This window comes from Schistocerca gregaria, chromosome 6, assembly GCF_023897955.1.
Source record: "Schistocerca gregaria isolate iqSchGreg1 chromosome 6, iqSchGreg1.2, whole genome shotgun sequence".
Classification (NCBI taxonomy): Eukaryota; Metazoa; Arthropoda; class Insecta; order Orthoptera; family Acrididae; genus Schistocerca; species Schistocerca gregaria.
Window position 1 is genome coordinate 305295647 of NC_064925.1, and position 72089 is coordinate 305367735.

The following is a 72089-nucleotide window of genomic DNA, read 5'->3' on the forward strand; positions in this document are numbered from 1 at the left end:
TATACGATAGCGGAACAAACACTGGTAGCAGTTACTTCTGTAAAATATCTGGGAGTACGCGTGCGGATCGATTTGAAGCGGAATGATCATATAAAATTAATTGTTGGTAAGGCGGGTACCAGATTGAGAGTCATTGGGAGAGTCCTTAGAAAATGTAGTCCATCAACAAAGGAGGTGGCTTACAAAACACTCGTTCGACCTATACTTGAGTATTGCTCATCGGTGTGGGATCCGTACCAGATCGGGTTGACGGAGGAGATAGAGAAGATCCAGAGAAGAGCGGCGCGTTTCGTCACAGGGTTATTTGGTATCCGTGATAGCGTTACGGAGATGTTTAGCAAACTCAAGTGGCAGACTGTGCAAGAGAGGCGCTGTGCATCGCGGTGTAGCTTGCTCGCGTTTCTGGATGAGGTATCGAATATATTGCTTCCCTCTACTTATACCTCCCGAGGAGATCACGAATGTAAAATTAGAGAGATTAGAGCGCGCACGGAGGCTTTCAGACAGTCGTTCTTCCAGCGAACTATACGAGACTGGAACAGGAAAGAGAGGTAATGACAGTGGCACGTAAAGTGCCCTCCGCCACACACCGTTAGGTGGCTTGCGGAGTATAAATGTAGATGTAGATGTAAATGGAGATGAAGTATGCTACCTGCTTTACCCACGGCCGAGCCTCTGTGATCGTTGCATTTCATATCCGTACGAAGTGTTACGCCTAGGTATTTCTATGATTTTTCCGATTCCAGCTGCGACTCACTGACATTATAGTCATACGAAACTAGTATTTTTCGTTTTGTGAAATGCACAATTTTAAGTTTGATAATATTTGCCCCACTTTAAAATCTCTGATCTGATTCAAAATGTGTGCAACTTCTTTCAGACTGTACCTCAGTACAGATAATTACATCATCTGCGAAAAGTCTAACGTTACTAATAATATTTACAGCAAAGTCATCAATGACGGTTCGATGTTCAGACTTCGCCAGTTCCGATTTTTTAGCATTTCTGTTGACTCATTTTCCAAGAAAGACCGTTTTCTTTGATACTGATTCTGGTGGCCATGCGTTACCATCAGAAAGGCTGACAAGGGGTTGATAGGTGGCGGAGTACAGCTCCTCATCGCCACTCTTTGTCTGGATGTCCTGAATTAAACTCTAAACGTCTCTCCATTGTCTCATGAAGTGTGGGCATGTGACACTGTTGATGGTGATATCTCCGTCGGATGGGACCACCTTGGTGCTATTTGTGAGGCGTAGACTGTATGGCGCCCACTCCTCTCTGATCTTCCTACAACATAAATATCACATCACACTATGTACACATCCGTGCACTAAACAGTCGCACTTCAGACGGAGCTTTCATTCATCGCATGCAAAGGGGCCATGGAGTGCAGAATAAAAATCTTCTTTGCAATTACGCGGTTGAACAACCCGTTCTGGGTCTCCCAGTTAACAGTAGCATACCAATCTTTCTTTTTTCTCATAGCCTTAAGTGGTATTGCAGTATTGGAGGTACAGATAATTGACAGGTCACTAAGGACGAGAATGGAAGTGTGCCATAGAAGCTTAAAGGCGAAGCGATCCTAGCCGTGTGCCGTGTCACCATCTGCCTAAGACGTCACTAGATGCGGTATTCATCAGGAACGTATGATAGGCGTTCCGCTCTCCCAGACGATTCCTGCTTCCCAAAACTTGGAGGCCCCTATTTGTCATTCATGTAGCTAATTGCAACCTCGTTCCAGTTCTCCCACCAAGGAAAAGTTCCTTGTGGTACCGGGGACTGACCTCGGGTCCTTTGCGAGGCACTGAGGCACGGTGGTAGCCCTGATGAAGAGGCAGACGTTTTACTGAGAAACGGTCACTATTTATCTGCAGTCACAAGGTCTCGCACGTGAAACAAAGAAACAGACACTGGATTCTTAGAACCTGCCTTTACATTCTTTGGTTGGAGTGTAATCGTAGCTAGCGTTGCCAGCTGTCCCGGCTCTACATATATAGAAGACCGGCCTGTCCGCCTTTTGCCGGGCTTTCTAGCAATGAAGTAAAGAACGTACAACTAAGGTCCGTTCGAAACTAATAATGTAACAGCGAGCAATAACAATAAGGAGGAAAAAAGGTATATTCTCTGAGGTGACAAAAGTCATGGGACACCTCCTGATATCGTGTCAATTCTCCTTTGCTCGGCGTTGAGCAGCTAGTGGTGTGCCATGGACTCAACAAGGTGTTGGACGTCTCCTGCAAACATCATGAGCCGTGGTGCCTCTACTGCGTTAACAATTGCTAAAGTGTTACCAGTGCAGGATTTTGTGCACAAACGGAGCTCTCGATTATCTCCGACAAATGTTCGATGGGGTTCAAAAAATTGTTCAAATGGCTCTGAGCACTATGGGACTTAACATCTTAGGTCATCAGTCCCCTAGAACTTAGAACTACTTAAATCCAACTCACCTAAGGGCATCACACACATCCATGCCCGAGGCAGGATTCGAACCTGCGGCCGTAGCAGTCCCGCGATTCCGGACTGTAGCGCCTAGAACCGCACGGCCACCGCGGCCGGTTTCGATGGGGTAGATATCGGGTCATCTGGGTGGCCAAATCATTCGCTCAAAATGTCCAGAATGTTCTTAAAAACAATCGCGAACAATTCTGACCCGGTGACATAGCGTACTGTCATCCATAAAACTCCATCGTTGTTTGGGAACATGATGTCCATGAATGGCTGCAAATAGTTTCCAAATTGCCGAACGTTACCCTTTCCAGAGAATTATCGGTCCAGCTGGACCACAGGACTCACTCCATTCCATGTAACCGCAGGCCACACCATTATGCAGCCACCACTAACTTGCTTGACAACTTCAGTCCATGGCTTGGAGGGGACTCCGCCAAACTCGAACGTGCGAACAGCTGTTACGACTGAAATCGGGACTCTCTGACAATGCCGTGGTTTTCCATTCTTCTAGGGTGCAACAGATATATTTTCGTATCGTTTTTGTCCTCGTCGTTTGGGGTCTCTACGAACGTCTGCTCAAGTTGATCGTTGAACATTTCAATTTCACTCAGCCTTCTTTTTTTTTTTATGGTGGCCAGCCCCTGACCGAACACGCGTAGCTTACGCGCCGGAGTGTTTTATGCTGTAGCTTCATTTTAAGAGGTTTCGGATTTTATCTTATAATCTTCTATAGGCTTTAAACGCCAATATGTTATTAAATTACATTTAATTGCAACAAATCCAAACTAGAACTATACATTTTCCACGAATCTTTAATGCGCCGTTGCCTTAAAACGGCTTCCTCTCATAACACGCGGGTTATAAAGCGATAGTAACTAAACACGAAAATTCTTTAACCACCGATATGACGTTTCCCGTAGTTTTATTGCATCAAATAGTGTTCTGGTGCTTAGAAACAGTATAAACTCATGGGGTGTAAGATATCACACAAAACCTACGTGCTTCTACTGAACACGTCAATTACAATACAGCATCTTACTTTCTGTGAGCGACAAGCTTTCCGATTGTTACGTAGGGAGCGTTCTTGCTTCCTGTTGATTCTACTTTGTGACAAGTCGCCGAAAAATCGCAGAACCTGTTTAAAGTTTCACGTGGTGAAATGGCTCCTCAACAAGAAGTAGCAGGAAGTGACATCATAAAACTCTTTTAGGGTGCCGCATCAGCGTCAGATAACTCTTCCGGTATGCCGACGGCTTAATCCTAGGTAACGCATCCGAACTCCGGCGAGCTGCAGAGCCTCCCTAGTGGGCAAAAACGAGCGCCTTCGTTCTCGCACTCTGAAACAGCGGTAGCGGAGAGGAGCGAACAGTTGATTGAGGATACCGTCCAGAGGAGAAATGTGTGCGCCTGTCCGGCGGTGGAGATGCGGCGTTGCCCTTTAAGGGCGTCGCACATTCCAGGTCCCCCAGTCAGGAGAGAGAGAGAGAGAGAGAGAGAGAGAGAGATTTACCTGCGTGCTTGAGGCCTGACTCAGCGGCCCACAATGCCTGTCCGCCGCATCTCACAACAAGCGGTTCCTCCTCTCCCTTAGCGGCCAGCGACGTCGGGCTGAACTGCCTGCCTTATACAGCGAGTCTAATGGGAGCACGTCGCTCGCGGCAGTCGTCACGTCCATTAATTACTTACGCCAAACACTTTTTGCCTTTGCGTCTCTCCCGTTTCTCTCTCTCTCCCTCTCTCTCTCCCTCTCTCTCTCCCTCCCTCTCTCTCTCTCTCTCTCTCCTATATATATTTCTGCAAATCACTTCGTTTGTCATTAAACACAATAGGAGAACAATAAGGACACAATAATAAGCAAAGGCGCCGCAGATATTAACTCAAATTTAACTAAGGTAAGCTTACTGATTTAACTAACAAAACATTCCACCAGTTAAGTTTTCTTCACGCATAGCACGATGCACTTCAGGAATTAATTCCCATTTTCAAGTGCAACTGTTTCCATTGCTGATGTCAGCGACTACGTTGTTCTCCTGCTCTTGTCCTGCAGTCGTCTTTTTATGGTTTTAGTGCATTCAGAAAATACAAATCCTGCATTTTTTAGACGTTGAGCCCTGAGAGCTAAAGAAACTGGTACACCTGTCTAATATTGTGTAGGGCCTCCGCGAGCACGCAGAACTGCCCCAACACGACCTCATATGGACTACACTAATGTCTGAAGTAGCGGTGGAGGGCACTGACACCATGAGCCCAGCAGTGCTGTCCATAAATCCGTTAGAGTACGAGGGGGTGGAGATCTCCTCTGAACGGCACGTTGCAAGCCATCCCAAGTATTCTCAATAATGTTCAAGCCTCGGGAGTTTGGTGGCGAACGGAAGTGTTTAAAGTCAGAAGAGTAACCCTGAATCCACTCTGTAGCAATTCTGGATGTGTGGGGTGTCGCACTGCCCTGCTAGAATTGCCCAAGTCCGTCGGACTGCACAACGGACATGAATGGATGAAGCTAAATAAAACGCCGTGTGGCTAGGGCCTCCCGTCGGGTAGACCGTTCGCCTGATGCAAGTTCTTCGAATTGACGCCACTTTGGCGACTTGCTTGTCGATGGGAATGAAACGATAATGACAACACAACACCCAGTCCCTGAGCGAAGAAATCGCCGACTCAACCGGGAATCTAACACGGGCCCTTAGGTATGACATTCCGTCACGCTGACCACTTCTCTCTCTCTCTCTCTCTCTCCCTCTTTTTTTTTTTTTTTTTTTTTGTTTTTGTCCGTTATCAATCGTTGTGTTTGGTCGTTGCGGACAGGGGCCAACCGGCTCTCTGACCGAACACGCTGAGCTACCGTGCCGCCAAGGTGATCAGACAGGATGCTTACATACGTATCACAGAGTCGTATGTAGACGTATCGGGGGTCACATATCACTCCAGTTCCACACGCCGCACAGCATTACAGAGCCTCCACCAGCTTGAACAGTCCCGACATGCGGGGTCCATGGACTCACGAGGTTGTCTCCATACCCGTACACGTCCATCTGCTCAATGCAATTTGAAACGTGACTCGTCCGACCAGGCAACATATTTCCAGTCATCAACAGTCCATGAACGGTCTAAGGCGCTGCAGTCATGGACCGTGGGGCTGGTCCCGGCGGAGGTTCGAGTCCTCCCTCGGGCATGGGTGTGTGTGTTTATCCTTAGGATAATTTAGGTTAAGTAGTGTGTAAGCTTGGGGACTGATTACCTTAGCAGTTAAGTCCATTAAGATTTCACACACATATGAACAACAGTCCAGTGCCGATGTAGACAGACCCAGGTGAGGCGAAAGGCTTTGTGTCGTGTAATCATCAAGGGTAAATGAGTGGGCCTTCGGCACGTTGGACGATTCTTTTCAGTCGTCATTGGTCCTTTTGTTGCTGGATTTTTTTCCGGCCGCAGCGATGTCGGATATTTGATGTTCTCCAGATTCCTGATATTCACGCTACGATCGTAGGGTAAAATCTCCATTTCATCGCTACTTCGGAGATGCTGTGTCGCATCGCTCGTGCGCCGGCTATAGCACCGCGTCAAGACTCATTTAAATCTTGATAACGTGCCATTGTAGCAGCAGTAACCGATCTACCAACTGCGCCAGACACTTTTTGTCTTAAAATGGCGTTGCCGACCGCAGCGTCGTATTCCGCCTATTTACATATCTCTGTATTTGAAAATGGATACCTGTACCAGTTTCTTTGGCGCTTCAGTGTAGTATATCTTTTGTATCTGTGTGACACAAACGAAAGTTGGTAGCCATGATTCTACATGTGAAAGATGATGTCTATTAAAATTTCGCTCCAGTCGCATAACAGTGGCGTTACTAGCGCCCCTACGAGGATGCAAATCAAATTGGCTTTAAATACACGCTTTGAGATTGGAAGTGTTGAATTAATGTTAGTAAAGAATGTGTACTAGGTGACATAGACGCCATTATCAGCACCTCATAGAGCTTGAGCGAGGTCGCGTAATGGGGTTACGAGCTGCTGGATGTTCCTTCTGCGATATCGCAGAAAGACTTGTCAGCAATGTAGCCACTGTATGTGATTGCTGACAGAGGTGGTCAGGGGAATGTATGGTCCCAAGAACACCGGGCTCCGCACGGCCATGTGGCACTACCGACCATCGCGTTCAGCACCCAGCTCTGGCACTTTGTACTGCATCTGCGATTGCAAATTAAGGAACAGTTGGCACCACAGTAACACTACGGACTGTTACAAATCGGTTACTGCAAGGACAGCTCCGAGCCGACGGTCCTGTAACGTGCATTTCACTGACCCTAAGCCACTGCCATTTGCGACTTCAGTGGTGTCAAGAGAGAGCTCACTGGAGGGCAGGATGGTGGTCTGTTGTGTTGTCTGATGAAAGCTGGTTCTAGCTCGGCGCCAGTGATGGCCGTGTGTGGGTTAGAAGGAGGCTATTCATGAACAGCATTCCATGCATAGTTTTTCAAGAAGATAATGCTCACTCCCATTCCACTGTTGCAATACAACATGCTCTACATAGAGTCGACGTGTTGCCTTGGCCTACTGGATCAACAGATTTGTCTCGAATCGAGCACATAGGAAATATTATCGGATGATAACTCCAGCGTAATCCACAAACAGCATTAGCCGCCCTTATATTGACCGATTAAGTACAACAGACGTGGAACTCCATCCCACAAACTGACATTTGCCACCTGTAAAACACGACTCATAAATGTTTGCATGCTTATTTCAACATTCTGGTGTTTACACCGGTTGTTAATGTAGCAGCATTTTACATTTGCAATGGATTATCTCGCACTTACATTAACCTGTGACCTTGCAATTTTAATCACTCAGGTATGTTACAGTACCTAGACGAATGTATTTCCGAAAGTTCGTTACTCTACATTAATCATTTTTGGTGCTGAGATTTTTTTCCTTCAGTGCACTCATAGATATTGTGCCTCCCTCGTTGCGCAAAAATTCACACATGCGAAGCAGCACTCACATGCTACGTTAAACCAAAGCAAAGTACAAAAATATTACACAGTATTGCTTCTCGAAAAGTGTGGATACAGTCGAAGTTGTTTCGTTTTTCGGGGTTATATTTTTTACATTTAATTGCCACTTGTAATTTTGTAATATTTCGGATTTCGCAGCCATCATATTCGGCTACAGAAAATTATTTTTAGAGCAGTTGAGAAGGCAACTGTGGCAAGACAACATAATGTAGTGTGAGGTACCGATGACAGATGGTTTGTTCGGTACGGGATCATGAGAAAGACCGCCTAAATTGTAGTCCTTCTTCGCGATTGGTTGCTGCATTCCGAAGTTGCGCGCCAAAATGACAAATCTTCTATTATTAATAATAGACACATTAAACGGGGTGTTTACTTGCATTTCGTATTTATAGCTTGTCTGAATAGCGTGCTATCATTCCACATTATTTCACAAGTATTAATAACCAGCAGAATAATAAACAACTGCAAAACAAAAAGAAAGACGAAGCACTTCGGAGATCTTCGGATCGAGCCTAATTTGGATGGCGGGCGAAGTGGTTCGTATGTAAGATCAGAACCCGTTCGACAGTCTCGGAGGAAGGACATACTGCTCAGGGGACAACAATCATAGAAGACTGCAGGTTGGCAAAAATTTGTTAGAAGCACCTCGTGTGTATTGCAATCTTAGTACAAATGAGATTAGTGACACGTCATCCGTGGTAAGACAGAGGAGATACGAAGAAGAGAAATATATTAGAGCGAAGGGGCTGTACATACGCACGTATAAATATGACCCTCTCTCTCCAAATATATATATATATATATATATATATATATATATATATATATATATATATATATATATATATATATATATATATATATATTTTCAACTTTACCGTAACACTGTCGTAACATCATTGTACAATGTTCTGATTTCACGAAAACAAAAAGTGTTAGTGATGGTTTTCGTGTATGTGAACTTATGCGTATTGAAGGAAGCACAGTACCTGTAAGTGTGTACACAAACAATTGCTGTTTTTTAATATTAGCGTGTAAATAATCACGATCTTTTGAGAGTTAGTTACATGTTCCATAGATAATTTGAACGATTCTTTTATAGAAATGGTGTGGAACGATTAAGTTTACACTATATGTTTACGTGATTAATGTTAACATTAATAAACATATGATTTTAGTCTCTAATGCAATACACTTTTATTTATTTATTTTTATTTACAAGTTACCAGCTACTAGTTTTTACATAGAAATTAGTCCATGGAATAGAGGAGGTAGTCCGGGAGAAACGGTTTTGGGTTACATATAAAACTTGTTCTGCTACCTGTCAGACATTTTATGTTAATGGGAACTCCTTTCCGAGTAACGGAATACTTTAATAATGGCTACTACAGGTCATTTTATTACTGGCTTATAAGCGAAAACGCGCAGTAATATGGTGGCAGCTTGAATTAACAACTGTAAACACGGATGTCTATCCATTCAACAAGTCAGATTCGGTATGGCAGTGTTAAGTAGTGGACGTGCGGCCGTAGTGTGTTAAAATTGTTTTGTCACAAACTTCAGCCACCGACAGAGTTACGTTACACACTGCGTGTTAAAAGTTATAATTTAGATCCGTCTAGCGCTGTAAATATGTAGACATGGACAATAAAATCGTAGAATGTTAATAACGTCTATTTATTTAAAGAGCTTTGAGAGCTTCCACATAAAAAGTTCGGAGGCATTACTTTTGAGCACGCCCTTGTAAGTGGTTGCTCTAGAAAATGGGAATGACCTCCTGAAAAGGTGTCTTATATGAATCATTAATTATATTGTAGAAAGGTGTTGAAAAACATCATGTTTCTTCAGGTATGCTATATACAACTGACGGCACTCACTGATGATTCTATCCCCAAGAGCTAATGAACTGCAGCGATTTTTGGCGGTATGTTGCACACGCTTTTCAAAATACACTGAGTTAAAATAATGTGACCACTTGTCAAAAGCCTGAATAATCAGCTTTTGCCGTGTGAGAAGTCCAGGAAAAGCCATGATATTTTGGTAGGTACCGGCAAGGATGTGGGTCTCTCGATTGAGGATCCATGAGGCGAACCACCGATCGAAGTGGTCCCGCATATTCTCAACTGAGTTTCAGCCCGGTGAGTTTCGTGGTCAGAAGGGTACGGCAAACTCTTCCTCGTGCTCTTCGAACCACGCATGTACACTGCGAGCTATGTGACTCATTGCATTGTCCTCCTGGTAGGTGCCATCGTATCTCGACGATTGTAGCAGGGTATTTACTTTCCGCATTTCACGCCGTACACTCCAACGGCCATCTGTCTGATGAAGCACAAAACGTGATCCATCTAAAAGGCCACCTGTTGCCACTGAGTGGACGTTCAGTCGCGGTATTAGCGTGCAAAGTCCATTCTTCGTCGCCGATGTCAGTATGAGAACATGAACCATGTATCTGCTGCGAAGGGCTACACGTAGCAACAACGGTTGCTAAACTGCTGTTGAGGAGACACTGAGCAGACAGTTGTTCAACAGTGGCACGTCTATTTGTCCGTACACATTTCTGCAGCTGTCGTTCACTACTGCCATCTACAGCCCAAGACACAGCACAGTTGCCTCGGCGCCAGTTTAGATAGCGCTATTTTGCTATGTACAGTGTACTTCAGCCACGGCGCCACGTGATCGGTTTACAACCTTAGCCGTTTCTAAAGTGCTTCCAGCCTTGGTCCGAAAACCAATGATAATGCCCTATTGGACATTAAATAAAACAACTGCACTGTTTTCTGCGTCCCCTCGACACGCTTTGTATACCAGACCGAATCCAAATGTTCATTGCATGCAGTTCCCGTCGTAACGTTCCCTCGTTACCACGTTGGGACGGACCTTCATACACTATCTGTAGCAATTCCTCTCGGGCTTGGAAGCAATTTTGGTTCACAGGTCTTATGCGTTTGCGACCACAATTCTGATGTCATGTTTCGTGGCTCCTTTTCGTCGTTGTGTCACATCCTTACATCTACCATGCCCAATTAAACATAAATGTTTCAGTGGCCGCTACTGACTTTTGCTCATGTAGACACAGTGCGGGCATGATTGAGCACGTGAATCGATCTCTGTGCCACCTTCAGGGGTTCAACGATTCGTCCGCGCTCACGCACTGGGCCGACTATTTTTTTCCCCCGGTGAGCTCATATCTATTGCGGCGATAGTTGCTGGAAGCGAAGCTGACATACATCTTGATCACTAGAACAATGTGCATGATTCTGTCTCGAGAAGGAAGCGTACAGCTTCGTGCGTGCCTTTTCCTGCGTGGGAGGCAAATGCAGGTGGAAATCAACCCTAAAAGCCATAAGATAAGTGACTGATCTGTAGTGTCTCGCTGTCAGTGGAAGCGCATGCTGCGACGGGGGCAACAGTCTCCCGTGAGATGAGCTGAGATCTCTCCTCGAGGCAGGTGTAGTGTTCCGCCGGATTGTGACGAGGCCAGTGGACCAGGGAGCGGCGCGACCTCTCCCACAGGTGAGAGTGCGTCTGCGGCCACGGCACCTTTCCCCGCCAGATGGGGCAGCCACACAGGCCCCAGGCTTCGGAAGCAGCGAGAGGGGCCGAGCGGAAACCGGGACGGCACTCTTACTGCCGCTTCGCTTTCCCCCGCCGTCAGATCGCCTATCGGAGCACACCCACGCGAAATCTCAATACTGACGCCACCGCGCCGCCCATATGCGCCCGAACAGCTCTGCGGAAGACCAGTTTCTCCAGTCGGTCCGCTTTCACATGAAGCACTTTGCAAATGTGCCCTGCGGCTGGATCACTCACTTCTATCAATCTGATGAAGCAGCTAATGTCGCCCGAAGGGAAAACAGCATCTGGACCAAGCGATACACTCGTACGAATCCACACAGATTACGCAAAAGAGCTTGTGTAACATTTCAGTTCCTGAAGGGGCCTGTGTTGTCTACCTCTGGATGACAGGAATCTTTCTGCAGTCAGCCGGCCACTGTGGACGAGCGGTTCTAGGTGCTTCAGTCCGGAACCACGCGGCTGCTACGGTCCTGCCTCGGGGATGGATGTGTGTGATGCTCTTAGATTAGTTAGGTTTAAGTAGTTCTAAGCCTAAGGGGACTGATGAATCAGATGTTTAGTCCCATAGTGCTTAGAGCCATTTGAACCATTTTTCTTCAGCCTGAAGATGATAAGTTGGCCTTTCTTTAATCCTCCTAAATTGGTTGTAGACGTACCGTACATGCCTGCCGTACACGAAGAGTAATTTCAATACAACGACCAGAGATTCCAACATGTACAACTACATTTACACCACACTTCGATAGCCACGTAATGGCGTGTGGTGGAAGATACTTCGGGTACCACTAGCCGATACCTCCTTCACTTTTCCAGTCGCGAATGGTGCGTGGGAAAAATTATTGTCGGTAAGCCTTGTTATCAGTTCCAATTTTTCGAATTTTCTTGTCGCGGTTATTTCGCGATATTTACGAGTATATGGTAGGAAGTAATATGTTCTCCGACTCTTTCCCGGAAAGTTCTCTCTCGAAATTTCAGTACTAAATGTCTCCGTGAGGCACGGCGTCTGTCTTGTAACGTCTGCCACTGCAGTTTGTACTGTGCAACGCTCTCGCACCAACTAAACGAATCGATGATGAACCGCGCCGCTCTTCGTTGGATCTTCTCCCTCTCTCTCTCTCTCTCTCTCTTTCTGTCAGCCCTATCTGGCAATGATCCACGAAGCGCCTTGTCAGCCATTTCATTCGTCAACGAGTTACAATTCCTTAAGGTTCTTCCTACGAATCTAAGTCTGGTATCTGCTTTTCCTACTGTTTGTTTTATGTGGTCATTCCACTTAAGGTCGCTCTGCATAGTTCCCCCTACATACACTACTGTCCATTAAAATTGCTACACCACGAAGATGACGTGCTGCAGACGCAAAATTTAACCGACAGGAAGAAGATGCTATGATATGCAAATGATTATCTTTTCAGAGCATTCACACAAGGTTGGCGCCGGTGGCGACACCTACAACCTGCTGACCACGAGGAAAGTTTCCAAACCGATTTCTCATACACAAACAGAGTTGACCGGCGTCGCCTGGTGAAACGTTGTTGTGATGCCTCGTGTAAGGAGGACAAATGCGTACCATCACACTTCCGACTTTGATAAAGGTCGGATTGTAGCCTATCTGATTGCGATGTATCGTATGGCGACATTGCTGCTCGCGTTGGTCGAGATCCAATGACTGTTAGCAGAATATGGAATCGGTGGGGTCAGGAGGGTAATACGGAACGCCGTGCTGGATCCCAACGGCCTCATATCACTACCAGTCGAGATGACAGGCATCTTATCCGCATGGCTGTAAGGATCATGCAGCCACGTCTCGATCCTTGAGTTCGACGACGTATGCAGGAGCATGGACTATCAGCTCGGAGACCATGGCTGCGGTTAACCCTTGACGCTGCATTATAGACAGGATCGCCTGCGATGGTGTGCTCATCGACGAACCTGGGTGCAAGAATGGCAAAACGTCATTGTTTAGGATGAATTCAGGTTCTGTTTACAGCGTGATGATGGTCGCATCCGTGGTTGGCGACATCGCGGTGAACGCGTATTGGAAGCGTGTATTCGTCATCGCCATGCTAGCGTATCACCTAGCGTGATGGTATGGGGCGCCATTTGTTACACGTCTCGGTCACCTCTTGTTCGCACTGACGGCACTTTGAACAGTGGACGCTACAATTCAGATGTGTTACGAGCCGTGGCCCTACCCCCCATTCGATCCCTGCGAAACCCTACATTTCAGCAGGATCGCATGTTATAGGTCCTGTACGGGCCTTTCTGGATTCAGAAAATGTTCGACTGCTGCGCTGGTCAGCACATTATCCAGATCTCTCAGCAAATGGAAACGTCTGGAGGCCCAGCAACTGGCTCGTCACAATACGCCAGTCACTACTCTTGATGAAGGTGTTGAAGGTGCATGGGCAGCTGTACCTGTACACGCCATCCAAGCTCTGTTTGACCCAATGCCCAGGCGTATCAAGGCCGTTATTACGGCCAGAGCTGGTAGTTCTGGGTACTGATTTCTCAGGATCTATGCACCCAAATTGCGTGAAAACGTAATCACATGTCAGTTCTCGAATAATATATTTGTCCAATGAATACCCGTGTGTCATCTGCATTTGTTCTTGATGTATCAATTTTAATGGCCACTAGTGTATTTTACAGTAGATGCCATTTCCAGCAATTTGTCAAAGTAGTGTTGTTGCACTGTAGTGGATTTCTTTTCAATGTATACGCAATATGTTACGTTTAATTAAGTTCAGGGTCAACTTGCTAGATCCCACACCTTTCATCAGTCCTCTGCAGGTTATTCTGCAAATCGATACCGTCTTCTGGCATTGGTACATTCTTACAGACAACAGCATCATCTGGGAACAGTCTTTAAGAATTTCCTACGCTTTCTACAATATAATTCGTATACATTGTAAGCAATAAAAGTGCTACGAGTCTTCCTTCGGAGGTTATCATTACATCTGTCGATTTTGTTCAATTAGGAGCGAAGTGTTGAGTTCTGTCTGTAAGGAACTCTTGAATCCAATCACAAATCTGCTCCGATACTAGGAAAGGTCGTACTTTTTCTCTAAACGACAGTGTCGGATGGTGTTGAATTGCTTCCTGAAACCAAGAAACACGGTATCAAAGTGGGCGCCTTTGTCTACAACACTATGGAATTCATAGAGGAATAGAGGAGCTGAGTTTCCCAAGATGTCTGATTTCGGGCTCATTGTTGATTTTTATACAGGAAATTTTAGTTCCTCAAAAACGTAATTTTTCTGAGCATAAAACATAATTTAATTGGATAGATAGAAAATCTACTCACCAAGCAGCGGTGGTATACACACACAAACGATGATTGTAATTAGGCAAGCTTTCGCAGCCAGTGGCTCGTTCTTCAGCCAGAGGGGTTGAAGGGGAAGGAAGAGAGGCGAAGGAAAGGGACTGGATAGGTCTAGGAAAAGAGGTAGATTTCGAGCAAGTCACCCAGAAATCATGTTTCATAATTCTGCAACAGATTTATGTCAACAATATGGGCCAGTAATTATATGAATTCATTCTACCACCCAAACCGGGAATGGCCTGCGTTATTTCAGGTCGGTAGGTACTCAGGCGATCTACGACAAAATGTTGCTGCAAGAGTAGCGTAATTTTTGTAGAATCTTATAGATACAGTATCTCATTCTGTCCTGATGCCTTTCCACTACTAAGCCAGTCTGCATTGTCCAGTCAGATTAATGTGACCACCTGAGAAATTCCTGGTTAAACCACCTTTTGCAGCCTGGACTGCTACGAGACGTGCAGAAAGAGAGTCAGCCAGATTCTGGATGGTACCGACGGGGATGTGGAACCATGCTGAGTCCAAACCGTGGCCAGCTGCGCTAGATTTTTCTTTTGAGGATCTATGCCGCCAGCATCCCGATCGAGGTGGTTGCACAGATTCTCGATTGGGTTCACATAAAGTGAATTTAGTGGTCAGGAGAGTAGGGTAAACCCATCCTAGTGCTCTTCAAACGACGCATATGCACTACAAGCTGTAAGACACGTTTCATTGTCCTACCGGTAGAGGTCATCGTGCCGAGAAAACAAACTGTATTTAGGGGTGAGTATGATCCTCAAGAACAGATAAATACTTGTGTTGATCCATTGTGTCTTCCAGAACGCTCCAGATCATAACATAAGCAGGGTGTTTGCTTTCAGACGTTTCACGTAGTAGACGCCAACGGCCGTCTGTCCGATGTAGCATAAAACGTAATTCATCAGAAGAAGCTACCAGTCGCCACACAGCGAAAACCCTGCAGTCAGCGAGGGTGAATTTACCAGGTGCCTGCTACAGAGGGCCATACGCACCAATTTCCACTGAACGGTCGTTGAGGAGGCACTTGTGGTGTCCTAATTTCTCTCATCTTACCCTCGTGGCCCATACGCGAAATGTACGTTGGCACCAGCAGAATCGTTCCGCAGTCAGCTTGAAATGCAGGTTCTCTAAATTTGTTTAACAGTGGTCCTCGAAAAGAATGTCGCCTTCTCTCCAGTGATTCGCATTTGAGTTCCCGAAGCATATCCGCAAACATACGTGTTTTTCGAACCTACCGGTAACAAATCCAGCAACTCACCTCTGAAATGCTTTAATGCGACCTGGCATGTATCGTAGACACTCGAACAGTACCCAAAAGTAGGTAGCGACTAGCGCCCTACTTGCGGTCTGATTTACAGATGAGTCACACTTTTATTCAAAATTCTCCCAGAAGACCAAAATCGATCATACTCCTTCCCTACCACAATCCTCACATCCTCATTCTATTTCATATCGCTATGCAACGTTAGACCAAAATATTTAATCAACGTGACTGTGTCAAGCGTGCGGATACCTGTATTTGAACATTAGACATTCTTTTTTCATCTCCATTAATTTACGTTTTTCTACATTTAGAGCGATCTACCATTCACCACACCATCATCATCATCATTTAAGACTGATTATGCCTTTCAGCGTTCAGTTTGGAGCATAGTCCCCCTTATAAAATTCCTCCATGATCCCCTATTCAGTGCTAGCATTGGTGCCGACGGAGGTTCGAGTCCTCCCTCGGGCATGGGTGTGTTTGTTTGTCCTTAGGATAATTTAGGTTAAGTAGTGTGTGAGCTTAGGGACTGACGACTTTAGCAGTTAAGTCCCATAAGATTTCACACACATTTTGAACATAAATAATATGAACAACAGTGGAGACAGGTTGCAGCCTTGTCTTACCCCTGAAACTACTCTGAACCATGAAGTCAATTTACCCTCAACTCTAACTGCTGCCTGACTATCTATGTTAAGACCTGTAATGGCTTGCAAAAGTTTGCCTCCTATTCCATAATCTCGTAGAATAGACAATAACTTCCTCCTAGGAACCCGGTCATATGCCTTTTCTAGATCTATACAACATAGATACAGTTCCCTGTTCCACTCGTAACACTTCTCCATTATTTGCCGTAAGCTAAAGATCTGGTCCTGACAACCTCTAAGAGGCCTAAACCCACACTGATTTTCATCCAATTTGTCCTAAACTAATACTCGCACTTTACTTTCAACAATATCTGAGAATATTTTACCCACAATGCTGATTAAAGAGATACCTCTGTAGTCGTTACAATCTTTTCAGTTTCCATGTTTAAAGATTGGTGTGATTACTGCTTTTGTCCAGTCTGATGGAACCTGTCCCGACTCCCACGCCATTTCAATTATCCTTTGTAGCCATTTAAGACCTGACATTCCACCATATTTGGTAAGTTCCGACTTAATATCATCCACCCAAGCCACTTTATTGCACTGCAATCTATTGACCTTTTTCTCCACTTCCTCAAATGTGATTCTATTTCCATCATAATTCCTATCCCATTGCACATCGAATTCTGAAACATTACTGATCGTATTTTCACTTACATTGAACAACTCTTCAAACTATTCCCTCCATCTGCCCAAGGTATCAACAGAATTCAGCAGCAGTTTTCTTGACCTGTCGAAAATACTTGTCGTTTCCTTCTTACCTCCCTTTAGAAGACTGCTAATTACACTCCAGAATGGTTTTCCAGCAGCTTGACCCAAAGTCTCCAACGTGTTTCCTAAGTCTTCCCGAGATTTCTTCTTGGATACTGCAATAATCTGTTTGGCTTTGTTTCTTTCTTCAACATAACTTTCTTTGTCTAGCTGAGTTCTAGTATGTAGCCATTTTTCATACGCCTTCTTTTTCTTTTACAGGCTGCCTTGACTGTGTCATTCCACCAAGCTGTTTGTTTCATCCTACCTTTACAGACTACTGTTCCAAGCCATTCTTTAACCACTTCTAGTACTGTGTCACTGTACCTTGTCCATTCCTTTTCAAATGACTGTAATTGACTACATTCAACTAACTGGTGCCTTTCTGAGATCACTGTTATGTACTTGTGGCTGATTTCCTTATCGTGAAGTTTCTCCACTCTTATCCTCCTACATATGGACCTGACCTCCTGCACTTTCGGTCTCACAATACCACTTTCACTGCAGAGTAAATAGTGATTAGTGTCAAATTCACCATACCAACTACAATTTTTTTCTTAGGCATCTTGTATCCTCCTATAGTGACTCAACTACGTCTCCTTCCTGTACACTACAGCACCATCAGCAAACAACCGCAGATTGCTGCCACCCTGCCCGCTAAATCATTTTGTATACAGAAAATAATAACCATCTTATAACACATTCCTGTGCATTCGAGGCGATACCTCACCGTCGAGGACAATGTACTGGGTTCTGTTACTTAAGAAGTCTTTGAGCCACTCACATCTTTTAACCTATTCCATATAGTTGTACCTTCATTAACAGCCTGCAGTGGGGCACCGTATCAAATGTTTTTCGTAACATGTAATCTTGCGCCTCATGCATAATTCGCAGTATATCATGTCAGAAAAGGACCAGCTGAGTTTCGCAGGCGTTATGCTTTCTAAAACCGTGCTCATTCGTGGACATAAGCTTTTCCGTCTCATGGAAAGTTTTAATATTCGAACAGAATTCTGCAGCGAACCATGTTAGGGATATTTGTCTATAATTTTGTGGGCCCGTTCTTTCACCCTTCTTATATACAGGAGTTAGCTGCTCTTTTTTCCATGCCCTTCACAGCAGTTTCCAGAGTAGATGTAGATGCAGATGCGATATTGAAATATAAGGCTCCTGTTGTCTTCAGCTCTCAGCGTAGCAGCGTTCCGACTATTCCGCAGACTCGTGCGCAGGCGTTGGCGCTTGTGATCGGGCAGCGACTGTACCGGCACGCGGCTGGGGCCGAGTGCCGACTCCTGCAGGGCCCGGATTCCTTCCCTCTGCTCTCCTCTGCTTCCTCTGCCCCGCCAGCAGCGGTCCTCCACACTCCACTGCCCTGGCGCCTCACGCATCACGCACTTGCGTGACCCGCACACCTGGACTCGCATTCCTCAGCAACCACCCTGTAATGACACGACAGCCAATCACGTACCTACACAATGCGTTTGTATGTGTTGCAGCGATACCTTGAACTTGAACAAACAATGGGCTCTTTCTCTCGCGATACATTATTTATCTGACCTGACCTGCTTAGAGCCATCAGACCCCGTCTTAAATCTTACCAGGGGTTCACACATACAGTATCTTCTTACACCGTAATTTCCTAAGAAGTAACCATTTTAATACAAAAAATAGTATTAAAAGATTTTGAGTGTCTCTAGCGAAAATGTCAATAAATTGCACTGACTATGAACCAATAATATTAATGCTGGCAGTGCTCGTCCTACTTATGCTGCCGCCACTAACGGTGATAACAGTAATCGTAATAATAATTACAATAATAATGATAGTAATAACAATAATGACAGTGGCAGATATGAAAAGAATTTATATGTATACAAAAGAGATTCTTTCTGATATAAAAAGTTCTGGGGAAAGGAAATTAAAGACGTCTGCGCCAGCTAAGGAAACTGGAAATTGAGAAAGGTCTGGTTGGAGATTGAGATGTAAATGGGTAATCATTATTGTTGCTTTATTAGATATGTTATTAATTGCCTCTGAAGCTGTAGACATTATTCAGTTCTGTAATATAATGCAGGAGGCTATCCCAGGGTAGTGTTTCGGCTACCGAGGACTTCGGGAAAGCGGCTGAACCGTGGAGCGAGACAGAAGATTTTGGTCTGATGGGAACGGGTGTTTCTGCCATGTTGTTCAGACAAGAGCGTTACGATAGAGGAGACTTGTGAGAGTCAGTGTTGATTGATAAGACAGTAGAGAAGAAGTAGGGTTTAGAAATCTCTGCCCCTGTCTGACAACAGCCAGGATAGCTGTGCGTATGACGGTGAAATATGTTCAGAGGGTTGAACAAGATGTAACGAAAGCAGGCATTCAAAGCTAGTTCCAGGCGCAATTAGCTTTCCTGAGAAAGGCCTTCCAGGATAATTTCGGTGTAATCAATAATTGAGAGTATAAGTATTTGTAGAATTTTCTCTTTGAGGTGAAAGAAAATTGCTTTTCATATTTTTGTAAGACATGGAAAGAAGCTCACGCCTTCTTGCACACTGGAGTTACAAGCTCAGTCCAGTTTAGATTTCATTACTTCCAGAGTCTTTGCCAGGAGAGAGAAGTACATACACTCCTCGAAATGGAAAAAAGAACACATTGACACCGGTGTGTCAGACCCACCATACTTGCTCCGGACACTGCGAGAGGGCTGTACAAGCAATGACCACACGCACGGCACAGCGGACACACCAGGAACCGCGGTGTTGGCCGTCGAATGGCGCTAGCTGCGCAGCATTTGTGCACCGCCGCCGTCAGTGTCAGCCAGTTTGCCGTGGCATACGGAGCTCCATCGCAGTCTTTAACACTGGTAGCATGCCGCGACAGCGTGGACGTGAACCGTATGTGCAGTTGCCGGACTTTGAGCGAGGGCGTATAGTGGGCATGCGGGAGGCCGGGTGGACGTACCGCCGAATTGCTCAACACGTGGGGCGTGAGGTCTCCACAGTACATCGATGTTGTCACCAGTGGTCGGCGGAAGGTGCACGTGCCCGTCGACCTGGGACCGGACCGCAGCGACGCACGGATGCACGCCAAGACCGTAGGATCCTACGCAGTGCCTTAGGGGACCGCACCGCCACTTCCCAGCAAATTAGGGACACTGTTGCTCCTGGGGTATCGGCGAGGACCATTCGCAACCGTCTCCATGAAGCTGGGCTACGGTCCCGCACACCGTTAGGCCGTCTTCCGCTCACGCCCCAACATCGTGCAGCCCTCCTCCAGTCGTGTCGTGACAGGCGTGAATAGAGGGACGAATGGGGACGTGTCGTCTTCAGCGATGAGAGTCGCTTCTGCCTTGGTGCCAATGATGGTCGTATGCGTGTTTGGCGCCGTGCAGGTGAGCGCCACAATCAGGACTGCATACGACCGAGGCACACAGGGCCAACACGCGGCATCATGGTGTGGGGAGCGATCTCCTACACTAGCCGTACACGTCTGGTGATCGTCGAGGGGACACTGAATAGTGCACGGTACATCCAAACCGTCATCGAACCCATCGTTCTACCATTCCTAGACCAGCAAGGGAACTTGCTGTTCCAACAGGACAATGCACGTCCGCATGTATCCCGTGCCACCCAACGTGCTCTAGAAGGTGTAAGTCAACTACCCTGGCCAGCAAGATCTCCGGATCTATCCCCCATTGAGATTGTTTGGAACTGGATGAAGCGTCGTCTCACGCGGTCTGCACGTCCAGCACGAACGCTGGTCCAACTGAGGCGCCAGGTGGAAATGGCATGGCAAGCCGTTCCACAGGACTACATCCAGCATCTCTACGATCGTCTCCATGGGAGAATAGCAGCCTGCATTGCTGCGAAAGGTGGATATACACTGTACTAGTGCCGACATTGTGCATGCTCTGTTGCCTGTGTCTATGTGCCTGTGGTTCTGTCAGTGTGATCATGTGATGTATCTGACTCCAGGAATGTGTCAATAAAGTTTCACCATCCTGGGACAATGAATTCACGGTGTTCTTATTTCAATTTCCAGGAGTGTATTTATCCCATTACGTTACATTATTTATAAAGCCATTCAGCAGACACGAATTACTCATAAAAACTAAAACGATCAGTTGCCACTTGGCGTTAAAGATGGTAGATATTCCCGATATTTGGGGCTAATTAACCAAAAATTACAATGCAGTACAGCCTGGGTTCTGATGGATTGAGCTTTACCCCTATATCCGGCACCCGTTCTGATAGTGCACACAAGTCGGGGTTGAGATTCCCGACAGCTGTCTTTACGTTTACTGGATTTGCACTTACATGCAACTGAAGGTCTTCAGCGTACATGTGGTGTTTGGAGTTGGAAGAAACTGATGACACAGCAATGGCACACAATAAAAGAGTATTGGACCCAATACCTGGGGCGTTACTGGCGAGACGTCGGGTATGAGCGAAACTATTGCACCATACTTACCATCTAAATGTGTTAATTTTGTAAATCTTTTAGAGTAATGGAACATCAGGGAAAAGGATATGGTACGATAAGAGTGACGCGCGGAATTGTCATAGGACCACTCTTCTTCTGTTACATATATAAATTATCTGATGGATAGAGTAAGCAGTAATTTGCGAGTGTCTGTTGACGACACTGTTGTCTACAGGAAAGTGGTGTCGTTAGGTGACTGTAGAAATATAGAACTTAGGCAACATTTCTGTTTGGTGTGATGAGTGGCAGTTTGCTTTAAATGTTGAAAAATGTACGTTAATGCAGACGATTAGAAAAAGCAATCCAGTAACGTTCGAATAAAGTATCATTGGCGAACTGCTAGACACAGTTGGTCGATTATATTTCTAGGGACACTTTGAGGTTGGTAGAAGGGAAGCCGAATTGTAGACTTCCGTTTGTTGGGAGAATTCTAGGAAGGTGTAGCTCACCTGTAAAGGGGACCGTATACAGGACACTAATGCGACCCGCTCTTGACTAATGCTTGGGATCCATATTACGTCAGACTAAAGAAAAACCGATAGGGTCAATCAGCACGTGAGTGTTACGGAAATGCTTCATGAACTCAAAGGGCAATCCCTGGATGGAAGATGGCCTTTTCTGCGAAACGCTATTTACAGAACCGGTTTTTGCTGCTGACTGCAGTACGACTCTGTAGGCACTAACTTCCATTTCACTTAAGAACCGAGAAGATAAGAAAAGTTAGGGTTCATACGGAAGCATGTGGGCAGTACTTTTTCCCTCGCTCCCTCTGCGTTCGGTACAAAAAGGTGAAAGACTAGTAGTGGTATAACGTGCCCTCTTCCATGCACGGTGTATGTGTGTATGTGTGTGTTTAGTTGCAGATATAGCTGTATTTGTACCCCACGTGAAGTTGCTTCCTAACAGTCTGCACTTGATGGTTTGCTGTTTGTTGAAAGAGAGTTTTTGGTTCAAATGGGTCTGAGCACTACGGTACTTAACATCTGAGGTTATCAGTCCCCTAGAACTTAGAACTACTTAAACCTAACTAACCTAAGGACCTCACACACATCCATGCCCGAGGCAGGATTCGAACCGGCGACCCCACGAAGCTATGGACCCAAGTTTTCAACAAGGCACTGTGCATGCTGTTAGTGGCTCCGTAATGGTGTGGGCTGTGTTTACATGGAATTTACTGGGTCCTCTGGTCCAACTGAACCGATTATTAACTGGAAATAGTTACGCTCGGCTACAGGAAGATCATTTGCAGCCAAACTATGATAGCATTTTTAATGGATGTCAATTGGCCATGTCACTGGGGCATAATAGTCCGCGACTGGTTTGAAGGATATCTTGGACAATTAAAGCGAATGCTTTGGCCACTCACATCACCCGATATGAATCCCGTCTGACATTTATGACATATAATTGAGGGATGAGGTAGTGCACAAAATCCTGCGCTGGCTCAACTGATATATACAGGATGGTCCATCGATAGTGACCGGGCCAAATATCTCACGAAATAAGCATCAAACGAAAAAACCACAAACAACGAAACTTGTCTAGCTTGAAGGGGGAAACCAGATGGGGCTCTGGTTGACCCACTAGATGGCGCTGCCATAGGTCAAACGGATATCAACTGCGTTTTTAAAAATAGGAACCCCCATTTTATTACATATTCGTGTAGTACGTAAACAAATATGAATGTCTTAGTTGGACCACTTTTTTCGCTTTGTGATAGATGGTGCTGTAACAGTTGCAAACGTAACAGTACGTGGTATCACGTAACATTGCGCCTGTACGAACGGTATTTGCTTCGTCATAGATTACCCGTGTTAAAATGGACGATTTACCAACTGTGGAAAAGGTCGATATCGTGCTGATGTATGGGTATTGTGATAAAAATGCCCAACGGGTGTGTGCTATGTGTGCTGTTCCGTATTCTGGACGACATCATCCAAGTGTCCGAAGCGTTCGCCGGATAGTTACGTTATTTAAGGAAACAGAAAGTGTTCAGCCACATGTGAAACGTCAACCACAACCTGCAACAAATAATGATGCCCAAGTAGGTGTTTTATCTACTGTCGCGGCTAATCCGCACATCAGTAGCAGACAAAGTGCGCGAGAATCGGAAATCTCAAAAACGTCGGTGTTGAGAATGCTACATCAACATCGATTGCACCCGTACCATATTTCTAAGCACCAGGAATTGCATGGCGACGACTTTGAACGTCGTGTACAGTTCTGCCACTGGACACAAGAGAAATTACGGGACGATGACAGATTTTTTGCATACGTTCTATTTTGCGACGAAGCGTCATTCACCAACGGTAACGTAAACAGGCATAATATGCACTATTGGGCAACGGAAAATCCACGATGACTGCGACAAGTGGAACATCAGCGACCTTGGCCCGTTAATGTATGGTGTGGCATTATGGGAGGAAGGATAATTGGCCCCCATTTTATCGATGGCAATCTAAATGGTGCAATGTAAGCTGATTTCCTACGTAATGCTATACCGATGTTACTACAAGATGTTTCACTGCATGACAGAATGGGGATGTACTTCCAACATGATGGATGCCCAACACATAGCTCGCGTGCGGTTGAAGCGGTATTGAAGAGCATATTTCATGACAGGTGGATTAGTCGTCTAAGCATTATACTATGTCCCGCACATACAGCGGTTCCGACGTCCCCGGATTTCTATCTGTGGGGAAAGGTGAAGTATATTTGCTATCGTGATCCACTGACAACACCTGACAACATGCGTCAGCGCATTGTCAACGCATGTGCGAATATTACGGAAGACGAACTACTCGTAGTTGAGAGTAATGTCGTTACACGTATTGCCAATTGCATTGAGGTTGACGGCATTATTTTGAGCATTTATTGCATTAATGTGGTATTTACAGGGAATCACACTGTAACAGCATGCGTTCTCAGATATGATAAGTTCAGAAAGGTACATGTATCACATTGGAACAACCGAAATAAATTGTTCAAACGTACCTACGTTCTGTATTTTAATTTAAAAAACCTACCTGCTTCTAAGTGCTCGTCTAAAACTGTGAGCCATATGTATGTGACAATTACAGCGCCATCTATCACAAAGCGAAAAATGTGGTCCCACTAAAACATTCATATTTCTTTACGTACTACACGAATATGTAATAAAAATGGGGGTTCCTATTTAAAAAAAACGGAGTTGATATCCGTTTTACCTATGACGGCGCCATCTAGCGGGCCAACCATAGCGCCATCTGATTTCCCCCTTCAAGCTAGATGAGTTTCGTTCTTTGTAGTTGTTTCGTTTGACGCTTATTTAGTGGCATATTTGGCCCGGTCACGATCAATGGACAACCTGGACAATGATCCTGTACGGATGCAAACATGGACGGAATGGAGCGTGTTCTCAGGTTCTGCTTCTGTAGACACGGAGCTATAGCGACGCACGAGCGTCCAGCGGGCAGCAGTGGGCGCTGGCCAATGCGGATGGGGGAATATCCATATCCTGCTTGGTTACGAGCGCAGCCTACGTCCGCCGCGGAGCACGGAGCTGCGGGCAGCGTGCCACAGCCCGGCACACGTCTCACCGGCAGCCAACCATTAGACCGGCTGGTTCCTGCACTTCCACCTAGACCGCGGCACTTCCCACCTGGGCCCTGCACCAGGTGCAGGCACCTGTTGCACCGTTACCGGTTCGATGCTCTGGCACTGCTCTGCTCCAACTGTATTCTGTTCGTCGCAAGTTGCACGCGAAAATCGACATTGTGCTATGTACTGCTCTGTGTGTGTTGTTACATTATTGGAGCCTCCTTCCTGCTGAACGGAAATTACTCCCTGTGGAGTGCAGTCGGGTACTTAATATTAATTGAGAGGTTGAGAGTATAACTAGCACAAATGCTTGTCGATGCAAACTGAGTAAATGACAGTCAAATTGAAAGGCTATTTACACACAGTCTAGTCACATCAATATGAGCGCCGTCTGTGTTGGACGTCAGTATGCAGTAACCACCTACAGACGGTAGGTGGCGGTACCAGCAGTAGATGATATTTAAACCCTGCTGGGAGACGAGGGAACCAGTGCAACCATTGTCGTAATACGGAAAACGAAAGATATATTCTGAAAGTCGGACATCCATTTTTTTTGGAAAGTTGGCCACTGATTCTGCAGTGGCGTGCATGCACAAATTCCGTGTCTGAGATATTATCATTGCTAGTGGTAGTCAGCTAACAGTTATTGACAGTAGTTGGACAGAGCCTGGCGTGGAAGAAAGTCGCGTGTCAGTAGAGGCCGCAGCCTGCCCTCTCCGTGCTAGTAGCGCTGAAGTGGATTTTGGTACTAAACGGGGATTTATGGCAATTTCCCTTTTTGCTGCACGTAGTTGTTGCTTGCTTGCGTGCTGGAGGGATTTAGTCAGATATGTGTTCGCATTCATTGAGAGTAATATTCGTATTTTCGTTGTGACCAGGCATGTGATTATTGATTGTAGACATTGCGGAGTAATTAAAGTTTTCTAACTTTTCAGAGTAAAGAAAGGTCTGAGTAAAGTCTATCAACGCATGAATCTCAATTTCCAGAGTATAGAAAATCTAAAGTTTTTATTGATTCCACTCATTTTTTTTAAACCGCTTAAGCCTTGTTGACCAAACCACTCCTTGTCATTCAATTTCTATATAAAACAACATCATTTGTAACCATGCATTGCACTCTATGTGGATCGCAGTATTTCTTTTGAGTTATTTTAGCATGTTGCTGGTCATGCAGTTGCAGCAGCAAGACGAGCTAAGTTGTCTGTTGCATACTGGAGCATGGCAGTGTAATTGTTAGGAGACATTAGAGAATATTTTTAAATTCGCAGTCAGATACTAGGCAACTGATTTTTCATGATTCGTAGGAAAAGTAATTAATTTCTGTTTTTTGTTCTCTAACAGAATACTGACATCTCCGCTGGTAGGACGTTCCAGAAAGTGTTCCAATACTGGCATTTCAGAATAATACAAGTTGTCATAATACAAGTCGTACGGCAGCATATCAGATTTTATGATAACGATATTAAAGTTTCACTAGATTGCCTTGCAATTTCCAGAGAAAAGTATGGGTAACGATAATATTGTCGGAGATAGAGCTTTACACATGTCCGTACGTCTTTCACCAGGCTAATAATGATTATTACAATTTTTGATAGTTCAAACAAACAACTTGCACCTGGCGACCATCCCAGGATTTCGTTTTGTTGGATGATTTCGCAGTTAGAGATACTTCGTCTTGCTACTTCATTTGCAAAATTTTATGCAATAGTAGTTGGTCAGTAGTTATTGCATACCATTTTTGTTGCATGCGTGCTGCTTCGCATTAATTCAAAAAATTTTATATCAGCAATTTTCTGGCTCAGGATACCTTTATTTATTTTGTAACAGCGAGGTTAACAGTTTTGTGTTAAGATATTTGTTTTGTATTTTTGTGTCATTTTCTTTATTGATACGACGACAGAGGAAATTAGAGCCCAGGCAGGAGTGGACAAGACTGTAGAAGTTGCTCCAAACGAAGTTTCGGAAAATTTGAGACATAGTGTAGAAAATTCTTCTTAGAAAGATGAAGTCTGGGACCTTTTGAACAATACGCTGAATAATCAGAGTGTAGGCTATTATTTGCTATCATGTGTGATGAACTGCAGGAAACCACACGCGCTTCAGAAGATCAAAATGCAAAATTCGATTTCGTTATGAGAGATTCAGGTATTGCTTCTACTTCTACAGAGCAAAGTAATTTTGTCTTCCTCTCTTTCAGTAATGTCACACAGTTGCTAGTAGCTCAACTTGTTGAGATTAAAAAATCTGAAGACGAACTACATGGAGAGATCAAAGAATCTATTAACAAACAGGAAGAAAACACCAAGTTGTTTCAGGTTGAGATTTATGACAATTAAAGTCGTTAATTCGAGAAAATGTCAAAACGGTTGAAAAATCAGGTACGTAAATAACTGAAGTCTGACATTAGTAATCTTGAGTCAACAATTGATCATGTACAGTTTCTGGATATTGTTGACTTGACACAACAGACATCACAACAAGAATTGCAAATAGAGGGACTAGCAAAAAGTTTGAGGCATTACAGTTGCACAATAAAAATGCAGTTTCAACGACGTATAATCAGTTTATGACTGTTGCCAAACAATTCAAAGAATTACCCGAGAGAGTGATGTAAATCAATAATGCATCAGATAAAAGGTCGAACGACACTCAGCTGGTTCCGTTCGCTCATACCTAAGAATTTAAGTCACTGCAACGTTTTAAGAAGAGCAGATGACGATTAATCAGCACAATAAAAGTGACGTGAGTAAGATACAGGAACAACTTACTAGTACCGAAGAAAAGTCGGTCGAAACTACCAAATGGTTCTACAACATGGCCTCCAGTCCTTTTATTAAAGAATAAACCACCAACAGATCGTATAAAACAATTAATAACCATCCCTACATAATCATATTTAATACACCGTGAAGTAACCAATTTAGCATTGGATTTAATAAGAAAGCCACAGAGAAAAGGAAGAAGCTACAGAACACGCGAGTAAACATCAAGAGCTTTCAGGTAGGCCAGAAAGTGTTGCCTAGATCGAATCGCTTGTCTCATAAAGGAAAGTCTTTAAGTGGAAAGTTTTTCTTCGTTTATGAAGGTTCCTTTTACATAGGGAGAACAGCACATGCAAATACAATAGAGCTTGAAACCTTACGCACACATAAATTAGGAGGTCTTCATCATGAATCAAACATTAAAGTATATAAAGAATAATACCGCAAGGGGATTACTGTTCTTTGGTAAAAAGATGCAGTGGCGAGCATAGGTGTCCCAGCTGCTGCAGTGCATTTTCTTAACGAAACTTTCAGCACTGTTTCATACTCTTCAACTAATCTGCATGTCTGTTAATGAACATTTTACTTTCAGAACAATTTAATAGCGAATATTTAATGAGTAGCGACGATCCGTGATTTCTGTTGCCTGACGAAAAGTACTTTGAATTTGCTAAGCGTAGTGTGACAAGGTGATAATACAAGGGAAGTAGACTTTTTTTTGCATCTGTATTTGCACTACGACGATATGGAATGGTAAGCCATCTGTGAACAATTAGTATTCAGATGGCACTATTTTGATTTTACTGATGAAGTATCTGATTGAAATGTAATAATTTTACCTCATTTCATGAGCTTGGAACTTTTCTTTTGAGATCTTGGTAAAGTAGAGTAGACTTGGTTTCGAGGTTCTAAGACAATTATTTTCTCTTCAGAAAGATAGTTTGCGCATAAAATGAAGTTTCTTGTAACTCCGCTGCGCCAGTCCCAAGCCTGGGGCCTCACCATACAAGAGGTGAGGAAGGAGATGGGGGAGGAGTAACAACCTCGTTAAAAAAAATCCAAGGTTCACCTGGCCCGTGTGATAGTACTTTGCAAGTGCTCCTTGCTAGGACTACAGTGGAAACCTCAACGGTAGTGAAGGCGGAAGGAATAGTTCTCGGTACGGCGGAATTAGTGGAAGAGGCAACCAAAGAAGAAAAACAGTCCACTTGGCGTCCTTCTTGAAACAAGCGGCTGAGTGGTCAGCGTGTGTCCACCAGTGGTGCGGCTGGAAACCGCTCCTCGGAGCTAACAGCCTCGAGCAGAACCCTTAGGGGACTTGTTCCCCTAACCCAACAAACAATCAACAATGGATGCGCACCTTGTAGGAGATTTTACCACAAGGAATAACCAGTCTCCGATTTCTAAGGAAATTAAAAGTAGGCATTCGGATTCAGGGGGCTTACAGCAATGTGCAAAGTATGAGTCGGAGTATCCCGAAACCTGCCTTAAGCAAGCAACAAATAAAGTTAAACACAAAAATATAAACTGTTTAGGGTGAAGAACATTCAGTTGATTCAGAGAGATCCAGAATCTTCAAAGAGAAACCGGAAAAAAGAATTGTCAAGAATGTGCCCCAATTTGGAACAGGATCCATTGTAAACCAAAATATATAAACTCAATTTTAAACCCATCAATGAAAGACTTTCAACGTTAACCTTCAAATCAGTACACAAACTGTATACCACTGTAAATACACATACACCAACAAATGAGAAAAACAGAACACAAAAAGAACAAACATAATTTTTTTTGGCAGGAACTGTCAATCACCTTAGACCAGATTTCATCCAAAAACACAATAATATTGCTGGGAGACTTTAATGCTCAAATCGGCGAAGAACGTCATCACCAATGCATATCAGGCAAATTCCCTGCACGTAAGAGAACCGACGCAAATGGAGAAAGACTTATTAGTTTATACAGAGAACATGACATAGTTCTAAAATCTACACCTTTCAAAAAACTCCCTAGGAAACAAACTACATGGGTATCTCCGAATCCAGTCCGTGGGGAAAAACAAATCGACCATGTTGGTATAAGCAGGCAGTCTACATCAGAGATACTCAATGTAAAAATTCCTAAGAGTGCAAGTTTAGAGTCATATCACTATCTATCATTAAATTCAAAATTAGTCCAATATATAAAAGAAAGAGCCAATAGCAAGTTAAAAAGTTTGACACTCAGAAATTGACTAAGGGAGATAATTTTAGGATACTATTGGAAAATAGAACACCTAAAGCATGGGAACAACTTCAAAAAAACATAGTACAGACAGCAGAAAAACCATTCTCCTTACCAAAAAATGGAAACATGCCTGGTGGAATTATGAGTGTGACGAACTAATCCTAACAAGACAATGAAATTGGAACATACGGAATGCAAATAAAAATGCCAAAAATAGGAACTCCCTAAAAGAAGCCCAGAAGAAAGCATAAAAGGGCCTTAAAAAGATCAAAGTACAATACATGAAAGACCAAGTAACATCAATAGACTCCAACTCCAAACAGAACATTATTAGGGTCTTTTACAAAACTTTCAAAAGTAGTTTAAAGAAATACACTCGACCTAGTCTACTTTTTACGGACCCAAAAATGCATAAAACTGCATACAATAGCACAGAGAACTGTGGAATACTTGCCGAATACTTTGCAGAACTATATAACCCCGCTAGAGTAGCCAAGAGTGCTAATGTGGTACTTCCTGGAGTCAGGTAGGCGCTCTGACCCTGGAACGAATCCGCCTGCTAGATTAACGACAAGGGCTGGTGTGCTGGCCAGCATGGATGTGGTTTTTAGGCTGTTTTCCACATCCTGCTAGGTGATTACTGGACTGGTCCCCACGTTCTGCCTCAGTTACACAGCTTGCAGACACTGAACACATTCACACTATTTCATGGATTACGCTGGATGCAGACAGTTATGGTACAATAATACCATCCCAGGGGGTACGGGGTGACCGCAGGAAGGGCATCCAGCTATCCCTTAAAATCAACATGCCAAATGCGATTAACCTTCGCCCACCCTGAGTAACCATGGGACAAGGCACAGGCGATAGATAGACTTTGAAGAACTACATAACTGTCATCCACTGAAAGAAAAATTTAATTTCGATATTGTAAACCCAACGCAGAAGAAATAAAGGAAATCATAAAAGACCTTAAAATAATAAAGCATCTGGAGAGGATAATATAGTTGCTGAACTATGGAAGTACTCTAGTGACAACATGATACAATGTCTATCAGAAACACACAAATAAATCTGGACAACACACAGCTTACCACCTCAATGGACATCTTCTGTAATACATCCACTAAATGAAATAGGGAAGAAAACGGACTCTTACCAGTGACCTACAAGAACTTGTCTAAAGCGCTTTTAAGAAGAGCAGAATAAATACTTGGCAAACAACTAGAAGAGTATCAGGCTGAATTTAGGAAGGAAAGGTCATGTACAGAACAAATATTAAATTTAAAGAACATAGTAGAAATGAAGAAAACAAGGAACTTAAAATATGTAATTACTTTTGTGGATTTTAAGCCTATGATTCAACTGACGGAAATACTGCATGATATCTTAAAAGAATTGGGACTCGATACGAAAACAACTGAAATAATTAAAGCAACTTAGACAAATACAAAATAGAAAGTAAAATTTAGGGTTGAGGTCTCTATATAGTTTGAAATAAAGTCAGGTGTCCAACAGGGAGACGGTATGTCACCTCCGCTTTTCAATTGTGTGTTAGAGAAGGTAGTTCGAGAATGTAGGAAGGCCATCAATACTGGAGGGATTCGACTAGGGAGAACCCAAAACAAGATCACTGTTGACTGTTAAGCCTTCACAGATCACATGGCATTGATTACAGATTCACTAGATAATGCCCAAGAACAAATAAGAGAACTGCAAAAACAAGCAGCCAAAGTAGGACTACAAATATCCTTTGAAAAAAACAAAGTTCATGACAAACATCTGTGATGGCTCCTCAAAATATTGCAATTGACAACAATACAATACAGAAAACAGATTCCTTGAAATATTTTGGAGAGTGGATTACATACAAAGCAAAAGAAAAGACACCTACAGAGAATAGAGTGCACAGAATGGAAAGAGTGTTTCATATGACCAAAAATGTTTATAACAAAAAATCCTTGTCCCGGAACACGAAATTAAACACTGCCAAAAAATGGCGAAAGCTGAAGCGCTGTTCACGGCGGAAACACTTAAACCGACAAGAAATGGAGATCTTGAGAAACTGGAAAAGGTCTAAAGAAGAATTTTAAAGTAAATACTGGGAGCTAAAAGAAACGATAATGCCGAATACAGGTTAAGACCAAACAGAGAGCTATCCTTGAAAACTGAAAAACTAACTGACGTAATGAGAATGAGAGACTACAATTTTTTGGACATATATTCGGAATGGATAACAACAGACTGACCAAGCGGATATTCACATTACTCAATAGCTATAAATCTAAGTCCACGTGATTCATAGAGACTAAAAAGAACATGAAAACGCTGGAATTACAATAGACACAATAGAAAACAGAACACGTTTTAGAAAGGCAGTTCAAAAGGCAGAATTTAAGGAAAAAAAGAAAACAACTTGACGAAAGTTGACTCAAGAAGAAAGGGAACAGCACTGTAAAAGGATGGGGGAAATTTGGAAACAAAGGAAATCTAATACAATGAAGAGCAGCTAAAGTTGATTCATCATACCTTCCAAATGGGTTATTCAAAAGAAGAAGAAGAAGTTTCTTGTGACATATGGTAACTTGTCATGTGCATTTTGATTCACCCTTACCGCACAGAATACTGTGTTATTTTTGAGGAACGTGCATAAGATGACATATTCTGTAGGTACATATTTTCCGACGTAGATCATGAATTATGGAGGTGTAGATAACTGATGACTATTTTGGATAAGAGATTATGCATGAGTGGCTCTGAATTGAGAAAAATATTTCTGATGGGCAGTAGTTTATCTAGGAACATTTTCGACTGATGCTTGTTCTGTTATCTAAGTAGTATCTTCAAGAGTGATAATTTCAGACTTGTATGCATAAACATGAGAAATCTAGGGAATACTGTCCGATATAGATATGGAATATGATGAGGAATTTTGCTTAAGGGCCGTCAAGTGAGGCTTATGATGTTATTATGGTTTATTATGGTGCAGCTATGGGATAGTATTGTGCAGTTACGGCATAGGTGAAGCAAATTATGATTCGCACGACATTATGCTCAAGATTAATGAAATATGTTGTTCTGAGGAAGACACACGAGGCAATATATATGATTTAGTGATGGGGCACTTTTTTTCATTTTTGCAGCTATTTTATGGAATAAGACGTGGTAGAGAATGTACGATCTTTATACGAAGCAACCCACAGCTGTACTTGGTACATAGATGTTCTGTTTGTGCATACTTTTTTTCAGTCGCGTAAAAACATTGATCCATGACTTGTATACAAATATGTTACGGATTTTGACTGCTTTTCTCTTTTCAGACTGATGCAAATAGACCTGCTACATTTTTATGCATGTTATAGATAATTGTTTAAGATAAGTTACTTCAGTAGTGTTTTTCTGTTCAAACAATTTTGTTTCAGAATTGCTCTTACGATGATGAATGAAGATGTAGGTTCCGCTACAGCAGCGATACAGTGCTGATTCTAGCCATTAAGTTAATGATTTTAAGGTGTTTTTTTCTGTTTTTATTAAACAGCATTGAAGCTGAAGGGAAGTTATTTTCTTCATATTTGATTAATAAACCATTTCTTTCAGCTACTACTGAACAGTTCGAGGATAAATATTTTCTTTGTTGCACCTTAGAGTAAGTTATCTCATCATTAACTGCATTATAATACAGGGTGAGTCAGGAGAAAAGTTACTTTGAGGGGTGATAGAATTAGTGATTCTGAACAAAAAACTTCATGTAGACGTATGCCCTATTCCGAATGGTTTCCGAGATGGAACACATTTAATATCACTTTTGTATGTTTTTCTTGAATAACTCGAAAACCGTACCCTACAGCGAAAACGTGTCGCAGTATTAAATTTCCTACAAAAAAAAACGTGTTACTCATTTTTTCTCTAGAACTAATGGTTTGTGCGAAGAGAGTGCGAGAATGTAGAAAAACTCGCTCGATGCGCACGCGATGTAGCTTACTTAGTTTTTGCAGGACAATTTGAGGTAGTTTCCCGACTTGATCTACCGTAACTGCCCCGAACCAAGCTGTTCGTCTCAGCTTTCTACCTCAATATGCTACCTCAATTTGGCCTATAAAAACTTCCAGTGAATACTTGCAATATAATAAAAGGTCGGAAATAAAAGAACACATCCGTGGTTATATACATTTTTTTGTTCAGTAATCATAGTGTGGGCTCCTGTAGCCATGTCGTAGTTCATGAACCACGGGCAACGTATGAGTGGCCAAGTAAGTGGTCCTGACAGTCGGGATACCAGTTATTTTGGAAGAAGGCTGGGCATCTCTGACATATTCTGACCCGTTGTCACCTTTGTGCTCATACGGCAAAGACTACCAAATCCACCGGTTAGTCCCTCAGGCTAGCAACCTGCTTCCCTGGTACTTTAAATATGATGCTGGCAACAATCGGAGCAAAATGCCTCGGACCTTTGGAGGTGACGGAGTCCCACCTCTAACTGACAAACCAAGGACTCCAAGATACGACTTGGCAAACAAATGGTAATGAGATGGGGAGCTATTAATATCAATGGGGGCTACTCAGGGAAGAAGGTAGAGCTGGCAGAGACTGCAAGTAAGATGGTGCTGGACGTTTTAGCTGTTAGTGACATTCGGGTAAAGGGTGAGAAAGAAGAGGAAGTGGGAGAATACAAGGTCTACCTGCCAGGAGTCAAAGCAGGAATAGCACAATGGGGTGTAGGGCTTTACATCAGGAAAGAAATGGAACCCAGCGTAGTTGCAATAAAGTATGTAAACGAACGACTGATGTGAATAGATTTGACAGTGTCTAGCAAGAAAATTAGGATTGTGTCAGTATATTCGCATTGTGAAGGGACAGATCAAGATAAAGTGGATAGTTTTTATGAGGCACTCAGTGATGTAGTTGTTAGAGTAAAGGACAAGGACAGTGTTCTGCTCATGGGGGATTTTAATGCCAGGGTTGGAAATCGAACAGAAGGGTATGAAAAGGTTATGGTAAATTTGGAGAGGATATGGGGGCCAACACGAACGGGAAACAACTCCTGGATTTCTGTGCTAGTATGGGCTTAGTAATCACAAACTCCTTTTTTAAACATAAGAACATTCACCGGTATACTTGGGAAGGCAGGGGAACCAGATCTGTCATTGACTATATAATAACAGATCAGGAATTCAAGAAGGCTGTGAGGCACACACGTGTATTCAGGGGATTCTTTGATGACACTGATCATTATTTAATCTGCAGTGAAATTGGGACTGTGAGACCGAAAGTGCAGGAGGTCAGGTCCATATGTAGGAGGATAAGGAAATCAGGCACAAGTACATGACAGCGATCTCAGAAAGGTACCAGTTAGTTGAGTGTAATCAATTACAGTCACTGGAAAAGGAATGGACAAGGTACAGGGACACAGTACTAGAAGTGGCTAAGAAATGTCTTGGAACAGTAGTGTGTAAAAGTAGGATGAAGCAAACAGCATCGTGGAATGACACAGTCAAGGAAGCCTGTAAAAGGAAAAAGAAGGCGTATCAAAAATGGTTACATACTAGATCTCAGGTAGACAGAGAAAGTTATGTTGAAGAAACAAACAAAGCCAAACAGATAATTGCAGCATCCAAGAAGAAATCTTGGGAAGACTTTGGAAACAGGTTGGAGACTATGGGTCAAGCTGCTGGAAAACCATTCTGGAGTGTAATTAGCAGTGTACGAAACGGGGGGTAAGAAGGAAATGACAAGTATTTTGGACAGGTCAGAAAAACTGCTGGTGAATCCTGTGGATGCCTTGGGCAGATGGAGGGAATATTTTGAAGAGTTGATCAATAAAGGTGAAAATACGATCAGTAATGTTTCAGATTTCGAGGTAGAATGGGATAGGAAGGATGATGGAAATAGGATCACATTTGAGGAAGTGGAGAAAAAGGTCAATAGATTGCGGAGCAATAAAGTGGCTGGGGTAGATGAAATTAAGTCAGAACCCACCAACTACAGTGGAATGGCAGGTCTTAAATGGCTACACAGGATAATTGAAATGGCCTGGGAGTCGGGACAGGTTCCATCAGACTGGACAAAAGCAGTAATCACACCAATCTTTAAACATGGAAACAGAAAAGATTGTAACAACTACAGAGGTATCTCTTTAATCAGCATTGTGGGTAAAACCTTCTCAGGTATTGTTGAAAGAAAAGTGCGAGTATTAGTTGAGGATCAATTGGATGATAATGAGTGTGGGATTAGGCCTCTTAGAGGTTGTCAGGACCCGATCTTTAGCTGACGGCAAATAATGGAGAAGTTTTGTGAGTGGAACAGGGAATTGTATGTATGCTTTATAGATAAAGAAAAGGCATATGACCGGGTTCCTAGGAGGAAGTTATTGTCTGTTCTACGAGATTATGAAATAGGAGGCAAACTTTTGCAAGCAATTAAAGGTCTTTACATAGATAGTCAGGCAGCAGTTAGAGCCGACGGTAAATTGAGTTCATGGTTCAGAGTAATTTCAGGGCTAAGACAAGGCTGCAACCTGTCTCCACTATTGTTCATATTATTTATGTATCATATGTTGAAAACAATAGACTGGCTGGGTGAGATTAAGATATGTGAACACAATATAAGCAGTCTTACATATGTGGATGACTTAGTTGTGATGGCAGATTCTAGTGAAAGTTTGCAAAGTAATATTTCAAAGCTAGATCACAAATGTAAGTAATATAGTATGAAGATTAGCATCTCCAAAACGAAAGTAATGTCAGTGGGAAAGAAATATAAACGGATTGAGTGCCAAATAGGAGGAACAAAGTTAGAACAGGTGGACGGTTTCAAGTACTTAGGATGCATATTCTCACAGGATGGCAACATAGTGAAAGAACTGGAAGCGAGGTGTAGCAAAGCTAATGCAGTGAGCGCTCAGCTACGATCTACTCTCTTCTGCAAGAAGGAAGTCAGTACCAAGACTAAGTTATCTGCGCACCGTTCAATCTGTCGACTAACTTTGTTGTATGGGAGCGAAAGCTGGGTGGATTCAGGTTACCTTATAAACAAGATTGAGGTTACGAATATGAAAGTAGCTAGGATGATTGCAGGTACTAGTAGATGGGAACAGTGGCACGAGGGTGTCCACAATGAGGAAATCAAAGAAAACCGGGAATGAACTCTATAGGTGTAGCAGTCAGGGCGAACAGGCTTAGATGGTGGCGTCATGTTACACGCATGGGAAAGCAAGGTTACCCAAGAGACTCTTGGGTTCAGCAGTAGAGGGTAGGAGGAGCCGGGGCAGACCAAGGAGAAGGTACGTGGATTCGGTTAAGAGTGATTTTGAAGTAATAGGTTTAACATCAGAATAGGCACCAATGTTAGCACTGAATAGGGGAACATGGAGGAATTTTATAAGGGGGCTGTGCTCCAGACTGAACGCTGAAAGGCATAATCAGTCTTAAATGATGATAATGATGAATCATAGAGAGGATGCACTACATCAACTTCTCCTTTCTTTATCTTAAGGCCAGTACAGAATACAGAAAATATAGCCTCCTTGTAAGCACAGACTTCAGCATGTGTTTCCCTCAAACTAGTGGCAGTACATTAGTATTCACCGGCACCATACCGACACTCTGATCGAAGTCGTCTACATGTAAACTGTTCATACTTAGATACTCTGTAATGTCTCTATACACAGCTTTAATACAAGTCGCCCATCTGTTCAGTCTTGCCAACACAATGGATAGCACCATCTGCAGATCGAAAAAATTTTTAACGGTGGAGTGCTGTAGATAAACGGGTCTGTCACCTGATTTCACTCGGAGTGCAGAGTAATTGAACACTGTTGTAAAGGATTGAGTTAGAGCACCGCAGTAAATGTCCAGAGGAGGACGGCTCGGGCGATACTCGGCGGTCAACTGTTGGATGATATATGCTTTTGCACGAGAGACTCCGTCCCACTCCACATTCATAAACCGCACTTTAATACATGTAGCTGCATTCTCGATCTCTATAACAATACACCACTTTCTGTATGTGGCTGCTTCTATACCAATATGTGAACGTTTCGAACCACTAGCTGTTGAATTGTAAAGAGAAGAATAGTGGTGCACAATGCTTAATTGGTATCTTCTCATCCACTACATCTTCACTCTGTCCATGCAGTATCACGGGAATACTCTGTGATGGCGCGTATGATGGAGGCCAGTACCGACCTGCGCCATGCTGATTAGTACCTCAGGGGGCTGGCTGGGTGTCTTCAACCGACAATAACAGTTGATTGTGCTGCTCCACCGAGCTGACCAGGTGCGCGACAGGATCCCAGGATGCTGCCGCTGCTGCGGATCCCGACAGGTTGGGACACGTCGCTGTTGCAGAGCCTGACAGGGTGGAGGACGTCTCACCCGCTGATGAGCAAAGAAGAAAAACCGTAACAAGCGATGATAGAAACACAAAGACCCTCATACGGCAGTAAACACAGACATTAAGCAGGAGTTACTCACTCTTCCGCGGCTTCTTCGTATTCCGTTGATACTGTGGCTGGACGGTGGTGGACGATCTCAACTGGCGCTTTATTCTGGATGACTGACTGCAACTGAGCCTGCAGAGCTGCTGGGCCCACCTTATATCCCCGTTGTCATGGGATGCGGCGTTCCTACTGGCTACTACCAATTTCAAGCGCTTCTGGTCGTATAATTGTGAACTATACGTGTTGTTTGGTCCTCTGGATCGGAAGCAGGCGTCTTTTGTGAGTGGAAAACTGACTGTGAATTTCAAAAAGGCAGTTATAACAACAGCATTGGTCCGCCTGACTTACAGAATGTATCTTGGTATCATTCTCCTGCATAGCCATTATCTGCTAAACAGTACTCCTCTTCTTCTTCACTCAGCCAAATAAGTCCTTGCCACTCTGCATGTAGGAGGCAATCGGTGCAGTCCTCGGCTGTATGCTTACAGGCATTATGGCTGTTAACCTCCTCCCAGTCAGGCACGAATAGCTCTTCGATTGAACACGTTCCGCACAGCCACTAGGATAGGTTGGTGGAGGGGAACTGGATGGGGATGAGCAGTTGCTCTTCAATTGTATATATCGCGTATACGAATATGCTTCCACTGCAGCGAATTGGCGTCAACTGCCCACCTCTTCCCTTTTAGGAGAGTGAATATTTCATGTTGAACATCACGGCAGTTTGCGCATTTGCATGAGCATGTATCGGTTACAACATGCATCTTGGTTCCATCCCTCTGCATTGTCGCAATATGCTGAAGTAAATTCTTCTGCTTCTTTCGCCTACACTCTTCCAGTATCACAGTCTTCCATTCCCCATGTAGTGAACTGTGGCTACAGTCCTCCTTCGAATGTGTAAATGTAATGCAATTGAAAGCTGCTCTATCATTCACATTCATCTGGTTGATCGAATACACAGTGATGCTTCCACAACGACAGCTCAGCAAAGACTGAGCATGTCCACACAAATACTGGTCACGTGAGTGGAGAAAAACAAATTCCCTCTCAGATTTGTATTTCCCGCAAATTCCCGTGTAGGGGGTTGGGTGGACACATGAGCACAGCCGTGGGACAAAGAAATTTGTCCAAAAGTCGAAATTACCACAACAATTCGAAATTCCCGCCAAAATTTGAAATTCCTACAAAAATTCAAAATTCCCGCCAAATTACGAAATTCCCGCCAAAATTCGAAATTCGCGCCAATAGGTTAGGCTGGAGGCAGGGGGTGGAAGGGGGTTAGTGGAGGGGGAGGAGGGTCTGGGGCACACGTGCAGCTGAGAAAACACGTGACATCATCTGGGGGCGGTGCTGGGCGTGGTCGTGGGCAGGGATGGGCGAGGGGGGCGGGGCGGCGGAGATGATTAATTGATCAATGTAATTAATTTGCGTATCAATTTGATATCAAAACTGCACCCGAAACCCCAGCTCCCTACTACTACCGTTGGCGTTGTTTGTAAATATACACAAAGTTGCCATAACCGCTACCTGCAAATAGAACGAATACATCGCAGCATTTCAGCTGAAACCAAACCACAGGTATGGACGTATTCGAGACTTCCGTGGAATAGTAGCGTGGACATCCGTCATACCACGAAGAACACTCGCGATTAATGAACGGGTCTGCATCATCACTCTACGAGCAGAAGCCTTGTCAACTAGGAAACTTGCTCGACGGATAGACCGGAGTCAAAGTGGTTTGATGCCGACATTTAATAGGTTACAACTGACATTTAGTTAATGACTTACACCAAACAGGCCGTCCACGTTGGACAGATACACAGGATGATCGATTCTACTACTTTCGACTCAAAGGAATCGTGCGGTAACTGCTCGAGTACTAAATTCGACGTTCGAAGATGTTAAAAGCCGTCATGTATCACATCAGACTGTTAGGAGATTACTGTATGATGTGAACGTCCATTCCCGACAACCATGGGGACCATCACATCATACAACACAGCACCAAGTACTCCATTACACACGGGCAAAAAATAATGCAAGTTGGGCGCCCCAGGATTGGCGTCATGTGTTGTTTACGGGCAGAACTGGGAACTGCGTGTTTAGACACAACCTGGTGTATCCAAAGTTTCCAACACTGTACCCCCCTTCCCTATGTGCAACAAAATAGTGGTGGAGTGCGGTTTTGTGGTGGCATCGCATGGGGCTAACATGCACCTGTCGTGGCGTTAAGAGCAATGTCACTACTCTACGGTACAGGTATGAGATTCTGCAACCAATAGTGGGGGCGTGGAGCCAACATTTTGGTGACAATATCGCCTTGAAGCATGATGGCTCGCGTGCTCATTGTGCTGTTCGAATGGACACGCTCCTTGAGCATGCATGCTAGGAGTACCCTAACGGAGAGGATCGGTGGATGGGTGTGTGTGTGTGTGTGTGTGTGTGTGTGTGTGTGTGTGTGTGTTTGGCCGTCGACAACGACAACGCTCTCTCTGCGAGTTACGCGGAAGCGGCACTGAAAAGTGACACGATTTAGACTAAGGCTTGACGATCTCATTGATGGTATGCCACTACGGAATGAAGGCTGCATCCGAGCCAGGGCATCTTCTACCAAGTACTGACGATACTCGGACGCTAGAAGAGAGACGATTTTGTCTCACTTTTTTTAATGTACACTGAGGTCCAGAGAAACTGGTACACGTGCCTAATATCGTGTAGAGTCCCGACGAGCACGCAAAAGTACCGCAGCACGACATGGCATGGACTCGACTAACGTCTGAAGTAGTACTGGAGGGAACTGACACCATAAATCCTGCAGAGCTGTCCCTAAATTCGTAAGAGTACGAGGGAGTGGAGATCTCTTGTTAACAGCAAGTTGCAAGGCATACCAGATATGCTCAGTAATGTTCTTGTCTGGGGAGTTTTTTGGCCAGCGGAAGTGTTTTAACTCAGAAGAGTGTTTCTGGAGCCACTCTGTAGCAATTATCGACGTGTGGTCGTGTGGGGTGTCGCATTTTCCTGCTGGAATTGCCCAAGCCCGTCGCAATGCACAATGGACATGAATGGATGAAGGTGATCAGACAAGATGCTTACGTACGCGTCACGTGTCAGAGTCCTATCTAGGCGTCTCACATCACTCCAACCGCACACGCCCCACACCATTACATAACCTCCACCAACTTCCACAGTCAGTTCCCTACTGACATCCAGGGCCCATGGATACATGAGGTTGTCTCTATGCCCGTACACGTCCATCCGCCCGATACAATTTGAAAGGAGACTCGTCCGACCTGGCAACATGTTTCCAGTCCTCAACAGTCTAATGTCGGTGCTAACCCGCCGAGGTGAGGCGTAAAGCTTTGTGTCGTGGGTACACGAGTGGGCCTTAGGCTCCGAAAGCCCATTCGATGATATTTCGTTGAATGGTTCGCACGCTGAGAATTATTGATGTTCCAGTATTGAAATCTGCAACAATTTGCGCAAGGGTTGCAATTTTGTCACGTTGAAAGATTCTCTTCAGTCGTCATTTGTCCCGTTCCTTCAGGATCTTTTTACGGCAGCAGCTATGTCGGAGGTTTGATGTTTTACCGGATTTAGGATATTCACAGTATACTCGTGACATGGTCGGACAGGAAAATCCCTACTTCATCGCTGCCTCGGAGATGCTGTGTCTCATCGCTGGTGCGTCGACTATAACACCACTTTTAAACTCATTTAAATCTTGTTAATATGTCATTGTAGCAGCAGTAAACGGTCTAACAACTGCGACAGACACTTGTTGTCTTATACAGGCGTTGCTGACCGCAGCACCGTATTCTGCCTGTTTAAATATCTCTGTATTTCAATACGCATGCCTACACCCGTTTCTTTGGCGCTTCAGTGTATATACTCATGCCTCATAGCCAGTTTTTGTTTTTATGTGCCATGCATTTCGAAATAAAGCGGGGATGCATTTTTGTTGATGTGTTTATTACAGAACTGAGTCTAATTACACAGGCCAACAATGGAAAAACTTTATTGCTGAAAATACCCTATTGTGCTTTTAGGGTTGGAAATCCAAATATGATACTTGAAAAACTGTATCACTCACAATTTCTTCACATTTTACAGTTAAATTTATTAAATTAAGCAACTTATTAAAGAATTTAGCAGCTTTTATATTTTCGATCTAAACTTGGTGATCATTATAAATCTTGGGTGCCGCATAAGGTATGTTACGTGTGTGTTGAAGATCTGAGGAAAAGGATAAAAAAGCCTTTAGATTTGCTGTTCCTGTTCCTATGATATAGAGCCTCCCCCCATGAACCATGGACCTTGCCGTTGGTGGGGAGGCTTGCGTGCCTCAGCGATACAGATGGCCGTACCGTAGGTGCAACCACAACGGAGGGGTATCTGTTGAGAGGCCAGACAAACGTGTGGTTCCTGAAGAGGGGCAGCAGCCTTTTCAGTAGTTGCAGGGGCAACAGTCTGGATGATTGACTGATCTGGCCTTGTAACATTAACCAAAACGGCCTTGCTGTGCTGGTACTGCGAACGGCTGAAAGCAAGGGGAAACTACAGCCGTAATCTTTCCCGAGAGCATGCAGCTTTACTGTATGATTAAATGATGATGTCATCCTCTTCGGTAAAATATTCCGGGGGTAAAATAGTCCCCCATTCGGATTTCCGGGCGGGGACTACCCAAGAGGACGTCGTTATCACGAGAAAGAAAACTGGCGTTCTACGGATCAGTGGGTGGAATGTCAGATCCCTTAATGGGGCAGGTAGGTTAGAAAATTTAAAAAGGGAAATGGATAGGTTAAAGTTAGATATAGTGGGAATTAGTGAAGTTTGGTGGCAGGAGGAACAAGACTTTTGGTCAGGTGAATACAGGGTTATAAATACAAAATCAAATAGGGGTAATGCAGGAGTAGGTTTAATAATGAATAAAAAAATAGGAGTGCGGGTAAGCTACTACAAACAGCATAGTGAACGCATTATTGTGGCCAACATAGACACAAAGCCCACGCCTACTACAGTAGAACAAGTTTATATGCCAACTAGCTCTGCAGATGATGAAGAAATTGAGGAAATCTATGATGAGATAAAAGAAATTATTCGGGTAGTGAAGGGAGACGAAAATTTAATAGCCATGGGTGACTGAAATTCGTCAGTAGGAAAAGGGAGAGAAGGAAACATAGTAGGTGAATATGGATTGGGGGGAATAAATGAAAGAGGAAGCCGTCTGGTAGAATTTTGCACAGAGCATAACTTAATCATAGCTAATACTTGGTTCAAGAATCACAAAAGAAGATTGTATACATGGAAGAATCCTGGAGATACTAAAAGGTATCAGATAGATTATATAATGGTAAGACAGAGATTTAGGAATCAGGTTTTAAATTGTAAGACATTTCCAGGGGCAGATGTGGACTCTGACCACAATCTATTGGTTATGAAATGTAGATTAAAACTGTAGAAACTACTACAAAAAGTTGCTAATTTAAGGAGATGGGACCTGGATAAACTGAAAGAACCAGAGGTTGTAGAGAGTTTCAGGGAGAGCATAAGGGAACAATTGACAGGAATGGAGGAAAGAAATACAGTAGAAGAAGAATGGGTAGCTCTGAGGGATGAAGTAGTGAAGGCAGCAGAAGATAAAGTAGGTAAAAAGACGAGGGCTAATAGAAATCCGTGGGTAACAGAAGAAATATTGAATTTAATTGATGAAAGGAGAAAATATAAAAATGCAGTAAATGAAGCAGGCAAAAAGGAATACAAACGTCTCAAAAATGAGATCGACAGGAAGAGCAAAATGGCTAAGCAGGGATGGATAGAGGACAAATGTAAGGATGTAGAGGCTTATCTCACTAGGGGTAAGATAGATACTGTCTACAGGAAACTTAAAGAGACCCTTGGAGAAAAGAGAGCCACTTGTATGAATATCAAGAGCTCAGATGGAAACCCAGTTCTAAGCAAAGAAGGGAAGGCGGAAAGGTGGAAGGAGTATATAGAAGGTTTATACAAGGGCGATGTACTAGAAATGGAAGAGGATGCAGATGAAAATGAAATGGGAGATACAATACTGCGGGAAGAGTTTGACAGAGCACTGAAAGACCAGAGTCGAAACAAGGCCCCGGGAGTAGACAACATTCCATTAGAACTACTGACGGCCTTGGGAGAGCCAGTCATGACAAAACTCTGTTGAGCAAGATTTATGAGACAGGCGAAATACTCTCAGACTTCAAGAAGAATATAATAATTCCAATCTCAAAGAAAGCAGGTGTTGACAGAGGTGAAAATTACCGAACTATCAGTTTAATAAGTCACAGCTGCAAAATACTAACGCGAATTCTTTACAGACGAATGGAAAAACTGGTAGATGCGGACCTCGGGGAGGATCAGTTTGGATTCCGTCGAAATGTTGGAACACGTGAGGCAATACTAACCTTACGACTTATCTTAGAAGAAAGATTAAGAAAAGGCAAACCTACGTTTCTAGCATTTGTAGACTTAGAGAAAGCTTTTGACAATGTTGACTGGAATACTCTCTTTCAAATTCTAAAGGTGGCAGGGGTAAAATACAGGGAGCGTAAGGCTATTTACAATTTGTACAGAAACCAGATGGCAGTTATAAGAGTCGAGGGACATGAAAGGGAAGCAGTGGTTGGGAAGGGAGTGAGACAGGGTTGTAGCCTCTCCCCGATGTTATTCAATCTGTATATTGAGCAAGCAGTAAAGGAAACAAAAGAAAAATTTGGAGTAGGTATTAAAATTCACGGAGAAGAAATAAAAACTTTGAGGTTCGCCGATGATATTGTAATTCTGTCAGAGACAGCAAAGGACTTGGAAGAGCAGTTGAACGGAATGGACAGTGTCTTAAAAGGAGGATATAAGATGAACATCAACAAAAGCAAAACGAGGATAATGGAATGTAGTCAAATTAAATAGGGTGATGCTGAGGGAATTAGATTAGGAAATGAGACACTTAAAGTAGTAAAGGAGTTTTGCTATTTAGGGAGTAAAATAACTGATGATGGTCGAAGTAGAGAGGATATAAAATGTAGACTGGCAATGGCAAGGAAAGCGTTTCTGAAGAAGAGAAATTTGTTAACATCAAGTATAGATTTAATGGTCAGGAAGTCGTTTCTGAAAGTATTTGTATGGAGTGTAGCCATGTATGGAAGTGAAACATGGACAATAACTAGTCTGGACAAGAAGAGAATAGAAGCTTTCGAAATGTGGTGCTACAGAAGAATGCTGAAGATTAGATGGGTAGATCACATAACTAATGAGGAGGTATTGAATAGAATTGGGGAGAAGAGAAGTTTGTGGCACAACTTGACAAAAAGAAGGGACCGGTTGGTAGGACATGTTTTGAGGCATCAAGGGATCACAAATTTAGCATTGGAGGGCAGCGTGGAGGGTAAAAATCGTAGAGTTAGACCAAGAGATGATTAAACTAAGCATATTCAGAAGGATGTATGTTGCAGCAAGTACTGGGAGATGAAGAAGCTTGCACAGGATAGAGTAGCATGGAGAGCTGCATCAAACCAGTCTCAGGGCTGAAGACCACAACAACAACATGATATAGAGGGAGCCAAGAAATCATCCCGATGATTGCTACTTTTGCAGTATTTATATTACTGGTCATAATTCGAAAAACAAGAAGGTAATAAGCTACCCTAACCTTTCGTCCGCCATCCGACCAGTAGGACATGGTGTAGATTTGCCGGTTCCTGAAGCACCAGATGTTACAAATTCTATTCCAACAGAAGTATTTTCTGATGTACAATGTGATGTACATGAATCAGATGATGATGAATTCCATTGTAATACAGGAAGTCTAGAGCCAAAATTGTTTACTCAGGCCGAGCTTAACGATTTGGTTTGAGATCTGGGCTTAACGAAAGAAAAAACTGATTTTCTTGTCTCTAGATTAAAAGAAAATAACTTATTGGCAGTTGGAACCAGCATATAAATGTATAGAAAGAGAAGACAGCAATATTCCAAGTATTTCAACAAGAAGATGATTTAGTGTACTGCTCGTACATTCCCGGTCTGATGAATCAGTTTGGTGTTGAATACAAAAAGGAAGACTGGAGGCTGTTTATTGATTCATCCAAAACTATTTTAAAGGCTTTTTTATTACACACTGGTAACATGTATGCATTTATACTTGTTGGACATTCTGTACATATGAAAGAAAGCTATGAAAGCCTAGAAATAGTACTAAATAAAATAGGCTATTCTGCTCATCGTTGGATGATATGTGGCGATCTAAAAGTAACATGCGTGCTCCTTGATCAGCAAGGTGATGGTTCAGGATGTGTCCTGTTAACATGTCTCTTCCTTTTAGATAAGTTGCGCCATAGTGCTCTTCTTTTCCCGAACTGATTCAGTTATACAACATGGGCTTGTTGATTTAGCCGTAAAATGCGATCCTGGAAGCTGTATAGTCGTGAGACCAAAACCCGGTCGGACGACAGAGTACACTAGTCTGCTGTTAACTTAACATTCACCTGTCATCGGTGAGAAAATTCCACATTGAATTGTAGGTCTACTTTCCCTCGGAGGATTATTCCCTGAGGTTAGGTGACACAAGTCAAAGTGATGTCCAATTGAAAGACTTGCACAAAGCCGTTGGGCCATAGAGGGTTACTTTCATTATGATCCGCTTTAATCGTTTAAACTTCTTCATTTTTCTCTAGCACAGTGATTCAGAAGCTTCAATTCCCCGCTTGGCTTTATTGTATACTATTTCCAGTCCATCTCTTCCTATGGCGGTACACTCCAGACTAATGCTTCGAGGGCAGATTCACTAACATTTAAATTTAGAAAACATGTAGATGAAAATGAGATGGGAGATGTGTTACTGCGAAAAGAATTTGGTAGAGCACTCAAAGACCTAAGTCAAGGAAAGTCCCTTTGAATAGACGATATTCTGTCAGAAGTACTGATAGCCTTGAGTGAGGTAGACATGACAAAACTATTCTAACTGGTGTACAAGATATACGAGAGAGACTAAATACTCTCAGACTTCACGAAGAATTTAACAACCCCAATTCAAAAGAAAGCAGTTACTGACAGATGTGAATATTACCGAACAATATGTTTAGTATGTCATGGTTGCGAAATACTAACACGAATTTCTTATAGAAGACAGGAAAAAACTGATAAAAACCCGACCTCAGGGAAGATCAGCTTGGATTCCGGAGAAATGCAGGAACACGTGAAGTAGTTGTGACCGTAGGTCTTCTCTTACAAGATAGGTTAAGGGACAGCAAACCCACATTTATGGATTGATGATTGAAATACACTCTTTGAAATTTGAAGGTAGCAGGAGTAAAATAGAGGAAGAGAAAGGGTATGTACAGCTTTTACGGAAATGAGGCTACAATTATTAGAGTCAAGGAGCATGGAAGGGAAGCACTGATTGAGAAGGGAGCTAAGAGGGGACTGAGAAATGATTGTAGCCTATCCCCTATTTTATTCAATCTGTGCAATGAGCAAGCAGTAGCGTAAATTTAGAGTAGGAATTAAAGTTCAGGGAGAAGAAATACAAACTTTGAGATTCGCCGATGACATTGTAATCGTGATGGAGAAAGCAAAGGACGAAAGAGCAGTTGAAAGCAATGGACAATGTCTTGATAGATGAACGTCAACGAAAGCAAAACAATAGTAATGGAATACAGTTGAATTAAATCAGGAGATGCTGAGGAAATGAGATTATGAAACGAAACACTAAAAGTAGTAGATGAGTTCTGCTATTTGGGCAGTAGAATAACCAATGATGGACGAAGCAGAGAGGATAAAGTGTAGACTGCCAATGATAAGGAAAGCGTTTCTGAAGAAGAGAAATTTGTTGACCATAGATTTAATTTTAGGAAGTCTTTTCTTGGTATTTGTCTGGAGTGTAACCATGTATGAAAGTGAAAAATGAACGATAAATAGTTTAGATGAAAAGAGAATAGAGGCTTTTGAAATATGGTGCTACAGAAGAGTGCTAAAGATAGAGGGGTTGATCGCGCAACTAATGAGGAGGTACTTAACAGAATGGGGAGACATGAAAATAACGGCACAACTTTCTAAACATTCATGGTGGTGTCTGTTTGTTCTATATCGTGTCTCCCTAGCACTTTCGCGCAACGACGCTCTGAGCGTGTTTTTTAGGGAATTAACTAGTTTGAACCTGGGACCTGTTACTGGTAAGGAGACGCCAGACCACACATGACATGTAGAATTCAGAAGAGTTCAGTGAGACTAGCGATGATATAACCAAATACTAAATGAGCTCAGCGTCAGCTCCACTGCACTCCCTGTAAAAGAATCTTAATACTAACTAAATTTAGTGGAAGGGGTTCAAGGCTTTCCTATTTTTAGTTAGCTGGTAAAATAACGAAGAAAAAGCAGTTAAGTTTACCATTGGAAATTTTATTTTACTGACAAAACATTGTTTATAAATTGCACTATTGATAAAAGGAAATGTTTTAATACAGGATGGTAAAAACCTACTGCGTTCAACAAAAATGTGAACGAATATTCCCTGAGTGGGTTTCCAAGTTCTACAATGAATCGAAGGATGACCTATGCCATATCACATCTATAATATAGGTTAAATTAAGTTTCACAAAAGAGCAAACTATCAAAATGGTCTACAGTGACCCTCAATTATCTTTAATAACTTATTTAACTTGTCGTAAATTACAGTGGCTGATGTGGCTTCTCAATAACTATATAACAGAAAAATCATCGCGTTTCAGATTTTTACTTCAAGTGGCAAATGTGAGTTCTAATTTACGATCTACACCAGTATTACGCAAAAAGGGGGTGTAACAGATGAGACTTCTGCAGTTCTGAGTGAAGCCTTATGCGCTCAAAAATGCGGCATCGCGTGCTTTCATTACCTTGTCTGTGTTTAGGCAGCGTCAGGGCAGCGGCGGGCAGCACAGATCCGCTCACCTCGCTATCTCGGAACTAACTCTCCCCTAACTTCTCCTTACTATAATTTACCGAAGGTGGTTTAAAAAAACTATCTGGCTGTGTTTTCATCTTACCAATCAGGGTCTCAATGTTAACCTTAAGCTCCGCCTACAAAAATTCTGTCGATCCAATGAGAAACGTTATACTTTTCGTGGTGGGGAAATGTTTTTAAAGTTTGCAACGTAACAGAGACGCTAAAAAGTTTCACCCTAAAACCTGCAGCTGGTGTGGTCCTTTTAGCGTTATCGTAAGTTCTATACTGTTCTTCTGGAGGGCTCTATCTTTTAACATGGGCTGGGGAGTGATCCTAATGTAACAGACACGCGAAAAGGCTCACGCTAAAACTTGCGGGTGGTATTGGCCCTTTTTGTGTTATCGTAAGATCTATACTGTTTTTCTGGAGGGCTCTATAACATGGGATGGGGGGTGGTCCTTGACGTAACAGAGACGCGAAAAAGTCTCACGCTAAAACGTGCGGGTGGTAGTCTTAGGGGAAGGCTGGCGACATGGGTGTCCAGTCCGTCCCTTATCGTAGGGCCTTCTAGCTTAACACGGTTCTGTTCTCGGCTGTTGTTCTCGTTTCTCCCCTCGGAACTGCGTCGGTCTCACGGTGGGAAGCTACGACATGCATTTAGGCATTCTTGTGTTAGTCTGTGGTGTTCCATTTGTTGACTCGTTACTCGTATTACTTTGGTTAATTTAATGTCACGATTTATTCGGAGCTATGTGACATACTACTGGATTTGCTTATCATGTCAGGGTTTTCATGGAAGGTGTTGGATTTGCCTGACACCTTACAACTTGACTAAAAGATGAGATCCGTTGCAGGGACACATTCTGTGACATCAAGGGGTCACCAATTTAGTACTAGAGGGCAGTATGTGGGCGGGGGGGGGGGGGGGAGATAAAAATAAAAGATCGTCGAGGGAGAGCAAATGGTGAATACAGTAGGCAGATTCAGAAGGATATAGGTTGCAGTAGTTATTCGGAGATGAAGAGGCTTGCACAGGATAGAGTAGCATGAGGAGCTTCATAAAACCAGTATTCGGACCGAAGACCACAACAACAACAATATATTCAGTAGGAGTGAGAGGTGCACTACACCTTGAAGACTACAGCTTGGCGATATATAATGCAAATCACATTCTAACACGTTCATCTTCCTTGAAAAACGTTAATTATTACAACCAGTTTCAGCTATTACACAGTACCATCAAGTACAAGGCGTTTTTCAGTATCTTTGTGTATACAGTCTCTGCTTGGCCAAAACGTTTTGACCAGTGCCCACCACGAGACTGAAAGCCAGCTGGTGGAGTTGAGCGCAGGTGACACGGTAAAGCAAGTTCAGAAGCGGAGCAGTAACGAGTGGGGAATCATTCTAGCGACGGTACTGGCCACAAATGGGAAAATCCACTGATATAAGCTACTTTGAGAAAGGGCAAATTGTTATGGCCTGGCGCCTGGGAATGAGGATCTTGGAAATGGCGACGCTGGTCGGGTGTTCGCATGCTACTGTCATCAGCATCAAATGAATAGTGGTTGATGGACTGTGAAAACTCTAGTAGGTGACGAATTGTTGACGTCCTCGCCTTATCTGAGAACTGGAGGTCGGAGGCTTGCCCGATCTGTAAAGTAGCATATGCCCCGATCTCTGAGAGACAAGACGTCAGAGTACAAGACTGGTCGAGACACAAGTGTATCGGAGAACACCACTTAGCGGACATTGTTGAAAAGGAAGCTCCGCAACAGGCAGCCACTCTGCGTTCCCACGTCAACCCAACGACATCGTCAGTTACTGGTGCAGAGGGTACCAATCATAGAGATGTGACCGTATATCAATGTAATCGTCTCACCTTAACGGATGTATCACGTTTCTTGTTACACAAGGTCAATGGTTGTGTCTGGTTACTCTGTCATCTGGGCGAATGGCTGCCCGAAACATTCACCGTGCCGAGTTCGCAGCCTCTACTGGTCTGCCATGGGACTTGCAGCGGTAACCAAAGGCGCCGTGACAGCTGCGGACCACGTGAACATTGTTGCGGACCACCTGCAACCATACAAGCCTGATGTCTTCTCCGACAACAACGGCATCTCTCAGCAGGTTAATTCTCCGTCTCACATGGAGAGAATCGTGCTACAGTGGTTTTATTAACATGACAGTGACCACACTTTGATGTCTTGGCCGCCAAATTCGCGGGATGTGAATCCGATGAAACATACGTGAGACGCTATCGAGCGCCAGTTCTGCGACCACAAACCATTGATCGTATTTTACGGGTAATACGACTCCTTTCCATAAACATCCGGTGCCACACACCTTCGGAAATCTCGCAAACACTTATCGGATCCATTCTAGGCAGAATCGCAGCTGGCGGACCAAAATGTTGTTAAATATGCGATCGTAATTTCTTGGCTCATCGTTGTACATGATATTCAACTATACTATGTAATAAATAAATAATCCTATACTCAGGATGTTTGTGTAGGATAGCAGATGCAGGAATCCTGCAGCAGGTAATCCTGACTGCGCGCAGACCCAAAATTTCACCTGCTCTGGAAGAGTCAACTCCACGCCCGGTCAGTTTTCTAAATAGATCAACTTCGCGTGGTGATCAATGTTTGAGTCACGTCAGCTGTTCGCGGAGGAAAATAAAAGTTAAGATGGCACTACAGCATTTTCCTTCCTCTTTTCTGAGCCTAAAGATTCGATATGTCGGCTAAACTACACCACTCATAAGTAACATTGAAAACTGGAAGGAAATGAAGTCGTATGTTGCTTGACAGAGCGTAGGGGAACGACGCGGGAGACCCGCACCGCCGTACTAGGCGAGGTCTTGAAGTGGTTTGCCGTTGCGTCCTCCGACCGTAATGGGGATAAATGATCAAATGAAGACGACACAACAACGCCGAGTCATCTCGAGGCAGGTGCAAATCCCTGACCCCGCCGGGAATCGAACCCGGGACACCACGCTCGGGTAGCCAGAACGCTACCGCGAGACTACGAGCGGCGGACTCATTACTAATGCTTGGTAAAATGCTTTGGCCCGTAATTTGCTAAAAACATTAGCAGCAGTAGCCGAAGGTACCGCCAACAAAATTTTTGCCATTGTCACAAATCAGTAGTAAATTAGTTTCAGATGAAAAGCACACGATATTAAAGCTATAGCTGCTGACGAGAAGTATATTTTCTTTTTTATACTTTATTTTAAGTATAAAAAACACTATGAACTGAATTTAACATTATCAGTAGTGGCGGATAAATATACATTCTGGCCTGGTAAATACGTTCTTAATGCCAGTGAAATCTTGGGTAGAAATATCGAGTCCATTAGAAGGACTTCTTTACGACTTAATTTTAAAGGTCACCCATATAATTCAGAAACAGCCGTCTGTTTACATGACTGGAAGTGATTTGTCTGTTTAAGTTATCAGTGCCTTCATGGCTGTGAGTGATCACATTACTAAACAGAACGCTGTTTGAAGAATAGTTTAAGTAAGTAAGTGACTCACATATTTTTAATGTGCAGCTACTCCACGTTGTGTTTCTATATCTTTTCGAAATTTATTTCTTTCAACAACGATCAGCTTACAGTCTCTTTCACATGCCAACTTACAATCCGTTTCTAACTTACTAGTCACATACGAGGAGAAGGAACTGGCACACATAGCACAGTATTCAGAGAAAGTAACTAATGATAACAGGGCTACCAACAGTCCAGTGCAAACATTACCCAGTAGCATGCAAAACACTCTTGCGCAGTCGATGTGTTTACAATAAATCTCATCGTGCACAGTAGACCTGTTTGCTAATGTAATACTGAACCTGCTCTCTCGCTGTTGGACAGCAGTAAACCTATTCAAACGCAGTCGCTACCCACCCTTCTGCATCACCGCTCAAGGCAGTGTCCTTGAGGAAGGTGGCTCGCCGATCCCTTCCTCCGACCTGTTATGAGGTGCCAAGCGTGTCCCTGTGTCGTTTTGACGAATTTAATGAGTGTCTGTACAGTGCAGTAAAGGGTTTGCGTTGTGATGGATGAAAGAAGGAAGAGGGTGAAACCTGCTGCCAGCACATAGCCTACTTCTCTCGTAAGGCACCTAGGTGGCCGACGAACTTAACGTCCGCTTCCGACAGACGGACCATCATCGGTAGTGTCACATCACTCACTTCCTGAGACACTGCGGAGAGATTTGGAATTTAATCCAGGTCGCTGGCGCAAAGGCTGGTTGTAGGTAACTTTGCGCTAACGCCTTTGCTCCCTCTGTCAGCCAAATATTGCCGGTCGAAATTTCATCCACCACCAGGATTCGAACTGGCTTACTTGGTAACGGAGGCGGGTCAGCTGCACACTACATAAAGTGAAAAAGTAAAAATGAGAGCCTGATACATAAATATAAGTACTGTTCATTATGTCCAGTATTATCAATAATGAAAACTCGACATTTAACTTAGACATGACGCGTCTTGAACACCTAGAGATTTTATATATACTACTGGCCATTAAAATTGCTACACCAAGAAGAAATGCAGATGATAAATGGATATTCATTGGACAAATATATTATACTAGAACTGACATGTGATTACATTTTCACGCAATTTGGGTGCATAGATCCTGAGAAATCAGTACCCAGAACAACCACGTATGGCCGTAATAATGGCCTTGATACGCCTAAGCATTGAGTCAAAAAGAACTTTGATGGCGTGTACAGGTACAGCTGCCCATGCAGCTTCAACACGATGCCACAGTTCTTCAAGAGTAGTGTCTGGCCTGTTGTGACGAGCCAGTTGTTCGGCCACCATTGACCAGACGTTTTCAATTGGTGACTCATCTGGAGAGTGAAAGGCCCATACAGGACCAGCAACATGAAGTCGTGAATTATCCTGCTGAAATGTAGGGTTTCGCAGGGATCGAATGAAGGGTAGAGCCACAGGTCGCAACACATCTGAAATGTAACGTCCACTGTTCAAAGTGACGGACAAGAGGTGACCGACATGTGTAACCAATGGCACCCCATACCATCACGCCGGGTGATATGCCAGACTGGCGATGACGAACACACGCTTCCAATGTGCGTTCATCGCGATGTCGCGAAACACGGATGCGAGCACCATGATACTGGAAACAGAAAATGGATTCATCCTAAAAAATTACGTTTTCCCATTCGAGCACCCTGGTTGGTCGTCGAGTACACCATCGCAGGCGCTCCTGTCTGTGATGCAGCGTCAAGGGTAACCGCAGTCATGGTCTCCGAGCTGACAGTCCATGCTGCTGCAAATGCCGTCGAACTGTTCGTGCAGATGGTTGTTCTCTTGCAAACGTCCCCATTTGTTGACTCAGGGATCGAGACGTGGCTGCACGATCCGTTACAGCCATGCGGATAAGATGCCTGTCATCTCGACTGCTAGTGATACGAGACCGTTGGGATCCAGCACGGCGTACCGTATTACCCACCTGAACCTGCCGATTCCATATTCTGCTAACGGTCATTGGATCTCGATCAACGCGAGCAGCAATGTCGCGATACGATAAACCGCAATCGCGATAGGCTACAATCCGACCTTTATCAAAGTCGGAAACGTGATGGTACGCATCTCTCCTCCTTACACGAGGAATTGCAACCACGTTTCACCAGGCAACGCCGTCAACTGCTGTTTGTGTATGAGAAATCGGTTGGAAGCGTTCCTCATGTCAGCACGTTGTAGGTGTCACCATCAGGGCAAACCATGTGTGAACGCTCTGAAAAGCTAATCATTTGCATATCACAGCATCTTCGTCCCGTCGGTTAAATTTCGCTAGCACGTCATCTTCGTGGTGTAGAAATTTTATTGGCCAGTAGTGTATAGGTGCTGCCGTTATAGGACTTCGAAGGTTATCACACTGGACTCGCATTCGAATCTACATTCGAACATACAGATTTAGGTTTTTGTGATGTTCCTGAATCGCTCCAGGCAAATTCCGGGTTCATTCATTTGAAAGAGCGCGGTCTGTGCTCCGTCTCTAATTATCTCGATGCGGACGCTAGGTTAAACCCTATGTTGCCTTTCTTCCTTTTTTCTTTGCTGTTCCTGACTGGGTTGCTGTGGGAGCTGTACCGGCAGCAGCGGCTGCAGTCTGCAAGAACAGCTTCCTGCAGCGGCTACAAACAGGTCAGCTGTCAACATCCGCCCTTTCGGACATCCTTCCATTCTCTTTCCTTTTCCCACGGTGCTTTCCCACACTTTCTACGAGTATCTATCGCATCGGATGAAAGTAAGCAAAGATCCATATGAAGTCACGCTTCGTGCGAAAAGAGGTCACAGGCAGTGACGAATGTCATTGCCGACCTTCTCATCATCATTTGATCATCAACGAATTTCCATTACTGAAACCAGTTACAGGATGTTCCAAGAAGAATATAGGTATTTCGCACGCATATATTTATTTAACTGTAAGACAAATTATGAAACTTGGGACACATATTTACGAATCTCTGAAGTTTAGATTACAGACTTCACTACATCCTCCACCAGCGATACGAAAAATATCTATCGTCACTGATGTTATAGGAGTACGGATCCGGTTCATCTATTTTCTTAGTTCTGTGGTTCCGGTGACCGTGGAGACCATCTGAAAAGTGCTTAGTCGCTAGCTGTCTGACAACCAGTCCAGCGACTCGGTAGAGATTCATTCAGATATTCACGCATTTGTCGGCTCCAGTACGGGGGTGCCCGTTTTCCTGAAAAATGAAGTTGTCTTCATTCATTCTTGAAAACAACTAGTATTGTAACACAGCAAGATACTGCTGACTATTAACCGTGTTTCCACCAAAGAGGCATGAGCTGTAAATAGATGATGGGCTATCGTACAGAACACATTGACATTGGGAGCATCTCGTACATATTCAGTCTGTGCATGTCGGTTTTGTAGGCTCCAAATTAGAACATAGTGCTCGTATTCTTTCCAACTAAGGTGGAAAGTCGCTTCGCCATTGAACACAATGCGGTGTGTGAAAGTCTTGTCATTGTCAATAGCATTCTGAAGCTCGTCAGAAAATGCCAGACGTTTGTATTTGTCGTCCTGCCGTAGAGCCTGTAACAGCAGCAGCTTGTACGGTTTCGTAAGCAAGCGACGTATGTGAACACGCCAATGTGTTACTGCAGGAAGTTGTAACTCCCAACTGGCTCGAAGAGCTGGTTTTCTAGGACAATGTTGAAGAGCGGTTTGAATTCAGAAGGTCAGAAGACTAAAACTAATTACTAAACGATTTAGAAAATATACCTGTAAGGTGAAAACTGCCAATTGACCTTAAATAAAATGACAAGTGTGAAGTCATGCACATGAGTACAAAGAGGAACCCATTATACGATAAATCAGTCAAATGTAAAAGTCGTAAATTCAATTAAATACAGGAAGAAAATTATTAAACTACTCGAAATAAAATCATCATAACTACTGAACGTTTTGTGTTCGAATGTTCAAACTACACGGTTGGCCATGGGGCATGATGGGACTTAATATTGTTTGGTTTAGCGACAAAGCCAATTGTCATTTGGATGGGTGTGCCAATAAGCAAAACTGGCGCATTTGGCGAAAGGAGAATCCGCATTTCGCGATCGGGGAGTCTCTTCACCCTCAACAGGTGACTGTGTGTTGTTCAGTGTCCAGTCACGGAATAATCGGTGCGATATTCCTTGATGGCACGGTGATTACCGAACGGTACGTGAAGGTTTTGGAAGATGGCTTCATCCCCATTACCCAAAGTGACCCTGATTTCGGTAAGATGTGGTTCATGCAAGACGGAGCTCTGCCCCATCGAAGCAGGACAGCGTATGATGTCCTGGAGGAGCACTCTGGGGACCGCATTCTGGCTCTGGGGTACCCAGAGGCCACTGGCTAGGGCCTCGATTGGCCGCCATATTGCCCGGATCTGAACACGTGAGACTCCTTTTTGTGGGACTGAATCAAAGACAAGGGGCACAGCAAGAACCCCAAAAACAATGCTGAGCTGAAAACATCAATTCACGAGGGCATCGACAGCATCGATGTTCCGAAACTTCGGCGGGCCATGCAGAATGTCGCTATTCGTCTGTGCCACATCATCGCCAATGATGGCGGGCAAATCTAACACGTCATACTATAAATCCAAATATCTGTTGTGATGTTGATTAAAGTGTGTGCACGTCACAGTTTGTAACTAATTTAGTTTTTTTTCATATAGTTCAATAATTGTCATCCTGTACCTAGGAATTACAATTACGAACAACTTAAATTGGAAACAACACTTAGAAAATGTGTGGGAAAGGCGAACCACTGCGTTTTTTTGGCAGAACACTTAGAAGATGCTGCAGATATATTAACGAGATTTCGTACACTATGGTTTTCCGTCCTCTTTTGGAGTACTGCTGCGCGGTGTGGGATCCTTACCAAATAGTATTAACGTTGTACATTGAGAAATTTCAAAGAAGAGCAGCACGTTTTGTACTGTCGAGAAAGGGGAGAGGCTGTAACTGACATGATACAGAATTTTGGATAGACATTATTAAAGCAAAGGCCTTTTCTCGTTGAGACGGAAACCTCTGAAGATATTCTGATCACCTACTTTCTCCTCCGAATGCGAAAATGTTTTGTTGACGCCGACCTATATAGGGAGAAATGATTATCATAATAAAATTAGGGAAATGAGAGCACGCAGGAAAAGATACAGGTGTTCGTTTTTTCCGCACTGTTCGAGATTGCAATAAAAGAGAATTCTTGTGATGGTGGTTCGAGGAATCCACCGCCGGGCACTAAGTGTGTAGGTGTAGACAGAATTTGTGCGTCATTTCGTCATCCCCCACGAGGGCGGCCAGAACTCTTCCCTTTACATACACATCTTACGTCTACAAACTGTCGATACAATCTGCGAATATTCCATCCATTCGGAGGATCAGTTTGGTACCTCAGACATGAAAAATGTTTGCACTGCAATCGCGGAATCACACTTCACAAACTCGAGAACACAAATGATTTCTGCTGCGCAGTAGCCATTTTCCAACACGTGGCGGTGACCAAGCAAACAGAAGATGACTGACATCTAGCGACAATGAATATAAATTAGACAGTGTATACGTTCCTCCAATAACCGAGCCGCAGAATCGATAGTTTTGACAACATAATACTTATAATAGGTATAGTCATTTTGAAACACCCTGTATGTTACGATATATGTACGCAATTGGATGGTCAGTCGTCACATGGGCGAGAATTTGAAGAAAATAAAAGATATTTTTGAGCAGGTGCTACTGAGTCATCAGTGTGAAGTTATAAGTGGCGCAACGGTTTTCTAAGGTATTTGTGGGGCCGCCACGGGAATCACCACGAGAGCAATATCTGATAACAAAGTTACATTTATTGTATCAATCCTCATCAAATAACTACTGCATGCAGTGGGATACAACTGGATAAATCGTCATGAGCGGAGAAAATAATGCTCTCAAAGAGAGGAGATGTCGTACTGAACCATCTTAACTATTACGGCTATTAGCAGAGTAAGTATGTACACGAAAGAAGCCAGAAGGCAATGTGTAAACCTATCAGCACTGACTGCCTAAACGACTCAGAGCTTATACTTGACGCTTTCGTCTTCCATCGGAAAGACGTCAGCCAGCCAAGTGATAGATCTACCACTCTAAACTGTCCCTCTCTGTCTCCCATAAAAGGTGGCATGAACTGGACAACAAGGAGACTAGGAGGCGCATTTCCAGCACTAAGCCATCTTGTACATCTACATCTATACTTCGGAAGCCATATTGCGGTGTGTAACGAATGGTACGGTGTGTACCACTGTCACTTCCCCTCTTTCCTATTTCTGCTGCAAATAGTTCGGGGTTTCAGCGATTGTTGGAAACCATTCATGTTGACTTGAATCCCTCTAATTTTATCTTCATGTATTTTCGCGAGATATACGTAGCAAGAAGCAATACATTTGTTCACTCTTCCAAGAACGTACCCTCTCGAAATTTAAGAATAAAGCACACAGTGTAAGTAGGCTGTTTAGGTTTTTATGTTGGGAACGCCTTGTAGCGCTCTATATGAAAATCACTGACTGTACTATGTGGAGGCTGTGGCTGATTTGCATTGTTGGAGTAATATTCGCTATTGTAGTGTTGGGCAGTTGGCTGTTAACAGCGTGTAGCGTTGCGCAGTTGGAGGTGAGCCGCTAGCAGTGGTGGATGTGGGGAGAGAAATGGTGGAGTTTTGAGAACGGATGATCTGGACGTGTGTCCATCAGAGACAGTAAATTTGTAAGACTGAATGTCTGCACTGCTATAGATATTATGACTTTTGAACACTATTAAGGTAAAGACATTGTCTGTTCTCTATAAAAATCTTTCATTTGCTAACTATGCCTATCAGTAGTTAGTGCCTTCAGTAGTTTGAATCTTTTATTTAGCTGGCAGTAGTGGCGTTCGCTGTATTGGAGTAGTTCGAGTAAGGAAGGTTTTTGTGAGGTAAGTGATTTGTGAAACGTATAGGTTAATGTAAAAAAAAGGGTTCAAATGGCTCTGAGCTGTATGGGACTTATCATCTGTGGTCATCAGTCCCCTAGACCTTAGAAATACTTAAACCGAGGCAGGATTCGAACCTGCGACCGTAGCGGTCACGCGGTTCCAAACTGTAGCGCCTAGAACCGCACGGCCACACGGTTAATGTTAGTCAGGGCCATTCTTTTGTAGGTATTATTAAAAGTCAGATTGCGTTTCGCTAAAAATATTGTGTGTCAATTTAGTGTTGACCAGAGCAGGTAATGAGCGAAATGCCTAAGTACGTTCAGTTTTGCTCAGCTGTCTGAAAAGCAAATAATGTAAGAGGTTTATCAGCACAGTAGTTCATTAAGTTTTCTAAGGGGATGTTTCAACTGCGATGCAGAACACCTGGAGTTGGTTGAGCGTCTCCGTCATGCTTTTGTGATTACTAAATGAACCTGCAAGAAAACACGCTACTCGTCTTTTGATCTCCTCTATTTCCTCTATCGGTTCTATCTGATAAGAATCCCTTACCAACAACCAATGTTCAAGTATTCGTCGACCTAGTGCTTTGTAAGCTACTTCCTTTGTTGATAAACTATATTTCCCGAGGAGTCTTCCAATGAACCTCAGTCTGGTATCTGCCCTGCTCGCGATTAGTTGTATGTAGTCGTTCCACTTCAAATCGCTCTGTACGCATACTCGTAGATGTTGTATGGAAGTAACTGTTTCCAGTTAATATTTTGCAATTTCGTAATAATACATTGAAGGGTTTTTCTACCTGTGTGCCGGCCTCGGTGGCCAAGTGGTTCTAGGCACTTCAGTCCGGAACTGCGGGACTACTACGGTCGCAGGTTCGAATCCTGCCTCGGGCATGGATGTGTGTGATTTCCTTAGTTTAGTTAGGTTTGAGTAGTTCTAAGTTCTAGGGAACTGATGACCTCAGATGTTAAGTCCCACAGTGTTCAGAGCCATTTGAACCATCTGCCTGTGTATTCGCAATACATTACACTTATTTATGTTAAGAGCCAATTGCCACTCCCAACAACAGGAGTCTTCTTGCGTTCACTACAGTTATTCAGAGTTGAGACTACTCTGTATACAACAGCTTCATCCGTGAAAAGCCTCATGGAAATTTCGACGCTATCTACTGTATCATTTATATTACTGTGAAAAGTGGCGGTCCTATAACACTACCCTGGGGCACATCTGAAGACTTCTCTCTGTTCAGAATGGCATGCTGTGTTCTGTTTCCTAGAAGCTCTTCAGTCCAGTCGCACAGGTGTTCTGATATTCCGTAGATCATATTTTGTTCGTTAGCGGCAGTATGGAGCTGCATAGAATGCCTTCGGGAAGTCAAGGAACACGGCAGCTACCGGAGCGGCTGCAAATACTGCTATCTGAGTCTCGTGGACGAACGGAGCCAGCTGGATTCCGTACAATATTTGTTATTTTTTTTCTAAATCATGATTTTCGGTCTTCAGAAATGTCATAATACGCGAGTAGAAATCCGTTTCAAAATACTACAACTGACCGATGTCAGAGTTGTACGCCTATAGTTTTATGTGTCTGATCGACCCTACTTGAAAACCGGAGTGACCTGTCTTTTTCTTCAATCATCAGGAACATTGCGCTCTTCCAAAGACCTACGGTGCACTGCTGCTAGAAGACGGGAACGCTGTCTAGAATCGTACTGGTGTCCTGTCAGGTACAATGGCATTCCGTCAAACTATTTCTGTTACTTTTCTATCTTATGGTCACATATTTTGATGTCAGCCAATTTGTCGTTCGTGTGACGGTTTAAAGAGGAGGCACTACAGGGTGACCTTCCACTGCGAAACAGTCTTGGAAAAAGACGTTCAGTATTTCAGCCTTTTATGTGTCATCTTCCGTTTCTATGACATTATGGTCACAGAGAGTCTGGACAGATAGCTTCGACATATTTACTAATATAACGTAAGACCCAAACATCTTAGGATTTGCAATTTTGACATATGATGACATGGTTAGAGACAGTGGTTGTTATTTGAAGACAAGTGTTGATGGTGTTGGGACTGTTTTACCTATACAGTACTATAAAAAAAGGAACAACTTTATAATTAATCTAACAGTATCCGCTCAAAAACTGACAAAATCAATGTCTCTCTGTACTAGTGTAAAAGGAGTTTCAGTTGCATAAGTGAATGTATGATCTTTTTCCAAAGATACATCTTCAATGTTACAATATATCATAGCATCTTTGATACTCATACGTTTTTAAGCACTTTCTATGTATCAAAACATGGTAGAAATCTTTTCTGTGACAAATCTAAAGTATTCAGTGAGAAAAATTTATGTGTGTAACGATAAGAGTACAGTGGGAATGTATTCACATCTGTTGAACGAATGTTATGAAAACAACACTCCAAACCGACATTTCACATAAGCCATATCCAATGAAAATCTGTAACGCAACCATCTGTGTGTGGCAAGCTCATAATTATTTATTATTTATATTTTAGGACACTTAATCTGTAAAAAGCGAACTACGTGTTGTAAGGGAGGCATGTAAATCGTCTGAAGATGAATCATAACGATTCAAAACTGGTAACGGTACTCTTTGAATAAAGGAACTGAAAGTAAATTTGCGGCTGGTTATTGTCCCAACACCATCAACATTTATCTTAGGATTTTCTGTAACTACTCAGTTGCGCTTTGCGGTTTTCGCAATTAATAAAGGAACTTCGCTGTAAGCAATCTGCAGCTAGCAGGCAGGGGTGTACTCAGGATTGCGAGGCGGTATGGGCTCGCACTTAACATACGGTACTTAACCTCAAAAAAAGAAACGGCATTGGCTTATTTTGGCGTGGGAAATACACCGTGAGGACTGCCACGGAACGAGAGAAGGTAACTCCAGTATACCAGGTCACATCTCGGAGGAGAAGGGATGTGCAAAGGTAAAAAAGGCTAACCCATTTAGTGTCTGCTCTGGCAGTGTCTCGGAACAAAAGAGAGAGAAGTTTTTCGGACGCAGTTGCGAGAGCCCTCAGTCCCACAAGTCAGGTGATCCTGCGGCGCCGGCCGGCGTGGCCGTGCGGTTCTAGGCGCCACAGTCTGGAACCGAGCGACCGCTACGGTCGCAGGTTCCAATCCTGCCTCGGGCATCGATGTGCGTGATGTCCTTAGGTTAGTTAGGTTTAATTAGTTCTAAGTTCTAGGCGACTGATGACCTCAGAAGTTAAGTCCCATAGTGCTCAGAGCCTTTTTTTGATCCAGCGGCGTGATTTGATTGGCAGGGCAGCTCTGCTGATGACGATGTGGCCTATTCCAGCGTGCACCGGTCGATTGCTGTCGCATCAGCGGAAAGGCGACGGACGAAAAAGGTAGCATTTTTCATAAAACATAAATGATGGCAATATCTCGAGCCTTTTGCAACAAATATGTAAGAAAGAGCCGGTCTCACTGCTGCTGAGCAGCGCCTCTCTTACTCTGTGAAAGCCTCCGAATTTCTTCCCCAACTCGACAGAATAAAATTACCAATGCTAAATGATCCTGATATTGTCCTGTTATTTCACGATACAAGTGACACAGAGATTCTGTACTCTCAGTCACGTGAACAGGCAGTATCACTGCACATCCGTCGTAGCAATATTTCCATAGTTAGCATTGCATAACGGCATCATCCAAGCAATTGCATAAAGCTTACGTGAACGTGGACGATTTTGTTACCTTGTGAACCCAATGCTGTTGCCCATTCTGCGACATGAAACTAATGAGAATGTTTCCCACGAACGGAATTACGATACGGTAATCACTTCCACGAAGGTAGGTTGGGAAGTGGCACATTATTTCCTCTTGGTGAAAATTTTGAACAGAGTGGATTATGTAACGTGTTCAAGGTATTCAAATGAGAGTATTACATGAGGGATGACGATGACTGACAGATAACGTAATAGAAAACAGCAGTCAGATACATGCTCCGTAGAATTAGTACAGCAACAGTCAGAAAAGAAAACTACCAGGAAGAACAAGATATCATCATACAAATAGCAACGAACAGTGGGCCAATAATAATCTTGTCACAAAATTGAACAAAACTATGGAAAACAAGAAATACAATTAATAAACATTTTATACATTCATAGTCACAAACAACAAAACAACGTAGCTCCACACAAACCAAGTGCAAACAACAACGAACAAAAGCATACAAGACAACACGAAAGAAGATTCAGAGTGGTGCACAATGACGTACACACAAAACCATACGCAACAAATGACAAACAAGTAGCTTTAAGAACAGACACGTCAGTTCAAAAGTACATTCGAAATACAACAAAAGACGCAAGCATCTAAATGAAGACTGTGATATTTCAGTTACTATGCCTCACGTCAGCTGACGGAAGCTATGTAAGACAAACCGGAAGAACATTCGACATCCGATACAAAGGATATGTCAGAGTCTGGAAGAGCCGTGCGGAGTGGCCGCGCGGTCTTAGGCGCCCTGTCACGGACTGCGCGGCACCTCCCGCCGGAGGTTCGAGTCCTCCCTCGGGCATGTGTTGTTCTTAGCGTAAGTTAGTTTAAGTAATGTGTAAGTCTAGGGACCGATGACCTCAGCGGTTTGGTCCCTTAGGAATTCACACACATTTGAATATTTTTTTGAGTCTGGAAGAATCGGATAAGCCAATCAGCTATTTCAGATTATTTAAGAGAAATGAATCGCAGACGAACTACAATAGTATTAAGACATGAAAACACTTAAAATAAATAAGGAGATACACCTGATAACCTCACAACTAAACGATCATGTATACTAAAGAAAGGCAGAAGTTACTGTTAGATGACAAAGTATACAAAAACTGATTACATAGTAGACAAACATGCTAATAGGTGATCACAAACCCCTTCCTCTTCTAATTTTATACATTTCAATAATCTCTGTAACGTGTGTAACGTCTACACACACAGACACACACACACACAAACACACACACACACACACACACACACACACACACACACACGGTGTCTCACTTAACTATCATACGGTGTCTCACCTAACTCTGAGACCCCAAATATCTCCGGAGCAGATATTCAAAAACGGTTTTCACCGGCATGAACTTACGGCAGGGGGTTAGGAAACCAAATACTATGCGAAATTTTAAAAGATAAACAAATATATTATTTTCAACCCTGTTTTGCATTTTGATGATGGCATTGAAACAGAGGATGACACGCGTAAAGCTGAAATACTAAGCACCTTTTTCCAAAGCTCTTTCACAGAGGAAGACCGCACTGCAGTCCCTTCTCTAAATCCTCGCACAAACAAAAAAATGGCTGACATCGAAATAAGGGTCCAAGGAAAGAAAAGCAACTGGAATCACTCAACAGAGGAAAGTCCACTGGACCTGATGGGATACCAATTCGATTCTACACAGAGTACGCGAAAGAACTTGCCCCCCTTCTAACAGCCGTGTACCGCAAGTCTCTAGAGGAACGGAAGGTTTCAAATGATTGGAAAAGAGCACAGGTAGATGCGCAAAACTATAAACCTATATCTCTGACGTCGATCTGTTGTAGAATTTTAGAACATGTTTTTGGCTCGAGTATCATGTCGTTTTTGGAAACCCAGAATCTACTCTGTAGGAATCAACATGGATTCCGGAAACAGCGATCGTGTGAGACCCAATGCGCTTTATTTGTTCATGAGACCCAGAAAATATTTGATACAGGCTCCCAGGTAGATGCTATTTTCCTTGACTTCCGGAAGGCGTTCGATATAGTTCCGCACAGTCGCCTGATAAGCAAAGTAAGAGCCTACGGAATATCAGACCAGCTGTGTGGCTGGATTGCAGAGTTTTTAGCAAACAGAACACAGCATTTTGTTATCAATGGAGAGACGTCTACAGACGTTAAAGTAACCTCTGGCGTGCCACAGGGGAGTGTTATGGGACCATTGCTTTTCACAATATATATAAATGACCTAGTAGATAATGTCGGAACTTCCATGCGGCTTTTCGCGGATGCTGCTGTAGTATTCAGAGAAGTTGCATCTTTAGAAAATTGTAGCGAAATGCAGGAAGATCTGCAGCGGATAGGCACTTGGTGCAGGGAGTGGCACCTGACCCTTAACATAGACAAATGTAATGTACTGCGAATACATAGAAAGAAGGATCCTTTATTGTATGATCATATGATAGCGGAACAAACACTGGTAGTAGTTACTTCTGTAAAATATCTGGGAGTATGCATGCGGAACTATTTGAAGTGGAATGATAATACAAAATTAATTGTTGGGAAGGCGGGTACCAGGTTGAGACTCATCGGGAGAGTCCTTAGAAAATGTAGTCCATCAACAAAGGAGGTAGCTTACAAAACACTCGTTCGACCTATACTTGAGTATTGCTCATCAGTGTGGGATCCATACCAGATCGGGTTGACGGAGGAGGTAGAGAAGATCCAGAGAAGAGCGGCGCGTTTCGTCACAGGGTTATTTGGTAACCGTGATAGCGTTACGGAGATGTTTAGCAAACTCAAGTGGCAGACTGTGCAAGAGAGGCGCTGTGCATCGCGGTGTAGCTTGCTCGCCAGCTTTCCACAGGGTGCGTTTCTGGACGAGGTATCGAATATATTGCTTCCCCCTGGTTATACCTCCCGAGGAGAACACGAATGTAAAATTAGAGAGATTCGAGCGCACACGGAGGCTTTCAGACAGTCGTTCTTCCCGCGAACCATACGCGACTGGAACAGAAGAGGGAGGTAGTGACAGTGACACGTAAAGTGCCCTCCGCCACACACCTTTGGGTGGCTTGAGGAGTATAAATGTAGATGTAGATGTAGACGTCCAGAACCTCGTCTAAGGGTGTGTGAATGTTCAAGTGACCACTCATACCAGCATTGTTGCACAACTGACGCAGTATGTCCAACTTGTGTGGCAATTCTCCGAAAGGACCATTGCACCCCTCGGAAAACCACAATCTGACCCCTTTCAAACACACGCAGTTGGCTGTAGGAAGCACAAGTGTGTCTCCGTGGCATGACTGCCTGTTTGCTTCACACGTTTGAATCACACTGAGCACTTCCTATTAAAGGGTAGACACAGATAGCGCTCTAGCTGCTATGTCACTACGCTGTCTGTTGGCGTACAAAGTTGAGATCATTATCAGCACATCTGCTATCCTCCAGTTCGCTTATGCCGTCACTGGATCAAAATCGACACCGTCTTTCCAGTTGTACCAGTTTTTTTCCGGCCGTGTAAAATGTAATACCATACATCTGCTCTCCTCCCTCCCTCTATCCTCAGAACACACCAGTGTTTAGCGTAGAGGCAGTGGCCACCGGACTCTAGAATGTACGAGATGAGGACTCAACGACCTGTTGTTTATATCTGCCTTCTTAGTAATACAACACACTATGAAAACACAGGGTCAACAATGTTCATTTTCGAACATAAATCGTAATGTGCATGATGAGCTATAATTATATGGAACTTCAGCTGTCTCTGTCTGGGTAGCGGTACACAGACCTCCAATAGAAACGCAATGGATTTTCTGAACGATTGTGATCTGCACATACAACTGAGCATATTTCTGTGGATATTTTTGGTACTACTTTTTTTACTTTTTCCGCTTACGTAACAATATGCTGTCAAAACCTTAAGCACACCGATCGCTAATAAAAATAGAAGTAAATGTGTAAGGCATCCATATCTCGGACACCTCAGATGCCACCTCATATTTTATTAATGTACAGATGATTAAAATTCTTTGTATGTAAACGAATATCTAAATTTTCCTCTGAACTAGGTACATCTTTGATGTAGATGTTCGATTATTAAAGTACCGTGGAAACGAAAAACTGTCCAAAAGATTATTACACATCTTTGACGATTACGTGAAAGCCGCATATTTTGTTTCTGTTTGCTGTCAACCCCTGCAGGTTGTTCACGTGATCGTAGCTTGCGATGCTAGTGGACCCATCCAAGCAAAATGATGCCAACTCGTTTTTGAACGATTGCAGTGAAGGGACTGACGACAAACGCTTTGGGAACGTGTGCGAAAACAGTGGTAAGAGTAACGTTTCGGATAGATAGACTATCAAGGGTGCAAGAAGTTGCGAGTATTGCAAGTAAAATGACGGAACTGTTATATTTGACAAAGTATCTGAAATGATTTACCGTAGTAGTGCAGTCGCCACTAGCCTGATACTGAGTGTTCGGAAATTTCCGTTAAGAACCTCTAGGACGTGTAGATGGGAGTATTTTTAATTGGAATGTATCTCCGGAAAAGTATCGTTACCGTGCTACAACCATTTGAAAACACATTGGTAACGCGACCACTTTTACAAGTAATCGATGAGGCGTGACTCAGTACATTACTTCTTTTACCATTCCACTCAACAACCAGATAAAGCGCTCATGTACTCGTTGACGGTTTCTCTTCACCCTGATGCAGTACGGCCTCTTCCAGCTCGAGTGCGCAGTGTCTCCTTGGAACACCACAGTCACGCCTGCTGACGGTGAAGGCACCCTTTGTCGAAGCCGTTGCGTAACTGTGGCGACAAGGGTATGCTGTGGAGTCGGACTTTGTGGAGAACAATCTTGAAAAAGGCGACGAGTAGCTCTCATTACCGTGAGCTTCGCCATTCAGAAGGATCATGTCGTGTACTCAGCCATGTTGCTCTAACACTCACAGACAATGAGGCTCGAACCAGCTCAGAGAGGTAGGATAGACATAAAATGAGATGAGCCGATCAGACGTAAGCACTTCCCACCCCTCCCCACCAGTCAGCCGATGTGGCCGAACGGTTTTAGGCGCTTCAGTCTGGAACCACGCGACCGCTACGGTCGCAGGTTCGAATTCTGTCTCGGGTATGAATGTGTGTGATGTCCTTCGGTTAGTTAGGGTTTAAGTAGTTCTAAATTTTAGTTGACTGATGACCGCAGATGTTAAGTCCCATAGTGCTCAAAGCCATTTTGAACCTCCCCACCATGACTACCCTGTTGCATACTTACCTAGCAAACATGTTTCAAACGGCTGAAGAGCGGAAAGGGTGTTTCCAGACGTGAGTTCCTATTCACAGTATATGATGTACTCACTTCACTCTACAAGTCCTAGACATCAGCAGACAGCAATTATAAGATAGAATGAACATTCAGAAGTAGCGCAGTTAATTAATTGTACTACAACTGCCAATTAACAATGCATGACATTCATACAGTAATGATATGTCTCACTGTGCCAATTAACTATACAACAGCTGTATTACAAACACGTAAAATTTAGTCATTCAGTCATAAATGGCTGTAATCAAAAATAAATTGCTCAGAATCAATTACAGATCAAACTTTTTCAACAATAAAAATATATGACCACAGTTTTTTATGCGCTCCCACTAAATTTGTGCAGCTGGTCACTTGTGGTAGCTGCTGGTGTTGTATAGGAACCTGATGACGGTCAGTCGACCAGAACTGGGTGCATAAATACATAATTCTACCAGCAGCTCAAGGCAGTAATACATTTTTCAAACGTTTTCAAGCAACTATACATTGTATCTTCTGAAAATTAAGCGAAACCGTTACAACAATCAGACAGAACGTAATAAAATAGAATATTCCGCCAATAGTGTGTTAATGACATTTATTGGACAGAAATTTATATTTTATGTAACTGAATGTTTTGAGTGTTGTCAACAACAATCAGACAGAACATAACAAAACATAATATTTTTGTAAAACCATGTATTATGATATTTGTTGGACAGAAACTTATACTTTACTTAATGTAATATTTTTAATGTTGTCGATAATTTGAGAGTAGCATCTATTTACTATTTCCTTCACTAAGCCAATACCAAGAAAAACCATGTACCTCACACCGCTCCTGACGTGAAGTATTCCTTCTTGGGCACACTGTGGCGCTCTCTCTTGGCTGTTGCGGATGGCATAGAGCTTTGGCGGAAGGCGCTCTTGTCCAAACTGAAGATACGGAACCGGCCTTTCGGTAATCTCTCGTAGAGATCTGGAGAACGTGCTCGCCAGGGCAGCAGTCAAACATTTTCTGTATCCAGAAAGACCCGTACAGGACCTGTAACATGCGGTCGTGCTTTATCCTGCTGAAATGTAGGGTTTGGCAAGGATCGAATGAAGGGTAGAGCCACGGGTCGTAACACATCTGAATTGTAACGTCTACTGTTCAAAGTGCCTTCAATGCGAACAAGAGGTGACCGAGATGTGTAACCTATGGCAACTTGTGTGAATGCTCTGAAACGATAATCATTTGCATATCACAGCATCTTCTTTCTGTCGGTTAAATTTCGCGCCTGTAGCACGTTATCTTCGTGGCGTAGCAATTTTAATGGCCAGTAGTGTATACGAAATGGAATAAGCATGTGAGGAATGTGGTAGCGTAGGCGAATGATCGGCATAAGGTTATTGGGAGAATTTTGGGGAAGTATGATTCATCTATAAAGGAAACGGCACATAGAACGCTGTTGTTGTTGTTGTGGTCTTCAGTCCTGAGACCGGTTTGATGCAGCTCTCCATGCTACCCTATCCTGTGCAAGCTTCTTCATCTCCCAGTACTTACTGCAATCCACATCCTTCTGAATCTGCTTAGTGTGTTCATCTCTTAGTCTCCGATTTTACCCTCCACGCTGCTCTCCAATGCTAAATTTGTGATCCCTTGATACCTCAGAACATGTCCTACCAACAGGTCCCTTCTTCTAGTCAAGTTGTGCCACAAACTCCTCTTCTCCCCTATTCCATTCAATACCTCCTCATTAGTTATCTACCCATCTAATCTTCGGCATTATTCTGTAACACCATATTTCGAAAGCTTCTATTCTTTTCTTGTCTAAACTATTTATCGTCCATGTTTCACTTCCATACATGGCTACACTCCATACAAATACATTCAGAAACGACTTCCTCACACTTAAATCTATACTCGATGTTAACAAATTTCTCTTCTTCAGAAACGCTTTCCTTATCATTGCCAGTCTACATTTTATATCTTCTCTACTTCGACCATCATCAGTTATTTTGTTCCCCAAATAGCAAAACTGCTTTACTACTTTAAGTGCCTCATTTCCTAATCTAATTCCCTCAGTGTCGCCCGACTTAATTCGACTACATTCCATTATCCTCGTTTTGCTTTGTTGAAGTTCATCTTATATCCTCCTTTCAAGACACTGTCCATTCCGTTCAACTGCTCTTCCAAGTCCTTTACTGTCTCTGATAGAATTACAATGTAATCGGTGAACCTCAAAGTTTTTATTTCTTCTCCATGGATTTTAATACCTACTCCGAATTTTTCTTTTGTTTCCTTTACTGCTTGCTCAATATACAGATTGAATAACATCGGGGAGAGGCTACAACCCTGTCTCACTCCCTTACCAGCCACTGCTTATCTTTCATGCCGCTCTGCCATCTGGTTTCTGTACAAATTGTAAATAGCCTTTCGCTCCCTGTATTTTACCCATGCCACATTCAGAATTTGAAAGAGAGTACTCCAGTCAACATTGTCAAAAGCTTTCTCTAAGTCTACAAATGCTAGAAACGTAGGTTTGCCTATGTCGTAAGGTCAGTATTGCCTCATGTGTTCCAATATTTCTACGGAATCCAAACTGGTCTTCCCCAAGGTCGGCTTCTACTAGTTTTTCCATTCGTCTGTAAAGAATTGGGGTTAGTATTTTACAGCTGTGACTTATTAAACTGATAGTTCTGTAATTTTCACATCTGTCAACACCTGCTGTCTTTGGGATTGGAATTATTATATTCTTCTTGAAGTCTGAGGGTATTTCGCCTGTCTCATTCATCTTGCTCACTAGATGGTAGAGTCTTGTCAGGACTGGCTCTCCCAAGGCCATCAGTAGTTCTAACGTAATGTTGTCTACTCCCGGGGCCTTGTTTCGACTCAGGTCTTTCAGTGCTCTGTCAAACTCTTCACGCAGAATCGTATCTCCCATTTCATCTTCATCTACATCCTCTTCCATTTCCATAATATTGTCCTCAAGTACGTCGCCCTTGTATGGACCTTCTATATACTCCTTCCACCTTTCTGCTTTCCCTTCTTTGCTTAGAACTGGGTTTCCATCTGAGCTCTTGATGTTCATGCAAGTGGTTCTGTTATCTCCAAAGGTCTGTTTAATAT